The following is a 72,089-nucleotide window of genomic DNA, read 5'->3' as shown; positions in this document are numbered from 1 at the left end:
AAAATAGAAGTTTTAAAGCTTTCTTGAAAATTTTATTCGATTTGGTGTTCAATTTGTAGTTCTACGTATTATTTTGGCGATTTGATCGCGCGAGCAAGTTCGTATGATGTTTTAGGACTTGTTTGCATGTTTGGTTTGGAGCGCCAAGGGCTCGAGTAAGTTTCGGATAGGCTAGGGAATGTTTTGAACTTAGAAAATCTGGTATTTTGCTGCAGCTGGTGTTCTGGTGTGTTCTTCTTCGCGTTCGTGAAGGTACTCTCGCGAACGCGAAGAGTGAACTGGTTGGGGTGGAGTTTTTTTCTTTGTGAACACAAAGGATGGGTTGCGAACGCAGAGTGATGGGGTTTTACCCTTCGCGAACGCGACCAGCTCAATGCGAAAGCGAAGCATTAGGGACCTGGGGGAGGGGTCAATCATTCCTTCACCGTGAATGCGAGCACGGGCTCACGAACACGAAGGCCAGGGGGAATAGCCTTCGCGAACACGATGAGAGATTCACGATCGCGTAAGCCTAGCAGGCGCTGCTCTTCCCGAATGCGACAGTGTTCACGCGAGCACAATGAACATTGTCGCCCAGCTATTAAACAGTCTCATTACCGGATTTAAGTCATTCTTTCAAATTTTCAAAAGCTAGAAAGCCTATAGACGATTTTTCAAGATATTTTCTTCCTCAATTTGTTGGCAAGTGATTCCAACTTACTTTCTTTCAATTACCCATTACATTTCATGAATTTTCAACCTAAAATCTAGGGTTTTCATGGTGGAAATTGGGGGTTTGGGTAGAATTAGGGATTTTGTAAAAAATGGAATTTAGACCTCTAATTGAGGTCAAATTTCGAAATAAATTACATAATCGGGCTCGGGGGTTAATGGATAAATGGATTATGGTCCGAACCTCGGATTTTGACCAAGTGGGCCCGAGGTCAATTTTTGACTTTTTTCGGGAAATCTAAATTTATGCATTCTAGTTGATTCCTTTAGCAATATTTGATGTTATTGAGTTAATTATTGCTAGATACGAATGGTTTGGAGGCGAATTCTAGGGGAAAGGCCCCAGTAGAGCTTTGAATTAATTGCGGAGCGAAGTAAGTGTCATGGTTAACCTTGGCTTGAGGGAATATGACTTAACTGCCTATTTTCTACGTATTTGAATATTGGGCACTGCTTCCTTGAAGAGGGTCTTTCGGAAACAGCCTCTCTACTCCTTCGGGATAGGGGTAAGGTCTGCGTACACACTACCCTCCTCAGACCCCACTAATGGGATTTGTACTGGGTTGTTGTTGTTGAATGTTGGGTACAACGTATAGGTGAGGTGACAAGTACCTATGCGTTGTTATCGGGTTATAGCATGCGGGTGGATTTTATTTTTGTAATTATTGATTTCCTTGATCATATTATCCATGCTTAGACTAGTTATCGTTATGTTGATTACTCTTATCATGTTTACGTACTTTGGTATTGATTGAGTATTGACTCAAAGTTGAGGTTGGTATTATGGAATCAAATGTCGAAGTAAGACTTGTTGTTATTTCTATCTCCCTATTATTATTGTTCATTATTTTGGTGAGGGAGAGTGTTAATGACGAAGGGTGATGTCGTGCCTTGTGCTGTGGGTGTTAATGCACGAAGGGTGATGCCACATTGCGAGTATTAATACATGAAGGGTGATATCGTGCCATTTCTATTGATTATCTGGTGAGATTGAGAGTAAAAGCACGAAGGTTAATGCTGTGCATTTTCCTTTACTGTGTTTGCTTGTTATTTTTTGTTAAATGTATATTGATTGATAAAGTTTTCTTTACTGTTGTGATTCTCTATCTTGTAATTCTCTCAGCATGTCCCCCTCCCGATATTATCTGTCTATCTTTTACTTGCCGTTATTTTATACATATACTGTTAAATTGTACATGTTTATTATATAGATGTCTTGTCTTAGCCTCGTCACTACTTCGTCGAGGTTAGGCTCGGCACTTACCAGTACATAGGGTCGGTTGTATTGATACTACACTACACTTCTATGCAAATTTTGGTATTTGGTCCCAGTTGATCGAGAGACATAGCAGCTCGGACCAGACCACCGGAGACTCAAGGTAGATCTGTCGGCGTTCACAGACCTTGAAGTCCCCGTCTATCTCTTCTATTTATTGTTTATTTCGTTCAAACAGTTGTACTTCTTTCAGACTTTTATTTGTAGTAAATCTTAGAATGTTCATGAATTTGTGACTCTAGATCCGAGTGTTAGTAAATATTGAAGTTTTTATAATATTTCGCAAACTTTGTCTTAGCTTCTATTTAGTTTAATTATAATTGTTCTCATTATTAAACTTGGCTGAAGTTGAGTTGTGAGTTCTCTAATGTTGGCTTGCCTAGCAACTGAAATGTTAGGCGTCATCACGGCTTGAAGGTAGAAAATTCCGTGTCGTGACATTTCAATATCTCCATAGAGATTCTCGCTATCATATTATCATGCTTATAGTTATAGCAAGATACATATGTGCACAAATTGCACTTAGGATGTGATACTTCAGGATCAAGAATTGTATATGCTTTAAGCGTTTTAAATCCTTCAGATATTGTCATATAAGTTAAATCATATAAGCAATAAGAATGACTTTAGATGCATACAAAGTTTTTATGTCATGCTAGACATATAAGATAGATAAAGGTGATTGCACACACAATTGACTTTATACTTTCAAGTGTTTGAACTGCAGGTCCAAAACTACATGTCTTTAATATGAAACCAATTCTATTTGAATTGTGTCTATTCTATTTGGCCAATATTTTCGTGTCTGTATTCGACAGACTTGAGGTCCTCATCTATACTTAGTGCTATGATAAATTTTATCGACGAACATTTTATATTGGTTCTAATATTTTTCATAAAGACATAACATAGAGATCTCTTTATTCATTTCAGGTACCTGAACCTCTCCTAAGATTTTATGAAGTGTTATGTCATGTGATCTTCTTGATCACTTGCCTCCTTATTATGATCATTTTGATCATTTGCTCATCTTCTTTATCAAGAATTTTATTTGAAACCGATTTGTCTATATGTTTTAAGCGTACCATAGGCTTTGTCCTTCTAGGACTTAATAGGAGCATTTGCAATGAGAATATAGTTACTTTCTTTGGGTCAGCAAATGCGTCTGGCATGCTTTGCAATATATTGCAAATGAATTTTTCTTTTATGAACTTCAAGTTCACGTATCTTATTTGAGGATCTAGATGTATAAATAATAATTTATTCCATGTAATTTTTTCTCAACTGTTGTATCATGTCTCCTCTCATGTTAGAAAAACTAACTTGCTTCCTCAACTTTGGAAACTTATCTTTATGCGTTTTGGTATTAATCAAAATATACACAGCACATCAAAAATAATAAGATAGAATTATTTGGTTCCTGACCCTAAACCACTTGTGAGGGGAGAAAATAATATACTTTTGTATATAACGTATATCAAACTAATATATATATATATATATATATATATATATATATATATATATATATATAACTTTGTTCTCATAAGTAATAGTTTAGTTATTAAGTAGATGCACTCAATAAATTATTTTGCTAAACCAACTATGATGTAAACCAACTTATCAAGATGAACTTCTTGAACAAAAATATATGGAATATGCTCTAAATTAAATTATTGAGCAAGTTACCTCGCAAATACCAAGTTGCGGGTTAATAATAATGTCACATGTAACTATCTCATAGATGCATCTTATGTGGTATACATGACAGGTGAATGGGCTTATATTCACCTTTGAAATTTCCAGCATTCATGGGATTCAATCCCGATTTTAGTTGGTATATTAATTAATGAGAACAAGCAACATAAAAGAATTCGTAAAGAACTTTCTAGTTCTTTAATATTTACCAATGTGAATTTTCTTTTATTTTTGGTACATCATACTTAAATTAATATGGCTAAACCAATTATGTCAATTGAATAAATTATCAATATTGATAAACTTCAGGTTTACACCATGACGTATGCAATTATTAATAAACTTCAAGTTTATTATGATATGGATTTTTATATCAACTAGTCTCTATGAACGTGCCTCGCACGTTATTGCCCATCAATTATTGTAGACAAATCTTTAGGTAATAACAAAATGGACAAGATTTCTAGAAGCATATGTGAAGACTTGTTATCAAACCATAATATGAACTTGCCGAAAGATCGTGAAATGTGACAATTTTTATTCAAATTTGTTCTGATACTTGCTTCATGTTGTGACTTCTTACTACACGAAGGAGAAGAAGTTTTTTGGATTATCTACACGTGTTACTTTTAGCATTCTTCTTATTAATTGATCTTCGCTCTTCTTTTTTTTGTACTTTTCTCCTATATATGATACTTTAGATTTGAGTTTTGGCATGTTATATTACTATATTATGTTCTCAATAAAATCGGTGCTTAATGGTTTGCCTCAATTAATAAATTCACCATAAGAATTTATTTCACCTCTGAGAAACTATATAGATATTATTCTTATGATCATAAAATTTGATGTTCCGTAAGTCCAACAACCTTAAGCATTTGGAGTCTCCCAACTTTGTTTATTTTTTAATTTAAATCTATATGGTATTAGCTGGTTATCCAGAATAGATAAAAAAAAAAAAGATGCACTACCAATAGATATGACTTAAATCCTATTCAAAATCCTTAAGGTAAAAAAAAAACATTAATAATAGTCTGTTTGATCAAGCTTCTAAAACCAGTTTATTTTGAAAAGTTTTTAAAATAAAATTACTTTTGGTGAGAAACAATTTGTGTTTGACTAATTAATTTGAATAACATTTTTGAGTAACAATTGATGTTTAGCCAAATTATTTAAAAAGTGCTTCTAAATGTATTTTTTTTCTCAAAAATACTTTTCAAAAAAATATTTTTGGGAAGAAGTTACTTTTTTGTGCTTCTTAAAATCTACTTCTGCTTCAGGAAAAGTACTTTTAAACATCTTAAACTTTAGAAAAAAAATACTTTTGGACAAAGGCTATTAATAAGTCCCATGACTTTGCCGTTTTTCGGCTATTTATCTTTCTGAACTCGACTACAATTGTAAAACTTGCCTGCGTTAAGAAAATCATGTTTCCATAAACTATATATAGAATTAAAAAGTTTTTTAATACTTCTTTTTCTATTTTGTGTATTAATACACGACGTTAGTCTCAATTAAAAAAAAGTCTCTTAACATTAATAAATTAAAGTTTTTTCTCCCAACAAATAAAAGTCACGTTGTTTGCTTCTTTAATCTTTATGGAAATTTTTTTGAGTAGCTAAAAGATAGTAGTTGCCATGAATATAAAATTCTAATTGAAGTTAAATTCCTAAGCGTTTGAAAAGTTATAAATATTACAATTTTATTCAATATGTTTAGAAAAATTGTTCAATATTTTATGGGAAAGAAAATAATATGGATTCCCGTATATTTATATGTTATTATCCTACTTGAATCTCGGAGTGCATATAAATGTGCTAATAAAAATTATACCAAATAACTATGTACACCTGAAAGTAATTTAAACCAAAACATGAGAGCACTCAGAGTGCAGAAAATTATAATTATGAATGTTGGAAAATATTCTATCTTATAGACACTGCAAAATTTCCATATGATGGTGGAAGAAGTCGAAGCAACACATAAATATCACAAAATTTAATTTATATCAGTGATATAAGCATCGCCTAATTCAGTTGTCCAAGGACATAATCCAAATCGATATCAACAGAATAAAGAAAGACACAAAATATTCTATAATATCGCCTGCAAGCATTTTATTATTCAACAGGAGAAGATACTTCATCAAATTTAGAGAAAGCGGGACTAAATTGAACTCAACTTTAAACTACATTAAATTTATTTAAATTTGATCGATTTATTTCTTTAAATTCGGAAGTAGAATTTATGTATAGATTTATGTTAAGAATAGTGTAAGTAACATTTAACCTTCGTGCTCTTATATAATCAGGTTTTCATATCCTTCTATAGTGAGAATTTTGATAATTTTAGAATTCGCTACCATATTATCGGCTTTCATGCTTCAAAGCTCCAACTTAAAAATAAAAAATAACTTTGCATGTAAAACTAATAGACACTGACGTATTATATGGTACAAACTTAAAGTTTTTGGCACACTTCTTGAGGAAATTTATTGTGTAATAAAAAACAAACAACATTCTTGGCATTGGCAAAAATTCAAAGTAATACTAAAATTTTTAATTTCAATATTCATAATAATATTTTGCATAAGAATATAATTAAGCTAATTGAAGAATCAACTTAATTTTAGAGAAAAAATTAAGCTAAAAATAAAAATTCCAGGAGCATCATAATGCGTATCATGTTTTAATCTTTAGAAGAAGAAGATTCTCTTCCGCTTCTCTCGTCTAGTAAAATACTGCATCATAATGTTAATTATGTTTTATTCTTGTGGATTTTTGAAAGAATCCTAATATATTTGGTTAAAGGGTGCAGAAGTCGGTATACATGTAGTATCTCAAATAGCCGAGAAGCTGAATTTGATTAATATTAGAAGTCCATGAAAATCGGAGTATAAAGCATAACTTAAAATATCAGTTTACCATACATGGTATTATTCGTCAATTAATATCTTGAGGATATTTTCGCAAACCAACATTATATTCATGCTTTTATAATAATATAGATAAACTTTTATTTTATTGTGGCGTTCTTTTATTTGTGTCGTACAAATTGAAAAATAAAGCGGGTAGCTTTTTATATACATATTACCTCGCCACAAGTTATAGTAATAGAAAGTATTAAATATTTTCTTTGTTTATAGTCTCAATATAACCAACCGCTTTCGCGAATACTTCAGAAACTCAATAAGTTTCTTTGAGACTTATTACGATACAATACTTTATTGATAATCAATTTAATTTCTCCAAAATAGTATAATTGGCTCTTCTAGAGCTCTTAATTAATTTTGTAGTACCACATATTAATCAATATCCATATGGTGAATATCTCTTTTAAAGAGAAAGTTATACCATTATGGTCATGGTCAAAATCATTATAGGCAAGATATGTTGCTTCCATTACTTTTGCCCTATTACATTGTCATACTATTTTGGCATAATCTCAATAGGTACGTAATCAATGACCATTCATGTCATAATAATAAATTTTTTTCTATTTCATCTCAAACCTCTTTCTAAAGGTCAGTGTGATATATTTACTACCACTGGCACTTTCATATTCTTATAAGAATAAACATGTATTCATAAATAACATCTTGTCACATTCAAATCATGAATGGATCATAATCATCTATATATGCTTTACAAAATCTCATGTCAAATCGATGACAAACATTACTTTCACAAAGTGAAGGGTAATTTTGAGAATCTTTATTATTCTCATTACCACAATGATGACGATTATAATTTCGTCTATTGTCATGTCCACATCCATTGATACCTTCACAATAATAATTTTGTCTTCTTTCTGACTTATCACATATTGCTATCACATTCTCTTAAGGGAATGAGACTGAAGCAAAGTCAATGGGACGAGTTTTTACTTCTTGTGCTCATAATCATACATGAATTTGATCATGGCAAGACATAAAAAATTTATCACTTCGGGTGGTTATAATTTTTTTCGAACTCCATTAGAGTTACAATCAAAATTTTATTTAAAATCAAATTATAGAATGTCAAGAATTTACAAGAGAAAAATAAAGTTAAATAATTATTTTAAATCCAGAATTTAATAAGTTCATGGAACAATTGATAATCATTATGCTCAATCCCAAAGCTTCTACTCAATTGGTTAGAGTCATGTGCTGATAATGTGTTATGAAACGAATATTGCAGAGAAAAGTATAGAGAGAATTCTTATTGATTTAGGATGAATTACAATGGAATATGACCCATCTACTTATAGGGATAGAGTGACTTACCCACCGAATAAAATCCCTAAAATCTCTCTAAAATATAAACATCCACCTTAAATAAAACTCTATTTAATAATATTTTTCAGCTTCTTACATATTAATTGTATACGTATATACTAATTCAAGAAAGTGAATACAGATTCTGAGTATCTGGCCATATATGGATTACTCAAATTAAAGTAAAGGTGCCGTCTAGAGAGTGTCATGTCAGTATCTTGGTGTGATTGATTATAAAATAATGCTTCTTTAACATTAATGGGAAACCACATCTAAGAGATTGACAAGGGAAAAAAACATTTTTTTTAGATAAGTTCTAGTTTAGGTAATGCTTATGTAAGCCCTTAAATGCTTGACTTTAAGTTTTAACAAAAATAGATACACTACTACTTAACCTTAATTTAATATAGTCTTGTACTTTTAACATAAACCCTTTAAATCATGTCTGTTTGGTAAGGAAAATCAGAAAATGTCTTCTTGTCTGGGTGAGTAGACACTTTTAGAAGACCCATATTGTGGTATCATTAAATGAGTTTGTTCTTTGCTTATTTAGGTTACCCATTTTTGGACATCTGCCCATGAATATTCTTTTACTATGACGAGTGTTTTATGTCATTATATGGCCTTGCACTTTAAGTTGAAAGTTTGCAAAGGCTAACACATGTCTATGTGTCTTGAACTTCACATGTCGTACTCAAGAAGAGATAGGTTTAGAGAAAAGTCCAAATGATTATATTGATTGTGTTTATCATGTCTAAAAAAAAGTTGTAGTCTTAACTTGGAAATAGTTGTGTGCAGATATGATTAAAAGGTAGAGTTCAAACTCGTTATAATACCTTTTATATAATATACCTTCCAAAACAACCATGGAAAAGAAAAGTTTTTTCGGTGTCCGTAAGGATTGGTTGAGTTAGTTGGGGGAGTGGTTTCTTAGAGATTTTGGATCAAATCCCTTCACCATGAGCCTCTCAGTCAGAGTTCGTCGCATCGGCTTTGCCTAGTGTGATTTACATCTCCTGTATAATTTGCATGCAATTGTACAACGAGCAAGTTATCCAATGCACACCCGAAGTGTTCGGTTACGGGTTTCCTTGAAAATTTTCTTTCAAAAAAAAAGTTTTATCCGATTAATATACCTTATATAATACCTTCTTTCAGATCATGCAATAAATCCAGTTCGATAACACCCTGTTTGCAATAAAATTTCAACATACGAAAAATAAACTGCAACCATAAAAGAATAAAGTGATTTTATTCATTATTTGCGGGTTACAATTCTGTTTATCTCTTGATTCTTCCTCCAAATTGTTCTCCGTTATTCGAGGACTGGATCGCGTATTCTTGAACATAGGATGATACGGACCTCTCTGGATTATTTAATCTCTATGAAAGTCGATCACTGTATGGATATTTTTCTTATTTAATTATCAAGAAGAACATCTATTGATCACAACATTATTGTACCTTGATCCCTATGTGAATATCTCGAGAATTTATGGGATTTTTGAGATCTCTCTTCAAGAGAATATATATCTTTTTATATAGGTGTGCGTTAGGGTTTAGGGTAGAGTAACCTCCAAAAAACCCTGATAGACTCCTAAGAAATCCTGATAGGCTCCTAGGATTTCAAGAGTCCTGTGGTATCTTGAATTTAGGATTTAGCTTGATCCTTTAAAATTCCGATGTCTACAAATACCCCCTACTTTAGGGTTTGTCGGGGTGTAGGCTTGCCGAAACTTGAAGACGAGACTTGAAGTACTCGACCATCGCAACAAATGATTTTGAAACTTGAAGTTTTCGATTTACAGGAGGAAGAGATAAAGGGCAGAACTGGTCCCACTGGGCATGCCAATTTGTTTGCAATAAATTTTCAACATACGAAAAAACTGCAACCATAAAAGAATAAATTGATTTTATTGATCAACATTGCGAGTTACAACTCTGTTTATCCATTGCTTCTTCTTCCGAATTGTTCTCCATTATTCGAGGGCTGGATCAACATATTCTCGAACATAGGATGATACAGACCTCTCTGAATTATTTAATCTCCATGAAAGTCGATCCGTGTTTGGATAATCTTTTTGAAGTATTTGATTATCAAGAAGAACATCTATTGATCACGACATTATTTTATGCCTTGATCCCTTTGTGAATATCCCGAGAAAATATGGTATTTTTGAGACCCCTCTTCAAGAGAATATGTATCCCTTTATATAGGTGTGCATTAGGGTTTAGAGTAGAGTAACTTCCAAGAAACCCTGATAGACTCCTAGGATTTCAAGAGTCCTGTAGTATCTTGAATTTAGGATTTAGCTTGATTCTTTAAAACTTCAATTTCTACAAATGTCCCCTACTTTAAAGTTTATCGGGGTGTAGGCTTACCAAAACTTGAAGACGAGACTTGAAGTACTCGACCATCTCAACAAATAATTTTGAAACTTGGAGTTTTCGATTTACAGGAGGAAGAGATGAAGGACAGAACTGATCCTACTGGGCGTGCCAATTTGTTTGCAATAGATTTTCAACTACAAAAAATAAACTGCAACCATAAAAAAATAAAGTGATTTTATTGATCAATATTGCGGGTTACAACTCTGTTTATCCCTTGATTCTTCCTCCAAATTGTTCTCCATTGTTCGAGGGCTGGATCAACGTATTCTCGAACATAGGATGATACGGACCTCTTTGAATTATTTAATCTCCATGAAAGTCGATTATTGTATGGATATTCTTCTTGAATTATTTGATTATCAAGAAGAACGTCTATTGATCACAACATTATTTTATGTCTTGATCCCTTTGTGAATATCCCGAGATTTTGTTGGATTTTTGAGATCCCTCTTCAAGAGAATATGTATCCATTTATATAGGTGTGCGTTAGAGTTTAGGATAAAGTAACCTCCAAAAAACTGTGATAGACTCTTAAGAAATCCTGATAGACTCCTTGGATTTCAAGAGTCCTATAGTATCTTAAATTTAGGATTTAACTTTATCTTTTAAAATTTCGATGTCCACACACTCTTATTATAATGTATATTATTTGCTTTGGATCAAACCCACATAATTTTGTCCGCTTTTAAAACACTTATGTATAAGCATTGAATGTCCTATAATTTAAGTCGTCCCTCATCTGATTTCCATAAAGCAGGTAGTTAGCACTGTCGCAGTTAGCATTTATTCTAATGTTGTAAAGCAGCTAAAGTAACCTGGAAATCGTCTAGGATACAAATCAGAGAGTTCCAATTTCCATCACAAACGGTATGTAAAATATTTACCGTTCAATAGAAATGTGAACAATTCCAAAAAGTTACTCATCCCTATTGTTAACACCTAATTACAGAAGTAAATTTCATGATTAGCCTAAACAACCGCCCTTGATTTTATCCGTTTTGGGATTTTCGCCGAGATCTTCGACCAATTACGGATATCTCGCCTTTCCATTATTATGCTTTGTTCGAAGTCAATCCTATATGGTCTCGATCGTTGTTGGCCTCGATCTCGACAAGTACCTCGATTCTCGAGCTCGATACCTTATCTTCGTGCTCTGACCTGATCCAATGCGAGACTAGCCCTCAACGTGATTCCCTGGTCTCGATTAAATGGCAAAACCGTATACAGATAGTCCCCTCGTTTCTTGGAGTGTGATGAGAAGAAACGAAATGAGTCTTCGATTTTATACCTCGAACAGTTATGACATCACCCTTGTGACGTAAGCGACAGAAGCGACCAATGTGCCGCATTGATACAGTTCCCAAGATCATTAATGAGCGTCAATAGATGGTCGGCCACTAGTGCCTTTGAACCGTTGTCGTGAATCATTAATAGGTCTTCTTCTCACTTCTTTAAGCTTTACTTTGAATTTTTCTTGCACTAATCTTCAAAATCCTTCTGAGTTTTTCAAGTCTTTCTGCAATTCTTCAAAGTTCTTCACAACTAATTAAGTCTCTCCGTTCTTGCACAGTTTCTAGGCCTCATTACCAACCTTTCTTCAAAACTACAAATCTCATCTTCTTCTTTCTCTGAATCCATATAAAAATGGCAAAACATCAAAAAACGTTCCTCAAAAGGAGAAAGCTTCTTCATCGCGGTCGGCCGACGATAAAACGCCGGTGGTGCCACGCATTGAGGAGTGTATTCCCAGGGTATGCGATCTTACTTCCGATTTCAAAGTTGAGAACCCCTCATCAGTCCCTGGTCGATGTGAGCCAATGTCGAGATATATATGCTCGATAAGTGAGGGCGACCTTAAGCAGGTGATGAAAAATTGTCATTGGGAAGGCAAAGAGGTGGTGATTCTGACCCCCCAAGAGGACATCACTACTTACGTGAAAGGGTTCTTAAGTGTTTACACTTACCCTTTTACGCTGGGTCTCGTCGATCCTGTTATCCTCAACTTCTGCCGCTAATACCGAATAATCCTAGGATTGATCCATTCTTCTTTCTGGCGCATTGTCATTTTGCTTCGATTCTTCGTGAGCAAGGTCGAAGGGATGCCTTTTACCCTCGACCATCTCATTAGACTGTACAGCCCCCATTTCTATCGAGGCAGATTAATAAGGCTTCAGCGTTGGGCTACCAAGGTGTTGTTCTCGAGCATAAATGAGGACAAGGATCAAGGATGGATGATCCAGTTTGTCTGAGTGAGGACTTACGACATAATCCCGGCTGAGAAGATGTCATTCCCCGAAGAATGGAACATGAAGCGTGAGTACAAATCCACCTATAGCTTCTGTTTATTGTTTTGTTTCTTTTGACTTTTCTTATTGACATCCTTTCCTATGATGTAGTGGTTTCTTGGGTGCCCGGTGAAATCCCGAACCTTGAAGACTGGGTTCAAAAATTGGCCTCAACCTCTTTGTATGCTGAGCACTCGTGGCGCGATTTGGCAAAGGGCCGATGAGAGGCCAAAAATCACGGTAAGCTTCTTTACTCGTGTTTGATGCTCTTCTCTGAAATGTTTCTTTTTTTTATTTCTACTTGATTTGCTTTCATATAGGTCTAAGAGATAATGTTGTCATGAGGCCCCCGTCTGGGGAGGAGGAGGCCCCGAAGCCGGCCAAGAATAAGAAGAGGAAAAGGGTCTCACCCTCCGATACTCAAAATCCCAAAAAGAGTAAAGCTCGTAGGTCGAAGAAAGATACCGCCGCCCTGCCTGCGGATGTAGTTCAACAGCTACGAGATGAAGAAGAGGAGAATGAAGATGTCGCCTTCGAGCTGGTGGCTTAAAAGGGGAGCGCCGAGGCCCCAAGGGCCATTGAGTCATTGATGATCAAAGAGGTTCAGCGCGGACCGGAGGATCTCGGAAAATGGCCCGAGCAAAATCCCCGAGTCGTTGGAGGCCGAAGATGCCTCCCGTAATGACGGGCAATCAGTGGATGTACCTTCGAAACGAAGAGAACGCCCCAAGTGACTCGCTTGGGGAAATAGATATTAGCGATTCGTCACCCCTCCCCACATTTTTCGAGGGGCAAATTCGGGAAACCCATGCCATGGGGACCCCCGATATGGGAACGTCCCAGAAGGGGAGGACCTTTTCCATGGTTGCTTCATAGTGGTCGAAGATACTTTCGATCTGGGTGATGCATCGAGTATCTTTGATGAGGCTCATCGACTTCTGAGTCAGGTAAGCCTGATCTCCCTATATCAATATCATTTTTTTCTTTATTTCCTCTTGTCTGACTTTCCTTTCTTCCTTCATAGGCCTTGACGCTTCATCGGGAGGCATTTTCTAAATTCTGGGTAAAGCTGAACAGGTATGAGGTCGACCTTAAAAGGCTTACGGAGGAGAGATATTCCCTAAAACTTCTCAGTGGGCAAAAAGAAGAGGAGTTCAAGGATTTTCGATCTGAATCGGCAACAGCTCATAAAGGGAAACCGACCTGATTGAGCAGGTAATGTAAATTTTTGGAAGCTCGTTGTATTAATTCGGGAACGATGACTAACACTTCAATCCTACAGGTTCAGCAGAAGGCCAAAAAGATCGAGCAACTTCGCGAGGAGGCCAAGATGAAGGAGGCAGAGACTTTGGGGTGGAAGCAAAATATGGACCACCTTGCCTCGAAGAAAGATACTTCTCTAGCCCAGTTGTATTCGGCCGAACGTCAACTCCAAAGCATGAAGAAGGAAAGCTTGGTCCGAGCCAAGAAAACTGAGGAGCTCGAGACTTGATTGTCTGCTGAGCTTGCAAAGGCCACATCTGAGGCAGGAAGAATAAAGGCTGAAGCTGAGGCAATTGTGGCCGTCTATCGAACTAATGCTGAAGCTGCTCACGTTCGATCAAAGGAAATTTCCGATGCTGCTCAGGCTCGATCATTCTGCATTACCGAGCATGTCAAATGCCAGTCTCGAAGAGAGACTCTCGAGGAGATTCATGCTCGTGGATTTGACCTTACTTTCGATATTGAGAATGCAAAAGTACTCGAGGCCGAAGCTAGAGCGCTGCTTTCTTTTGATGATGATGGCTCCGGGAGTGCTAGTGGATCCGAGAGTGGAGAATATGAGTATGAGGCTCCCGGGGAAGATTAGGCATTTAGAATTTTTTTCTTTTTTGGATTTTTTGTGTAAGATCCAGAGTGGTCTTTGTAAATACTTTTTGCATATATGAAAGATCTCTTTTCTTTCCAGTTAGTTTTCGATTTCTGTTTTGTGAAAGTTCTGTTTTGCTTCTTGTCTTATATTTTATGCCTTGTGAGAATTTTGACTCACTTCGTTGCCTTGCAAAAATTTTGTCGAAGTCAGATTAGTGTAGTCTCTATAATCGAGTGAGTACTTGCTCGAACTCGGAGTAGAAAAAACCCTTAAGTTTCAGTTGAGTGAGGGTGGATTCTCGAACTCAATAATATATTGGCCCTTAGGCTCTTAAATTGGGCCGATATGGCCTTAAAAGAGTGGGTTTTCCCTTTTCGGCTTAAAAAGTTTAATCATATAAAAATTTGTTATGCCTTAGCGCGAGATCAATCTATATCCATTAGGATTCAGTGTTATCGAATACTTTTACTTTGTTATGCCGTAGCATAAGTTTGTTCGAGAGTTCGAATAATTTGGTATCCCTTAAGGTTTTTGAGGGTTGACATTATCGAAACCATTTGTAACTTTGCGGAGGGTAGCCTATTTTTAACCGCTTTTATGAAAGCATTTGAAGGCATGTTTCATTTACGGAATTCGGACGTCTCCGAACCGTGTTAGTTTGGTCATGGCCTTTAACTTGAGATTTGCCATTTGGGCTTGTTTCTCGATTATACTTCAAACTTGCTCGAAGTGTCAGTCCTCGAGTGGGGTGGCCGTGGTCTATAAAATCGAGGATTGCCTTTTCAAGGTCTTATAGTGTCGAAGTTTAATAATTTGAACATGTTAATTATTGGATAGTAGTCCCCGAGTACGGGGTTGATAGCTTGAGCTTTAGTTGCGATCGACACTTGAGCCAACTTCCGAATAAATCATAAGTAAAGTAGAAATTTCACTAAGGCATGGAACATCTGGTAAGGAAAAAAATACTTCTTTCCATAAATCATTCATGCGTACATGTTTTTCCATTTTCATAAATCATTCATGTGTACACGTTTTGCCATTGGGGATCGAGTAATCTACAAGGACACGATCCATTTGACTGTTTTGCCCTTTACAAAATTTTACCTATCGAGACTTGTTGATACGGAGTATTTTCCTCAAGAGCATAACATCCAAGTGTGATGCCCCCAGTATTCTACGTTGATTGTAAAAATGTCTCGGATATTGTTAAATTGTCCCCAGGTAGCACAAATAATTATTGCCTCGTTAAAAACCTCGCCGGAAAAACCCATTTGGAAAAAAACCGATCTAAGGGAAAAAGAGTACAATGTGTGCTTTAAAACCTGAGGTCTTTGTGTTGAAGAATTTCCCGATGTCCTCGATCGAACACTTGCAAGAAGTTAGTATCAAATACAAATGAAAAAAGGAGAGAGTCATACCTTAGCAATTATCTTTTGAGGAGTGATATGTTCCAATTATTTGGCAACTGTTCGCCATTCATCGTGCCAAGTTTGTAAGATCCCTTTCCGATGATACCAAGGACCTGATATGGTCCTTCCCAATTTGGGTCGAGTTTCCCCTCATCTAGGTCTCGAGTGTTGAGGATGACTTTCCTTAGAACTAAGTCCCCAATTCAAAAGTGGCGAAGATTGGCTCTTCGGTTGTAGTATCTTTCGATGCGCTGCTTCTGTGCTACCATTCTGACAAGGACGACTTCCCATTTTTCAGCTGGTAATTCGAGGCTTGTGTTTATAGCCTCGTGATTCGACTCTTCTATTGTGTATTGAAACCTGACGCTGGGTTCCCCGACCTCGACCGGGATCAAGGCTTCGGCGCCATATACTAAGGAGAACGGTGTTGCCCCCATACTAGATTTCGACGTTGTTCGATACGCCCAAAGGACTTCAGAAAAAATTTCTCTCCATTTTCCCTTAGCATCATCCAATCTTTTCTTTAGATTCTGAATGATGGTCTTATTTGTTGATTCTGCCTGTCCGTTCCCACTAGGATGATACAACGTCGATAATATCCTTTTTATTTTGTGATCCTTGATGAACTTCGTTATTTTCCTACCGATAAATTGTTTTTCATTGTCGTATACTATCTCGGCAGGTATCCCAAATAGGCATATGATGTGATCCTAGATGAAGTTTATAACTTCTTTTTCTCTGACTTTCTCGAAAGCCTGTGCTTCAACCCACTTAGAGAAATAGTCAGTCTTAAATAAAATTAATTTAGCTTTACCTGGGACCGATGGCAGAGGGCCGACGATATCCATTCCCCTTTTCATGAACGTCCACAGGGATATGAGTGAATGAAGTTGCTCCCCGGGTGGTGGATCATTGGTGCATGTCTTTGGCATTTGTTGCATTTTCGAACGAACTCCTTAGTATCCTTTTCCATGTTGACCCAGTAGTACCCTGCTCTGATGACTTTGTGAACTAGTGATTCGGCACCTGAATGGTTCCCGCAAGTAACTCATGGATTTCTCGTATGACATAGTCGGTGTCTCCCAGACCTAAACATATTGCCAACGGCCCTTTGAACATCCTTCTGTACAATATTTCATCTTCTGCCAATGTGAATCGTGCAGCTTTCATTCGTAGAGTCCTCGATTCCTTAAGGTCCGACGAAAGCTTCCTATTCTTTAGATAATCGATATATTTGTTCTTCTAATCCCAAGTTAGTCTTGTGAAGTTTATTTCGGTGTGGCCTTCTTCGACTACCAACTTTGAAAGTTGTACGACAGCCCCCGAGCTAATTTCGTCGTCTTTCACTGATGACCCTAAATTTGCAAGGGCATCGGCCTCACTGTTCTACTCTCGAGGTACATGCTGTAGGGTACATTCTCTAAACAGGTGTAAGGTTACCTGCAGTTTGTCCAAGTACCTCTGCATTCGATCTTCTTGAACCTCGAAGGTTTTGTTGACTTGGTTAACCACGATTAGGGAATCACACTTGGCCTCGATGACCTCTACTCCCAAACTTTTATCCAGCTCGAGACCTACAATCATGGCCTCATACTCGACCTCATTGTTAGTCAACTTAGTGGTTTTGATGGATTGTCTAATTGTATAGCCTGTGGGCGGCTTCAAAACAATGCCTAAACCGGACCCCTTCACATTTGAAGCTCCATTTGTGAAAAGGGTCCACACCCCCGAAGACATACTTGTGTTAAACAAAAGTTCTTTTTCGGCCTCGGGTACGAGGGCAGGCGTGAAGTCGGCCACGAAGTCGGCTAAGATTTGAGACTTGATGGCCGTTTGAAGTTGATACTCGATATCATACCCACTGATTTCAACGGCCTATTTGGCCAATCAGCCTGAGAGTTCAGACTTGTGCAAAATGTTGCGAAAGGGGGTAAGTGGTTACAACACAAATTGGGTGACATTGAAAATACAGTTTTAATTTCCTAGATGCACTTATTAGAGCAAGCGCTAATATTTTTAAGTGTGGGTACCGGGTCTCGGCTTCACCTAGAGTTTGGCTAACGTAGTAAACAGGAAATTGCGTACCTTGCTATTCTCGAACTAGGACACCACTTACCGCAACTTCCGAGACTGCCAAATATAAGTAAAGTTGCTCATCCGCTTTCGTAGTGTGAAGTAATGGGGGGATTGAAAGATATCGCTTTAACTCTTCTAACGCCTGTTGGCATTCCGGGGTCCAAGTAAAATTGTTCTTCTTTTTGAGCAGTGAGAAGAACCTGTGACTTCGATCCGAAGACCTCGAGATGAACCGACCTAAGGCGGCTATCCGCCCTGTTAATCTTTGTACGGCCTTAACGTTGTCCACGACTGTGATATCTTCGATCGCCTTGATTTTATTGGGGTTGATCTCAATTCCCCCATTTGATACCATAAAGCCGAGGAATTTGCCCGATCCGACCCCGAATGTACGTTTTTCGGGGTTGGGCTTCATGTTGTATTTTCTCAATATGTTGAAGGTTTTCTGCAAATGTGTCAAATGGTCCTTTACGTGCAGGGACTTAACTAGCATGTCATAAATATAAACCTCCATTGATTTATCTATTTGTTATTCGAACATTCGATTTACTAAGCGTTGGTAAGTAGCACCAGCATTTTTTAGTCCAAACAACATTACATTATAGCAATAAGTACCATACTTAGTAATAAACGAAGTCTTTTCCTGATCCTCCAGGCTCATTTGTATTTGGTTGTACCCTGAGTATGCATCGAGAAAGCTAAGGATCTCGTGGCCAGCCGTGACTTCGATCATGCGATCGATATTAGGCAAAGGAAAAGAGTCTTTAGGACATGCTTTGTTTAAGTCTTTGTAGTCTACGCACATTCTAAGTTTATTCCCCTTCTTGGGGACTACGACTATGTTTGCTAACAATTCGAGATATTTTACTTCCCAGATGTTCCTATTTTAAGAAGTTTGGTTAACTCATCCTTGATGAATGCATGTTTACCTCGGATTGTGACATTCTCTTTTGCTTTACCGGTCTGAACTTTGGGTCCAAGCTCAATCGATGAGTGGTAATCTCCGGTGGGATCCCTATTATGTCAAGGTGGGACCAAGCAAAACAATCCATATTTTTAATAAGAAATTTAATGAGTTTTTTCCTAAGCTCGAAAATTAACCCCGTGCCCAGGTATACCTTTTGATCGGGCAGATGCTCGATCAGTATGACTTATTCTAGCTCTTCAATCATTGACTTTGTGGCATCGGAATCATCGGGGATTATGAAGGTTCGAGGCATCATATAATCATCATCCTCGATAATTTCCTATTGCTTCGATCTGGTCGAGGCCAACGACTGTGGTGGCTATTTGACTTCCTGCTTTTCCTTTGATTCTGGTCCATTTGTTGATGTTAGTGCTGATACGGGTATTAACTCATCAATTGCAAACATCTCTTTGGATGCTGGTTGTTCGTCGTATACCGTTTTGATTCTTTCCAATGTTGAGGATTTCAAAACTTGATGAAGCGTTGAAGGTACTGTCCTCATATTATGGATCCAAGGTCTTTCGAGCAGCGCATTGTACCTCATATCACCTTCGATTACATATAACTTTGTTTCCTGGATAGTTTTAGCCACGTTTACTGGCAAAATGATTTCCCCTTTGGTGGTTTCAATCGCCATGTTGAAGCCATTGAGTACTCGAGTTGCAGGCACGACTTGATCCTGAAGGTCGAGTTGCTCTACGACCCTCGATCGAATAATATTTCCGAGCTACCTGGATCAACCAACACACGTTTAACTTGAATTTTATTCATAAGGATAGATATTACAAGTGCATCATTGAGGCTATTCGATCCCTTCTGCATCCTCATCATTGAAAGATAAGGTATTTTCTGGTAAGTAATCTCGGGTACGCTTCTCCCTTGTGATTGTAACTTTGGTGCGTTTAAATATCAGGCCCTGAGGAATATCGACCCCACCAACGATTATATGAATCTCGTGCTGCAGTTTCTCCTGTTCGTTTTTCCTGTTTGCAGCATCCCTATCTCTGAAATGATTTTTAGCTCGGTCACTCAAGAACTATCGAAGATGACCTTCGTTGAATAGACAAACTACCTCCTCCCTCAATTGCCTGCAGTCTTCGATTTTGTGACCATGGGTTCCATGGTATTTGCATATTTGATTAGGGTTTCTTTGAGCCAGGTCGGACTGTAGGGGTTTGGGTCATCTAGTATCTTTGATCTGTCCAATGGCTGATATAATACCCGATGCATCGATGCTGAAGTTGTATTCTAATAACCGTGGTGCTTCCTTGGGCTCGACATGTTTATCGAAGCCACTCTTACTCATTAGCCCTCGGGAGTTTTCCTCGATCATTTCGAACGGGATTACGTCCTGGTCCACTGTTTCTACGATATGCATTGTATGGTTGGTACCGGTCTCTGGTTGATCGCGGCTCTCTATCGATGTCTCTTTGAATCCTGCCTTCAGATATATTCGGATAAACGGAACTGGAAAGGGCTCCCAACTGATCATCCTCGACTTTGATCTTTGATTGGTATCGATTATGTACATCGGCCCAGGTCACAACTGGATACTCAATCAAATTCTATTTAAGTTGTTGTAATAATATCGAACTTAGCTCGTTCAAACCTTGGGTGAAGGATTGGACAGCCCAATCATCAGTGACCGGGGCAGGTCCATGCGTTCCATTTGGAACCGAGATACGAATTCCCTTAGCATTTCGTTGTCCTTTAGTCTAACTTTGAAGAGGTCCGATTTCCTAGTCGTAAGCTTTATTGCTCCGGCGTGTGCCTTTACGGACGAATAAGCAATCATGGTAAAGGAATCGATGGAATTGGGCGGCAAATTGTGGTACCATATCGTTTCCCCCTTCGATAAAGTTTCTCCAAATTTTTTCAACAAAACAGATTCAATTTCATCATCTTCTAAGTCATTTCCTTTTATTGCGCATGTATAAGAAGTGACATGCTCATTAGGATCAATGGTGCAATTGTACATGGGAATTTCTTCGGAATGAGCTTTGGAGCCGCACTCGGTGGGAAAGGCTTCTACACGAAATTCTTCGAATTCAAACCCTTTAAGATCGGGGGTGCCCACAGTATTTGATTAATCCGTGAGTTGTATGTTTCTACCTTTTTATCGTTAGCCTCAATTTTCTTTTCTCCTGATTCGATCCGTTTAGTTAGCTCCTCGAGCGTTTTTATGATGGCGGAGTCAGTTCCCGATCCGTTATCATTTGATTTTTCCGATATAGGCTCGACCCTATGAATAACTTCTTGTGACGTATCGAGTTCGATCCTGCTTGGTGTTCGATTCTAATTTTGGAGCTGCATTATCGTAACTTGCTGAGTCTGCAATATTTCAAATATCACTCGAAGGCTAATCCCACCTTCTTCACCACTTTGTGCATTCTGATTGGCTGCCTGAGCGTCTCTGTGGATGCTATTTTCAAGGTCGGCGCCTAAATTTCAATGAATCGCGATACGAGAATTGACATCGATTGGATCTACGGCGTGTGGTCCATCGGGATTGATTGGAGGTACTCCGTTGCCCGGGGCGACTATGTGTTCTTCTCTCTATGAAGACCAAGGACGATGTCTGTGTGAGTGGGAATTGCTTGAGAGTTTGACATGATGATTCCTGAAATCAAAGACACTTACGAGAACAAGTGTAAAAGTAGTGTGTGTTATGAGAATTAATACTAGGAAATCACTATTATCCTTAGCCCTACGCTGAGCATCAAACTGTTTACCCTAAAAATTGAATAAATAATGTGATTATAAAGATATGTGATTTCACCTAATACCAATTGATAAATGTAAAGATAAGTGATGCAAATTGACGATAATATAAAGTAAACCAGCATTTGGACAGAGCCTCGAGCTTGGATACCCTCGAGCTAGTTAAGCAAGAACAGTTAAGATGCAACGAGCTGATAAACAAGAGAATGTAAATTAATGAGAGAATATTATATTGCTTTGATCTATGTGAATGTAAGGTACCTACAAATAATGGGGACTCCTCTTTATGTAGTAGAGGAATCCTAATTATGATATAACACTAATTATAGAAGTAAATCTCATGATTAGCCTAAACAACCGTCCTTGATTGGATCTGTTCCAGGATTTACGCCGAGATCTTCGACCGGTTACGGATATCTCGCCTTTCCATTATTGTGCTTCGTTCGAAGTCAGTCCTATATGGCCTCGATCGCTATTGGTCTCGATCTCGACGAGCACCTCAATTCACGAGCTCGATACCTTATCTTCGTGCTCTGACCTGATGCATTGTGAGACTGACCCTCGACATGATTCCCTGGTCTCGATTAAACGGCAAAATCGGGCAAGCCATATTTTAACCGTATACACCTTTATAGTGAAAACAACAATAGTGCTAGATTAAAATTATTCTAATACTAAAAAAAATACCTTTGACTAAAGCCATCACAATACTCCCCCCGTCCCTCATTACCCATTCCCCCACCACCTTACGAGGTGGTTTGGTCGTGGATAAATTATTTAGAAATTATAATGAAGTGATTGTAATACATGAAAAAAAAGTAGCCCGGTGCACAAGGCAATTGTATCCCCATTCATGCAGGCTACGAGGAAGGGTCGCACCATAAGAAGTGTGATGTAGATAACTTACCCCAATGCAAGCATTAGTGATTGCGTCCACGACTTGAACTCGTAGCCTATGGGGTCATACGAAGATAGCTTTACAGTTGCTCGAAGGCTCCCATTTGGATTAATACTCACTGAATTACTAGTGTGTGTGTGTGCATATATATATATATTTCTAGCAGATATTTATTCTGATGGGATTGGAGATTGGTGAATGACAAAATGGAGGGAAGAAATGTGAAGGGAAAGTGAGTTGTTCCCTTATGCTTTGGAAAAGAGCAATTGTCCCTCGTTGTTAGTGGAAAGAAAAGTGAATGTGCTTATATTAAAAAAACACTTCCCTTGGTGTAAAATAGGTTGGAAAGAAGGTAAGCCTCGCGTCGTCGTCGTTGCTCGCTCGGCTTCTAATTAATTAATTTAATTAACTATCGAAAACCAACCCGAAATAACCTAGGATCCGCGCCCTCGACCCGGTCTGTTTATTTTCCCGAATAATTTAAAAAATATTCCCGCATGTTCCAACATCCATGGTTGTTTCTAAAAGGTTACAAAATTTCAGAAATAGTGCCAGAAAATGGCTATAAATTAGCTTCGATCCCAGAATTTTTCTTACGAAATTTTCTGAACTTCAAACTTCTTTTTCTTCTGCGCAAATAAAATCGTTCTATCATGGGAGGATAATATTCTAACACCTCGGATACTTGAGGAGAATAATTTCCTTAAGGACACACTATGCATTCAGTGGGCTCGATTTCATTCTAACATATATTTTCAGATTCTGTTTTCTGATTATTTCCAGTTTCTACTTTGCTGTTGTTTTCCCTGTTTCTGTTTTTTTTGTTATAGGAAATTATTGTTTCATAATATTATAGTTAATACATATTAATAATATGTTCATTGTATTTATTAAAAATAGGATATACGGTATGTACTCTTCCATTTCAATTTAGATGAGGTAGTTTGACTTGGCGCAAAGTTTAAGGAAAAAAAAAGATGACTTTTGAAACACGTGGTTCTAAAAGCTTAAGGGGAAAAAGCTTTGTGGGGCCATGACATTTGTGTGACTATAAAAGCTTCTCGTTAAGGGTAAAGTGGGTAAAATAAAAAGTTTAAAAGTTGAATTGTTTCCAAATATATAAATGTGTCATTCTTTTTTGAACGAACTAATAAGGAAAGTGTGTCATTTAAATTGAAATAGATATGTATAGGTCGAAAGCTCTCTCAGAGTATTTAAGGCAAGGTAACATCGAGGAAAAAGTCATTTGAGGATAACCAGGAAACAAGGAGGTTCGTGGTCAAAATCTCAGCAATGGTCGAGATCGAGCACCGCAGAAAGAGCTTTAACGACTAGTTTTTAGAATAGGATATTAAAGAGAATATTCTATTGGATATTCTCTACCCTTGTACTATTTGGATTTGTTAGGGTATGTCCCATATAAATAGGAAAAGAAGATAATGAAAAAGGGTATGTGACATTCACTTGATAAAAATAGACTTCTGATAAAGATTGTCTCTTATAAAGATACAAACACTACCTTTTTATCAAGATTCTTGTTCATATTTTTCCACATTTTTCCATTAGATATGAGAATATTTCGAATGTTCTTGGATTTATTCGTCATTCATCATTATTATGGGAAACAATCATCTAGCCCATTTTTTATTGAGTGAACCACTCCTCTTATTTACTTAAAGGCCATTTATTATTATTTATTACCAGTTACTCCTCTATTATTGTTCATACCTTTTGGAATATTAAATGAACGCTATTATCAATCCCCTACTGGATTTATTTCGTGTTAGCCCCTTCTTCGAAATTCGTATCTAGAGATATCATTATTAATTAGGTTTAATCCATCATTACGTAAATATAATCGTTTTAACCAAAAACTACGCTTTTTGGTCAAACAAGATAGAGTCCTACTTTATACTGAAATTATTTACCTAAATGAAGTAACTAAACCACCCCCAAATGTTCAATTATTCTTCAAGAAACTTGGTAATAAAAGCACTTAAACTTCAATCAAGATCTCAACCACAATATCCAATAAGAAAGTGCCAAATTTAATGAAATCCATAAAGTCACTTCTCTATTATAGTATTAACCAATCCCTAAACACCAATTGCCCTATACACAAGGGGAATGGTCATTACTGCAAACACTTTAGGGCGTGCGTCCCTTTATGCCGCGTCCCTATCCCATCCCACCTATCTGACAAAAACCAAATAAACTCATCTCAACCGTTCAATTCCTTCTACGTGGACGGTTTGTGATCAACCCACCTTTCTTTCCATTATTGGCCCAAAGTCACACCAACCATCTCCTACTCCATCACTAATTGGCCCAAGTTTTATACCTTTGGGCCCCACAAACCCATTAATTATTATCCGAACTATATATTTTGGGTTACCGGCCTTAAAAGTCCTAGTGAGACACTTGGCACTTTCAAGAACCACTCGCAGCCAAAGAAGAAAGAAACGTCTAGCAGTCTACAAGTTTAGAAAGAAAAAAATATATCCAGAAAAACAGAAAAGGTAAACAGGAAAACATACTGTTCCTTGTGTTCCCATTTCAAAAAATTCTCAGAAAAAAAAGTTTTATTTTTTCTTGTTATTATCAGCTACAATTAATATGGTGTTTCCTTAAATATTTTCTATTTATGGATAACTAGTCAATGATTAGCTTTCTTGGTTTCTTACCTTCAAAGTTTTCAGCTTTGATCTTTGAGCTTTGTGATTTTTGACGTTGAGTTTGTACATTTGAAGTGGATATTTAAAGTTTATGCTTTTGTTGAATTGGTTGGTGTGGAGATTGTACTTTGTATTCTGGGGTTCCTGGTGTGAACTGCAAGTGCAGTCAACTTAATGGAAATGAAGTGAATTTCAACTAGAATTCTGTTTTTGATGATTTTTCTAGTAAGGGGTTGGTGAAGTTTAGGTTCAGTTTGATTTTCATATCTATTTTCAGGTATATTTGCTTTCAGCTTTTTATTACACTGTGTGAAGCTGTGTGTATGTAGATATATGTACATTTATGTGAGGGGTTGAACAGCATGTTAGTGAAAAGGCTTAGAGGGAAGTGAAATAACTTGTTGATCTGACTATTATCTTTTGTGATTCTTGAATAGCAGAGTGATTTTTGAAGTTGGATTGGAGACTATTATTTTTAGTGAAATGGGGAGTAATTTTAATTTCAAGAACTTTGGAAATGAGCCACCAGGGGAGGGTGGAAGTAGTGTTGGTGGGAAACAGCCCGGGAACTTTCAGTTACCGCGGCAGCCATCTATCTATTCGTTAACGTTCGATGAGTTTTTGAGCACGACGGGAGGGAGTGGAAAGGATTTTGGGTCAATGAATATGGATGAGTTGCTAAAGAATATATGGAATGCTGAGGAAAGTCAAACAATGGGAGGGTCTGGAATTAATGGGCAAGAAGTTGGTAGTGTTCAAAGTGGGAATTTACAGAGACAAGGCTCTTTGACTTTACCTAGAACACTGAGTCATAAGACTGTTGATGAAGTTTGGAAGGATATGTCAAAGGAGTATGGTGGTGGAAAAGATGGAAATAGTATTGGGGTGTCAGCAACTTTGCCTCAGAGGCAACAGACTTTAGGGGAAATAACACTTGAGGAGTTCTTAGTTAGAGCTGGAGTTGTGAGAGAAGATGCACAGTTAGCTGCGAAATCGAATAATGTTGGAGGAATCTTTGCTGATTTGTCCTATGCTGGAAATAATACAGGAGTTGGATTTGGATACCAACAAGCTAATAGGAACACAGGTGAAACTGGTATTCAGGCTGCTAATTTGCCACTGAATGTGAATGGGGTTAGAACACAACAACAGCTAAGGGCGCAGCAACTGCAACAACAACAACCACAACCACAGCAACAGCAGCCACAGCAGCAACCCCTTTTCCCTAAGCAGCCTGCTTTGGCATATGCTGCCCCTATGGCTATACCAAATAATGGTCAGTTGGGAAGTCCTGGAATGAGGGGAGGGTTGGTTGGTATTTCTGATCCGGCGCTCAATTCTAATTTCGTTCAAGGTGCTGCTTTAACGGGTGGAGGAATGGGTATGGTTGGTTTAGGAGCCGGAGCTGTTACTGTTGCAACAGCATCTCCAGCTGTTTCATCAGATGGACTTGGGAAGAGCAGTGGAGATACACCTTCTGTATCTCCACTTCCCTATGTCTTCAATGGTGGTATAAGAGGCCGAAAATACAGTACTGTGGAGAAGGTTGTTGAAAGGAGGCAGAGGAGAATGATAAAAAATAGAGAGTCAGCTGCCAGATCAAGAGCTAGAAAACAGGTAATATTCTAAATCTTAGACATAGGCTATACCTTTGATGTCTGCAATCTGCATGCATTTGTATTACTGGCTATGTGTATACCAGAAAACAATACATCTGTACTTATGTGTATAATCTTAATATATACGATTTCAGTATATTTCTCTTCTGTAAAATTGTAATTTTTTATCTCGACATCTTCAAGATTGTGACTTGAATAGGTCTGTTAGTATGTTGGGAAACACCCATTGATATATTCTTCCTTAGAAATAGTTGTGTTGCTCTAGTTGAGGAGAGAAACACCATCCCTTGTGTTATTCAGAAAAGTTAATCCTAATCGATCTTCTTTAACTTCCTTAGTTAAGTCCTTATGAACTTTGCTTAACCTGTTTCTCTAACTGCATGCTAATATCATTATTTGGGGCATTTAACTACATCCATTTGATGATTAATGATCTGCTTTATTATACTTGGAGGTGCATTTTTTCACTCTAAAAAAGATTGGATATCATATGCAGCAGAATGGTATTTGAGATGTAATGTGACAAGATTCGAAAGGTTCAAAGATTCGGTTTAATAAAATGTAAAGCAGCTTGTGCTATACATAGTAACCAAAATTTGTATGACTAACACTGCTATAAGTTGTACCCTTTAAATAGGCAGAACCCTGTGCATTTGTCTTCGTAAATATAGACCAGACCAAAAACTAGCACATCAAATTCCTTAAATTTCAAAGGATGCACGAGCACCTAATAATGCCTCGTTTTTCAATCTGATGTACACTTTTGTGGTCATTGATCATCTTCTGTTTAACTCTCTGTAGGCATATACTATGGAGCTAGAAGCAGAAGTTGCAAAACTAAAAGAAGAAAACGAAGAACTTCAAAAGAAACAGGTGATCTTATATGAAATCGCATTGCAACTTTTGTCTGTCTCAATGGTTCGTCACTAACTAAATTGTGTACTGTTGCAGGAAGAAATGTTGGAAATGCAGAAGAATCAGGTATATAAAGTTCTGCTTCCTCTTTCAAGTCAAACCCCTCGTGTTTTTTTCTTGTCTACGCGATTTTGCTTTAAGAAACATAGTCAGTTAATTCAGCACACTCTGATCAAAATTGTCCAAATTTTATCTATAGAAGCACACAGCTGTTCTACCTGTTTGATCGTGTTATTTTCTTCTCGAATTGAGTTAGCATAGCCATTTTGGATCTAACAACAGAAGTTATTGCATTTTTGTGATACAGGTTATGGAAATGATGAACCTTCAAAGGGAAGCTAAAAGGCGATGCTTAAGACGGACACAGACTGGTCCATGGTAAAAAAAAAAGGGGGGGGGGGGGGGGGATTTCAGAGATTAGTGGTATTAGCCATATTTACAAACTCATAGTAGGTGTCTGTACATAAAGGAAATATGTGTCAACTGTAGCTCAGAAGAGAAGAGTTGTCTTTTTGCTGTAGCTTTTTCATTCTGTTAATTTCTTAATTCTCCCTTGTTGGGCATCATATGCATAAATTAGAGCCAGAATGTAGAAATACTTAGTTGATAGCAGATACACATGAAAATACATCTATATATTATTAACATATCCTCTTGTAATGTGTTCTGTAGAAGTGACTTGGAATCAAGCCTACTATTTTGACAGGCTGAATTTTAACTACCTGAGAGTAATTATTTGTTCAAAGTGGTATGTTTTTAAGTAAAATGTGAAGAAGAAATTCGGATGTTGGCCGAATGCTTCTCTCAGGGGTGTTTTCGAGTGAAGAGTTTTTGGTTATTGCTAATTTCGACAAAAAACTTTGTCTGGTCTTAAACACGACATTTTCAAGAAAGGAAGTTTTACATTCCTGTGCGATATAGTAAACAATATTATTCTTCATGTTTAACTTTTAATATAATTATCTTCTATATACCTAATTACCATTTATGTATTATTTTAGGATTTTAATGGTATTAATTAGTCTCCTAATTTTACTCAACCGTATATTCCCACTCCCCCAAGTTTCTCTCTCTAAATCTCACCACCTCACTCACGTATCAAATCACACCCACGATTTTCTCTTCAATCACCCACGATTTCCTCTTCTAAAACTAGCGAAATATGTAACCCCTCCACCATTGACAACCATTAAAAAGCTTTGAAGCTTTGAATTCGAATTTGGGTTTTCAAAAGACATTGTTTGTTTGGATTGGATGTTGTTGCAAAGAATTGAGAATTCTCTCTATGTCTCTCTCTATCTCTCAATCCTAAATTTCAGTAATATAAGAGGAAAGGAAAAGAAAGCAACAATTTCACCATTGATAATCATCAAAAAGCTTTGAAGCTTTGAATTCGAATTTAGGTTTTCAAAAATCATTATTTGTTTGGATTTGGGGTTGTTAAAAATAATTGGAAATATGGTTTGGAGTTTATATCTCAATTTTGAGGGGTTTTGGTGAAGATTAGACTTGGTTTTGACTGAATTTCAGATTGTAACTCGAAGAAGAAATGAAGAAGAAGAAGAAGACATGACATACATTATATTGCAGAAATTGTAGAAAAATTATAGAAAAAATGTATTCTGCTGTTTATTTATTTTTCTTTTATTCATTTAACTATTGTATGAAAGTTGAACAACATTGTATAAATATTGTATTTAAGTGTATATTGTAGTTGTATATAACTTAGTAGAAATAATGTACGAAAATTGTAAATAATTTGTAGATAAGTTGTATAATATATAATTAGTTGTATGAAATTTATTTTTACTATGTATAAATCAGATACAAAATATACAAAAGACATATTGTATAAATTTTGTATGTAAGTTTTATGTTATTGTAGTTGTATTTAATTGAGTGGAAATAATGTGTAAAAGTTGTAGATAAGTTGTATTCCTCTATAACGGGAGATGTTGGCATATCAAGTAAATTTAGTGTTACAGACGAACATGCATGAAAATAAAAATAAATTCTGTTATGAACAATTTGTAGAAATTTTGTAGATAATTTGTAGAAACATTGAAATTCTATATTTTCATATTAATTTTTCAAATGATATGTAGTTTTATTGTAGAATGTAGAAATTTTGTGGATATTGTGAAAATCCATATTGATATATATATATTTACTCTGACATGTAGTTTATTTGTAGATAAAATGTAGATAAAGTGTAGGACATTTATATACAACCAGAATTTGATATAAAATGTAACAACACAAACATGCAACTGTGTTCTCATTGGTGATACTCAATTTCATATTGAAATCGCGAACAGTTATACATAGCGGATATGATCCTAAGTTTTTTGTTTTTTCAACTTTCATACAATAGTTAAATGAATAAAAGAAAAATAAATAAACAACAGAATATAATTTTTCTACAATTTCTGCAATGTAATGTATGTCATGTCGTCTTCTTCTTCTTCTTCTTCTTCTTCTTCTTCTTCTTCTTCTTCTTCTTCTTCTTATTCTTCTTCTTCTTCTTCTTCTTCTTCTTCTTCTTCTTCTTCTTCTTCTTCTTCTTCGAGTTTCAATTTGAAATTCAGCCAAAATCAAGGTTAATCTTCACCAAAACCCCTCAAAATTGAGATATAAACTCCAAACTATATTCCTAATTATTTGCAACAACACTCAATCCGAACAAATAATGATTTTTGAAAACTCAAATTCGAAATTCTCTAAATCTCCCATAGCTATCCTAATTCTCATTCAGTTGTAGCATAATTAGGATTTTGGACATAATTGCGTTTGTTGAAGAAGAATTGTAGAAGATTTAGTCGTTTTTTATTTGTGAAATCAGAAAAATGATGAAACAAGAAGCGAGATCGTCCCATTTTTGTTTCTAAGAAGTTAACTTGTCAAAAGAGAATTAAGCTGTTGAAAAAAAAATAGAACTCAGCTAATATGTGAACTAAGATAACGAGAGAAACTTAGCACGTTAGTGATTCATGTGTCATTGAATACGTTTTTGGAAATTTGCAATGATTAGTTTATGCAAAAATAACTCTGAAACTTTTCAAATTACACCACGAAAATCGAAATCTCGACAGCATTTGTGGTTTTGCGACTCTAGGTTTCTTGATAATTGATTTTGCTTGAAGCTTTCAAACTCCATGAAGGAAGAAAAATAAGGAAGCCTACAGCTACAATGATTTCTTATTTAATGAATTGTCTATATTTTGTAAAAATACTATTAGCATGGCGGGTAATATGCAAACTATGAACATATTTGGTAATATAGTTTCCTATATGGTATAGGAACGAAAATTTCCCTTCAGGAAAAAGAAAAAAAAAACTACGGTCAAGCCTCTCTATAAAAACCTCGTTTGTTCCAAATTCTTTTAGTTGTTATAATAGCGAAGTGTTGTTATAGAGAACATATATTATAACATAGCATGAAAATTGGTTCCAAAAGAAACTTGGTTTTCATAGTAAATAGTTGTTATATAGGGATATTGTCGTAGAAATGTATGAGTGTAGTACACATTTGAGATAAATTTTGACTTAAGAAAAACTTATTTTTCAGGTAAGTTTCAGCAAATCAACCGAAAACCTATGACAGGGATAGATGTTGGTGTTTGAAACTTTAAGGTTCAAGGACGTGATCATGCGAACACAAAATGTTTACTATAATTGCTCATCTATATGCATAATTTAAGACCAATTGCCATAGCAATTAAAGAAAGTGGCTTCAGTTGAAGATAACTTCATGATTTTAGTCTGAATCATGGAAGATAAACGGCTTTGGTCCAAATACCAGCGGGCTAGCTAGTTTTTGGATTGGTCATTCAAAAATAGTCAGCGTTTGTAAAGTCATTAAAAAATAGTCACTATTTTGCTGCAACACAAAAAGTTTCATCATAACATATTCCAGCATAATATACTGGAGATTGGAGCACATGTGTATGAACTTCCAGCATATTATACTGGACCTAATATATTATGCTGAAAGTCCAGTATATTATGCTGGAGTATTTTCCGGATTTTAAACAGTATTTTTGTTCAGATTTATATTTACCTGGAAAGTGACTAAATTTCGATTACTTTTGAAACTATTGCTATTTTTTTGAATGACCACTTGTAAATTTAGCTATTTTTTTAATTTCTACCACGTTTTGCTTATCAATGTCAGCCCAACATATCGTGCGAGTGACTTGAGTTGAATATAGGGAAATTTTCATAAAACACTATCTTTTAATAGTAATTAGCCATCTATAGATATCATTTGATATATTACGGATTATAGATACCTTTTATGTAGTTATAAGTTGTATTTGATGTATTTAAGCTATTGTATTCATGAATACAGTAGTAAAAATAGGTGTGGGAAGTCCAGCTAATCAGTTGTTGTATTCGAGTGTATTCGACTGTATTCATGGAGTGAAACATGAGATTACAGCTGGACAGATTATTGTATTCGACTGTATTCAACTGTATTCACGGCGTGAAATAGGGGATTATACTGTTTTTAAAATGGAAAGTGAATCAATTAACATAATAGACTCCTAATATAACTCAACAAACTCAATTATAATACACAAATTTTGTATTTTCAGTTATAAAAAAGATTCTCAACCGAAAAATACCCCAAAAACATAGCAATCTTCAGAGAAATTATATAATACATCTGAATACATAAATTATATTAATTAAAAAAAATTATGAATACATTCATGGCATATAGCGAGACAGTGAATACGATGAAATACATAGAATACAGCGGGATACATTGAAATACAATGAAAAAAATACAGAGAATACAATAAAATACATGGAATACAACGAGATACATTGAATTACAATAAAAAAAAGACAATGAATCCAATGAAATACATGAAAATACAATGCAATACGTTGAAATTACATTGAAATATATTAAAGGAAATGTTCTTCTTCATCGCGAAAGATAAAGTTGTGACGTGGATGTCACGTGGAATTCTCTGGATTGATGAAGTTGATTTGAAACTGAATCAGGGGAAGGCAAATCAGATGGAATAACAAGCTTTGGTTGCAATTACGGAGGCAGTTGTAGTTGTTGTTGTTGCACGCCGGAAACAGCCGTCGCATGCGGCGAAGATAAATCCACAAATCCTCCTTCCTCATGCTTCTGTTTCACTACCCCAAGAGTCATCTGTGAAAATTGCTCCTCAAAATTTCCACCCTTTTGATTCTCCTCAACGTGAACTTTTATCGGCGTCAAATTCATAGAAGACATAGACCCAAACTGTTTGGAATCTTTCATACTTTGCACATAATATCACCAATAAAATGTTTGGTTACCTTTTGAATCTTTCATACTTTGCACAAATCCGGTGGAAGGAGGAGGAGATCGAAAATTTTAATGGGATGGGGGAAGAGTATGAGATGTATCAAAGTAGAGAGAGAAAGAAAATAGTGTAATTAATTAGCGTATTTAGTGACTTAGGACTAGGAAGTAACCAAAATTAATATTTTGCTATAAACCTTAAAAGGTATCTATGGAATATTATTTTTTTAAATGATATTTATTTAAAATAAATAAGGTGTTAACCTTTACTATAGGAGGTAAAAACTCCTTGAATATAATGTCGTTTTAATTTTTAATTTTTACTCACGTGGAGTTTTGATATTTAGGGACTGTTTGGCCCATAAAAAGATTCCTTATTTTGAAATTCTTTTCACTTTTTTTCGATATCTATGTTTAGCCATGAAATTTTCGATTCACTTGAAAATGAATTTCGAAATTTTTTGAAAATTTGAAAAACTCCTAAAACCTATTTTTCAAAATTCACTTTAGATCACTCACAAAAATTCAAAAATAGTCCAAAATTATATTCAAATCCAAACACAACTGTAATTTTCAAATACCATTTTCACTTGAATTTTTTTTTCCACTTTTTTCCGAAATTTTACAATTCTTATGTCCAAACACCCACTTATATACTTAAAAGGAATGTTTCTCATTTCAATAGCCACACTTCAATCATTTCCTTTTTGTTTCCTACACAATGAGTAGGTTTTAAATATATTTTTCCAACATTACAATGTGCCCCTATAAGATAGTTTGGTATTACAATTTTACATAGTATTTAAACAAAGGCTAATCCCTCGCTGCTGATAGGTTAAGAGACGTGCACAAACAGAGGATCCGCATTTACACCAATGAGTTGCCTTTCGTTTCAATGTAGCCTTTTCTTATCAAAATGTCTGCACAAGCACAAATATAGTTGAAATAGCGCTTTACACGATGCAATAGTATAAAAAGATGCCGTCGAAACAGATATGCTATATCTATAACTTATTGGTTTTACAATTCTGCAGTTTGATCTGGCGAACATCTTAAACAATGTCAGAACTTGAAACGTGCTAACAATATCATTTCAAATATCTCCCTCAACTGGCAATGCAGAACGCCACCATGTTCTTTGACCAAATAAACAATCAGCCATTGTCTAACCAATTCAGGTGCAACAGGAAGTGGCTATCATCATGCCCATCATTATGAAAAGATGTGCAACAGGAGTCATAACATTTTAACTAGGCATGTTGCAACGTGAATCTCAGTAGTACATGGTATAGCACGAAAGACCAATCACATGGATTTAAACAACCCAGCATTTGAGAAATAATAATACAAAATGTAACAACATTGGGATATTACCTTAGTACGGATAGCCAGGGGTGCAAGAGCTGTCTTTCCATGAGATCATCTTCCTATGATCTCTACCTCTAAATGATCGAGCGACAAGCTGACCAGTCATAGGTTTGCACAAACCAACATCAATCACAGAAGTGCTCTTTCTCTTCTCAGACGATGACTCCCCATCTTCAGCATAAAAGTCAAACAGCAAGGCAAGACAACGAACCTGATGAGCCAAGACTAAGTTTTCTTCATCTGCAGGTATAGCGTTTATTATGTGAGCATTGACCTGCAACAGATTAAATAGCTACTTCAGTTTAGGATTGACCAATAAAATTGTCGCAAACTGACATCACAATCTCAAATTCTCAATTAGTGAACAAATTCAGCTATTGTCTGAGGAATCCTCAAAATTACGGTGGGTTAGTTAAGGAATAAACCTAGAGTCTCCTTTTCACCAAACATTAGCCACAAAGCTTCGCAGTTGAATTTGCATTGTACTGCAGGCCTACCTTACATGGATTAAGAACGCTCAATTTTTAGATATATATAAAACACAAATACCCACTTGACACAGTCCAGGCAAATAAAGAGTCCATGTAACATAGCCATATGCAGCAAAACCAACCATTACGTTTGTTACTGCTTACCTCTGCTTCCATGCTGCGAAGTTCATTGTACCACACAGAACTATCCACCATAGAAAAGTTCTCCGACTGTATCGCCTCATAAAGGCTCAATGTGAAAAGAGGAGGCCTAAGTGGATACTCCTTGCTGATTTTGATCTGCCATAAGAATTGACCACTCATGAAGAGGAAATTTAAATTGAATTTGAGATAGAAAATGAAAAGGGTAGGATGTTAGACCTTGGATTCCAATTTCATTTTTCTTTCCTCGTTATCCATCTTTCTTGTCAGAACGAGACAATATTCCTGAACCTTGCAGTCCACCCATGACTTGTCACTGAACCCAGCAAGTCCAGGGGTATTATTACTATCCTGCCCAACCTGCACAGTATCATCCACTTCACTATCTGATTCCAGAATAAGATCTGCATCATCTCCGTATTTCTTAAAACTTGGTGACTTCCCCTTTATAATTGGAGAGCTGGCACTCTTTGAAATGAAAGCCAGCTTTGTGGACGGATCAAAATTGATTCTTTTATTTGGAGTGACATTAGTATCATTTATAGAAGTGACTGGAACTAAAGATGGAAGCTCCCCATCCTCCCTCGTGCTTTCTACCTCTTCTTTTGAAGAGGCAGATTTCCCGTCCACCACAACTTCTGTAGGAAGCTGAACTTGTTCTATTTCTGCGACAGCCAATGTTGAAACCTGACTAGGAGATGGACAAAGAGGGACCCATGCATGCAAACTACAGCGAGGATCGTGTGAGGCCCAAGGAACACTTCTACTGGCTAGAACTGGCCAGTTTAGGTTCATTAGAGAGTCGAACTGCTCCCTGTAACTCAGCCAAAAAAAAGTTCAAATTTCCAACATGAGTTACGCCTTGCTTTTTAACCTTAAGGGCAAACAATAAAAGAGGAATAGGAGAAAAAGACAAGTCCCCAGAAATGGAATTTCAGTACTGAAAGATCAAGGAATAAGACATCACATCATTCTCCGTGAACAAGAGGACAGAGTAGAAAACAGAAAGAAGGCCGAGAATGACCTTGCAGAGCAAGGGAAACATTAACTATCTTTAATAAATTCAAACATCTTCAGCAAAACAAAACTGCACATAAGATCATCTCTGCCACAAGTCAGTCTCATCTATGATATTTGTCCCTATGGATCCATGATGCTAAACATACAGTTACAGTGACTCACGCTAGAGCCAGCTGAGCCTTTTTCCGAGCACGAATCCGTTGCACAACCGTTTGCACCCGATTTTGCTGCCGATACAATGATAGACCAGAGATAACAGCAGCGTGTTTTGCTGTTTCATCATTTGAAGTCTCAAAACCCCTAAGTGATGGTGACACCTCAGGTAAAAAGTCGATGCCTGCCAGATGCTGGGCCCACTTGTATGGTCGTGACGTTCTCCTTTCATCGAACACAATAGAATGATCAATTAGCTTAGCTGACTGCAGAACACACACGAAGTTGAATCAATCAGAAAGACTGAAACAAACAGTTGAAAGTACAAGGAATAATTAATACACCAATATCTCAAGCTGAAAACCTGGCGTGGAAGCTCAAGGCCTGTGTCATCCGGAAATAAATTGCATAAGATGTCATTATCAGGATTCTCTTGAGAGCCTTCAACTCCAACACACACAATATTCAACTTAATTAAGTACTCAAACTTCAAGGTGACAAGTTTTGTAGATTGTATCTCATCATCGTGTATATGAAGTGTGACTTTAAGTGGGTGAGTTTGATAAATTCCAGCCTGCTCCAGACTTTCCTTGCTGGGTATCTTTTTGGGACGCTTTCTTCTCCGTTGTCCATCATCTTCCTCATCTATATCATCATCAACTTTAGAGCTCTCTAAGCTGGCAGACACACCTTCACATGAATGATTTATCATTCAGATAGGAACATTTAGAAGAAGAGCAAAGGAAGTAAAGAAGAAAGTGTTCAACCAGAAAGGAACTGAAAATAAATACAATCAAGCTCAAGTAAACTAAAGGAGATATAATCAGTGAAATTGGGTATAAAAACAGCACAACCACTATAGTGCAACCAAAAACTAGAGCATAAATGAACAGGCATGCAGAATAAAATAAGCTGAACAATGTAAAGTAGAAGCTCATGGTTTCCCATGAGTAGAATCTATTTAGTAATACTCAGAATAGAAATGGTCATTAAACTGATAAAGGTAGAGACTTAGACTTCTTCTTCGAGAAATCTTCACGATACCTTCAAGGTCGATTTCCACTACCAAAATGATTCACTACTTCGACTTAAACTTCAATTAATCTTCTACACTTAGACTTAAACTTAGACTTTTCCTTTTTGAACTCTTTCAACAGACCTCCAAAGTCAAAAACTAGCATACTGATTTTATTTTATTTAACTTGAACTTTAATCCTGCCATTATTCCAATAATGATTAAGCTCTGTCCTGAAAAACCAATATTTTTCCCCTCAAAAACATATTTTCCTCCTCCAACTCAAGGTATCATAAACTAATGCTATCTTAAATGGTTCATTTGAAGTAATTTCCTTTCAACCTCTCCATGTTTAACATTTCAAACTTATCATTTTAAATCCTTATTGACCAAACTCTGTATAACAATACTTTCAAATATTTTACTATTTAATCTCCATAAAAGTCAATCAAAGCCAATGAAGATGGCCCAGAGGAGTACTATGCAAGGATGGATCATTTTTATTGATCTCTCTTGCCTTAAAAGCACTGTTTGCCTGCAAATTTGCATTACTATGTACAGTTACTACCTTCAAGCTGAATGCACAAGGTGACAACAAACTTAATACATAGAACAGTTTCTCTATGAACTTATCACTTCCTACAATTAGAATGTCCCAAGTGAGGTGCCAACTGAATGTATCAAGTGGAACATATGCCACAACCCCTAGTTTCAACCACGTGTATCCAATCTGATAATATGTAACTTTGATTATAAGAAACGATGGAATGAAACATATTCATGAGTAGTCAAACAAACCAATATGTTCTCTTGATTATGTCACGTTTTAAGGATTTGTTTAACCACTGTATAACAAGCACTAAGCGTAGTTATCCTCAAACGTAACCAAGAAATCTCCTTGAATTACTAAGATTCAACTAACACCCCTATCACTAGGAAAGTTTTTAAAAACTGCTGTCTACACAGGATTTATTTTCTCAACTTGAAATAATATCTTCTAAAAAATTAATATACACACTAAAATTGAAAATCGCCCAACTAAGCCTTAGTTGTAATTGAACAAACACTGTTTACAGGAAAATTCATACTGAAGTACAACAACCCTTTCTTCTTATGATAATATTTACAAGCACCCATCACAGAGCCCCTTGTTAAAGAAATAGACAGAAAAAGGATTTTCAGAGTTCAACATTGACAAATAGTTTAGATCCAGTTGTAAATATTTAATTACCATTAGAATAGTATAAAGTCTTAGCTTTAGTTTGTGGTCATACAGTTTACCTCAAAGAAAATTTTTCTAGCAAAGAAATGCATCAACAACCTTGAATCTGGCGGAGAAAATAAACATTATGGCAGACTTTAATTTTGAAATAGGTGCCATTATAGCAGACTATAGCAGAGCACATGAAGAAGGCATAATATGATAAAATGATATTAATGTTTACACAGCAGTTTCAGCAAAGACAAAAAACACATGATGAGCCCAAATAAGAAATCTATAGACTGGGACCAACCAGTGTCTTTATTTGCTTGCTGACGGGCAACAGCTTGAGCGTCCTTCACACTACCAACAATCTCCAGCTCTACATTTTCTCCAAAGGCTTCTTTTTGGGCCATTAGCTGTGAATAAATAACATAGAGAGGCGGAGGAAGCAACTCTGCATATTGCAACTGCTTCAACTTTTTTGTGTGCAGAACTCCAAGTTGGTGCTGCACCGGCAAGGATGCTTTCTTGAGTGATTTTAGGTGTGACGGGAGACTTGACAAGAACTTCTTTCTGTTTGCAATGGTCTCCTGTAGAGCCTTTTTTTTCTGTTCCAGTTTCTCACGAAGCTTGCATAATTCTTTGCGCTGACACAGAAAATATTTAAACTCAAAACAAGGCTACAGCCAGACTTATCACACATGCGTGTGCGTACACACGCTACTCCGATGATGATCATATAAGAGATGGGAATTATTCTACAAACATATACAGCTGATACATATGATCTAATACAAATTCGAAATAAATGAGAAGCATAGAATTTGACCTCAACATTAGCGAATACTAAATGACCCCAAGATCTTTTTTCAGCTCATGAAATAACATGTTACAACATCTACAAATAAAATGCATTAGAAGAAGATTATAAGTGCAATATATGCAGAATCCACGGTTGAAAGTACCACTAAAGGGAAGCCAAGGTGGGTATATTTTCAGTCTCTCGATTCTATTCACCATAAGAACCTCCATATGACCTCACTATTATCCAAATAAAAGAGAAGCATAGAATTTGATCTCAACATTAGCCAATACTAAAATACACCAAGATTTTTCCCAGCTCTTGCAATAACATGTTACAACCTCAACAAATAAAAGATTATATAAGTGCAATATGTGCAGAATCCATGGTTGAAAGCACCACTAAAAGGAAGCCAAGCTGCATATAGTTTCAGTCTTTTAGAGTCTATCTTTATTGATTGTAACAACCTTCATATGATTCCTTCTCCACTAAACCACTTCTGAAACCAATTTAGTAGTTTTAATAAAGATAATAGTCCATGAAGACATGAGTTTTAGAAGCAAATAACAATTTTAATTCACCAAAAAACATGAAACACCAAGCCTAATAACTCCCTTTAGAACAAGATACTGAGATATTAAACTAATTTGGAAATAGAAAGGAGTGCTTGCCGATTGAATTAAGCTAGTTACCTGGAATAGCTCATAATTGAGCCGCTTTAGCATCAAATTGTGTGAGTTGTCCTTTGACATAACAGAGCTTTTTATCTCCTCAGGTGCATCTCTAAAGAATTCTTCCTCGGGAACCAGTTCAATATCAGGATATTTTGACCTGAAATCTTTGCAAGCCTTTATAGCTTTCACATAATGACTTTTTTCATACATCAAGTTGTGAAGCTGCAGCGTGGTGAAGTCGACGGGAGCTTTTGCACGTTCCGTTTCACCTTTCACGCGATCCTCATCGAGCAAGATTGATCTATTTGCCTATGGGAAGATGTTTAAGGTAGTTAATACACAAGCATTAGGGAAAAACAAAAGAACAAGTGGAGATTGAACGAAAAGAAGTTAACCTGACGTAGAGAGACGAAATTGATTAAAATCTGAGTGACGAGTTCGCGAAGTTCAGATTTCGGCGCGCTTTCTTTTTTAATGGACAGCATTTTTGAAACGATTTCCTCAACTGAAGCTTTGCTTTGCTGCAGAACTTCGTATGGAGACTTTTCCGGCTTGTGCTCCGGTAGTATTTCGCCGGGTTCCCCCATGGTTATCTCCATTTTCACCCCTGCTCTGTCGCTGCGTCTCTACCGATTAAGTCATACGCTATGCTTCTGGATGTGTACGCTACTAGGGTTTGTTTGTTCCGTCTGCTTGACTTGAGTGCCCGTCTTTCGGGTGCAGTGTAGCACTCTTCTATTTTTGCTTTATTTTTCTCATTTTCTTTTAAGCATTTATTTCCAGAATTTAAAAAGAAAAAGACCTTGTGGAAAAAAGATAGTTTATGCATTTGTACTGTAAGCACGTGATTTTTGCCCTATGAAAGAATTACTCCCAAAAAATTCAAAATAAAATAATTTTTCCTTGGTGTGCAATTTTTGAATTTTGTGGTATTTTTGTCTGTGCGTGTTTATTTGTTTAAATTAATAAAAATATAAAATATGTCGCATTTTCATTTAGTATTTATTTAAGTTTGTTTTACAAAAATGAGAAAATCATACAAAAATAATGTACGTTGCATTTTAGCATTTAACGTCTAAATTGTGCGATTTTATCGTTAATTGCTATTTAAATATGCGATAATAGTTATTTGGAATTAATTAGTATTTTTGATAAGTTAATTTAGTTTATAACTTAATTTAGAATTTTAGTTTTATTAATTAGAAATTAGAAGAAAATAGAGCAAAAAATGTAAAGAAAATCGGAATTGGGCTCTTCTTCAAATTCAAGCCACAGGCCCAAAAAATATCCAACCATCCCTACGACCTGGTCCATTCCAAACCGGGTCGACCCAGTCCATAACCAAAATACCCAACATCCCTATTATCTTACATTTCACAAAAAACCAAACCCAAAAAACCCTAAACTAACTAATCCCCCCCCCCCCAACCCTTTCTTCTTCCTCTCCAAAAACACCCCAAGCTCCCCTCCCATGGCAGCCATGGCTGCTGCCCTTCCCCGTCCTTCACCTTCAACACACACCACACACACACACACACAACACAACCACCCTCACCCCCCACGACGTCCCCTCGCTGCCATGGCTGCGTCTTCAAGTTCGTCGAGCAGCTGCTCCGAGTCCAGCCCCCCCGTCGCGTTGCTGCTTCTTCTCCGTCAAGTTGTTGCTGCCATGGCCATGTCCATGGTGCTGCTGCTCGACGTTGCAGCTCCACCCCGACGCTGAGTTAAAAATTTGCACATGAGCTCATAATTGTATAAAAATCAGATATTTAAGCCAAATATGACAGTTGAGCGACCGTGCTAGAACCACGGAACTCGGGAATGCCTAACACCTTCTCCCGGGTTAACAGAATTCCTTATCCGAATTTTTGGTTCGCAGACTGTAATACAGAGTCATTCTTTTCCTCGATTCAGGATTAAATTGGTGACTTGGGACACCCTAAATCTCCCAAGTGGCGACTCTGAAATAAATAAACAAATCCTGTTTCGATTGTCCTTTAATTGGAAAAAACTCCTTCACCCCTTGCGGGGACGGAAAAAGGAGGTGTGACATGTACTAGAAATTTTTATTATATCTTTATTTAAAGAAGATAATTTGTGCATTTCCCTAGATTGCTTTTTATGTCATAGATCAATTTTGAAAAAGATTCACTGAAAAATTTATACCTTGGGGAAAAGGCAAATAAAAGAAGACCTGCTTTTAGAAAAGAAAAAAAAAATAGAAAATCATTATCACAGATTTTTTTTATTTCTTCCATCACAAACATATTTAAAAACTTCTTTACTGTGAAGAAAAAAAAATAGCAAAATTTTACAACTGTTACTATCACTGTGACTAGTTCTGGCATGTAGGAAACACTACTCGATGCTCTTATTTTAACATAATTTCTCATTCTTTCTATATTTGCTGTTATATCAATTAGCAAGTTAAATTGTTTATTGTTTAATAAATTTCCAACGGTTTGAAATTAATTTAAATAAGTTATTTATTATATCAATTATCTATTATTTGATAAATGGCCTTCAAAATTTTGTTGTAACCTAGTTAAATATATAAATTATTATTAATTGATTTTGAACGGCTGGTCATCCAAAATTAGTTAACATTTACACGATTATAAAACTTATGGTCTTAAGTATATCATATACACAAAAACTTTAAAAGTTTCTCATTAAAAATAAAATAAAAAATTTAAAATTAAATTATTGTTAATATAAAAATGTGGCCTTTTTAAAAAGACCAATAAAGAAATAATGTAACATAATTGGAACAATGGAGTACTATTTAGGGGGAGGGGGGAAACTTATAGTAGTATAATTTTACTATTGAAAGCAAGACAAAAAGAAAGAGCAAAAGGCGATTCTTTTCCCCCCCCGAACTAGAATCACATTTGTCACAAGAATACTCAAAAGTCAAAGATGATTCTTAAGTGACGATCTGAAGGCACACCTTTACAACACCATTCTGAGAGATCACACGTTTAGCATTAAGGCTAAAATAAAAGGATGTCCAACCAAACTCACAATTGAGCACAAATCAATTAAGAGAGAGTAAACGCATAATTGTTTATGGCTTACTCACATGCAACAGAAACTTCCTGCTTTACACATATGGGTTTCAACACTGATGGCACACTTCAAACACCTGCTATATGGTGTTCACTCTTCATTAGTGACCAGGACCCAGAAGAGATAGAAGAAAGGTCCGATAATCACCAGAAGTCTCCGAATGAACTGCCTCATTCAGAGATTTCTTATGCTTTTTCTGGTACTCTGCTTTTATATACTGCATATCGATCTCAGTTCGTGTGACTACTATCCGAATGAGAGTCGTATCATTCGTCCCCAAGCCCTTCATTGCCTTGTGCAACTCCTGCATCCATCAAACATATGTAAGGTGCAGATAAACAGCAGAAGAGAATGGTTAAGTAGTTGCTTCATGTTTAGCTAAAAACTCAGAAAAGGAGAGGGATATTTGTAAGTTAATATCCTTGTTCTCCTGTTTTCATGAGGTAAGCTTACAGAAGTCAGAAGATACAAAATCTTTTGCTTCAAGTCCGAGTAAAGGAAGGTAAAGAAAAATAACAGAAGTAAACGACATCCACAATTCCAAGTATTAAAAAATAATGAAAAGGGAGCAATATCATTTGAGGAAAAAGAAAGAGCTAACCAGAAGCACGAGTTCAAAATTTTCCATGTTATAGGCAGAATGGTAATTGTGTTCATAACTTGATAAGAATTTTTTGAAACTGGTAACTTCATAAGATTTAAATAAATGTAACCTATACCTTCGCAAAGTATTTTGCTGGATTCTCAGCACACTGCAAAATAGTCAAGAGGGCAAACTCAAAGTGTCCAGAGGTTTCGTTTTTTACAGCCTGTAGCAGTTGCGGTCCATTGGTCAGCAAAAATTGGAAATCCGAATAGGTTTTTGAAATAAGTCAGCTTACCTTTTTCAATTCCCTGCCATACATGCTGTGATAAGCAGCACTAACAGCAGCCAAGTGTGCCCTGCTTCGTTCAGAGAAAATTCGTATAAAAGTCTTCTCATCAGTTCCCAATTTCTTCTCCCCAGCTTTGAAAAGAGCTTTAGCATCATAATCCACAGTAGCTCTGTCAACTTCTGGGCCTTCATAGCGCATCGTGCTTACAAATGCTAGAAGCAACTGTAGTGATTAAGAGAAGATAATACATCAATATCTTCTTTCATAAGAAGCAATAAATGCAATTACTTGTTTAAATTGTATAGATAATACAAGGTAGACTCCAATTTGCATCAGGAAAGTAAGACTCCACAAGAATAACTAATGAATTGGAATCAGATACAATACTAGGATAAGGTCATGACCAGATAATGCACCTCAATTCCAATTAATAAAGACAAAGGTGCCCGGTGCCCCAGCCAAAAATGGTAAATGATATAAATACAAGAGTTATTTCACAGCTCCTCATTTTCCCCTCATCTTTCCCAAAGACTATAACTGCATAAAATCAAAGTTCAACAATCTACTACTACTCATTTACTTCAAAGTTATTTCTAGGCATGGTTATCCTCTTTTAAGTAATCCAAATAGCTTTATGATCATCATTTAACAGGGAAAACGTAGAGAGCGACTACCTTTTATGATCACCAGATGCGTGAAGTTCAATATCATGCTCAAGGTAGATACCATTCATGGAATGATAAAGTTGTTTGAAATGTAGTATTTGAGAAGGAGTCCGTGAGCATATCACTTCTGTGGCAGCTCTGAGATCAATAGTGTCACCACTCAAAGCCCGCCTCACTAGGATAGCATCCCTTCCAGCTGGATCATGCATCCAAAGCAAGACTGCTTTCTGGAAACATTCAAAATGATAAAGGAGATGAAGAAACAGAAGCTTGAAAGAGAAAAGGCTAAAGGAGGGATCACAAATTTTGCCAAATGCAGTTTCATTTGTTTTTGATGTTCCTGCTGCCCTAACATTTTAAATCTTTTCTTTGAATGCAATAAGTTTCAGCCCTCTACAATTATTGCTTAATAACAATAGTGACAAGTTATAGAGTTATCAAAGATTATCCCAGAATTTCTACCCGCCATCAATACCTCAAGATTACCGCTAAGCTCTTTGGCCAAGCGTTTGGTTAGCTCTTCAGAATACATAGCTCTGTATTCTTGTTGAATAAGAGCACGCTGAGTTGCATCACGATGGGCAAGGATGTTAATGAGTGCTTTTTTATCACATCCAAATCCTGCATTGCACAAGCCAAGTAATTCACTCAAAGGCAAGCAGAATAGCAACACACGATAACTTAATGAATGGTACCACTTTTTAAGTCACCTTCTTGATTTTAAAGTACTATATGCACTCATAAGAAATTACTCAATCCTGGAAACTAAGCCAAAATTGGATGATCACATTTATCTGTTCCTGATAGCAGCACACTGCAATTTCAAAACTAGGATGTGCTAAATTTCGAAAATTCTCTCAACCTATGCATTTCCTCTTTGTTTAGCTAGGGTTACTTGTACAATTCTAGAAAGCATTTAGGAAAATCTACACAGATAATAATACCTGAATCACACCTAATAGTAGTATCATCATAATAACAACTATCTTTCTCTCTTCTTAAACAATTTTAGCTTTTTTTTTTTTAAATGTTAAAAGCAAGCTGGCTCTTCTGATTTTTCTTTTTTGTCATGATTGAAGCTTAATTCATGAGAGCAGTAACTCATCCTCAACAAAAATTCAATATTTTAGAAAGAAAAAGACATGGAAGCCACAAAGGACGATGAATTAAAGTACAGAAGACAAATCAAACCAAAGAGAACACTCCAAACCCTATACAAAGAAGAACAAGAAATGATCTAAAGTTAAAGGAGGGGAAAACATGAATTATTGCTGAGGAATAATTTTACCCTTGAAAGCTTTGTAAAGTTGCATGGCGTCATCGCGAGGCGAAGATAAAACTGGAGGAACAATCAGGGTAGCCATTTCTCTCTTCTCTGCTTTCTTTTCCCCTTTCTCTCTCCCTGTTGAATAAATAATAATAAAATAAAATAAAACACACGCCCTTGTCAGTTGGTCAACAACCAGTCTACTGCAAGTCTACCTTACAACAAGCCTTTTCGTATATGTAACGTCTTTCAATCGAGGCTTTGTTTGACATACAGAAATCGAAAATTTTGGTATTTTGTATTCGATATTTTGGTATTTGGTTTAAGTTTAAAATAAAATTAGTATTAGGTATGGTATTTGATATTTCAAAATAAAATATCAAAATACGAATACTATATCGAAATATATATTATATTACACAATACATATATTATTAGTTATAACATAAATATAAGAAATCTAAAATTTTATTTTCCTTTATTCTCTAATTCATCAATTAACTCTAAGCAAGTAACAGAACATTTCTAATGATCAAATTTCTTCTTTTATGTACAGTTTTCTCTCTCTGGGTTGATATTTACTGGTTTTGGACAACACTTTTGTCAACAAACATTTTTAGTTTTGTACTTTCGAGTACTTTAATTAAGAATATTACCGTTTATGACTCTATGCACTAGTTAGTATTCAAACCGAATAAATCGAAGTTACCGAACCGAATAAACCGAAATCGAAAAGAGAAAAACCGAATCATACCGAATTTAATTAGGTACGGTATTGGTATAGCATTTTAAGAAACCGAATATCGAAACGAAATGTCTAAATACCGTACCGTACCGACCGAATAACACCCCTACCACAAACTCTACTTGTTGTTATATTTTCTGCGGTCTACAATAAGTGACCAATTTGCTTTTTATTTTGATCCAAAATAAGTGTCCCTTTATATAATCAAGAAAGAATTCAATTTATTTCTACAAAATTACCTTTATGTACATATTCCTAAAAGTTTTTTACTTCCCGCATTAAATATTTAATTAAGGGTAGTTTAATCATACTAGGTATTTTTGTATAGAATTTAGTATTTTTTTTAATGGATGTGCCAAAAGCGAATTGGTCACTTATTGTGGACCGGAAGGAGTATGTTGTTTAATAATGTATCCTATTGTATTGTACCTTATTGTATTGTATTGTTTGATAAATATAATATTTGGATAAATTATATTATTTATTGTCATTTTATAATATTACCTACCAACAATATGAAAAATAAACTTGCAACATTACTAATTAAAAGTAGGGTACAAAATAGAATTATTAGTAAAAAAAAAAAAGCAGGATAAGAGATAAAATATAATTATTTAATAATAAAGAGGGCAATATAAGATGGGGAAAAAGCAAGGAAATGACATCATCACACCAAATCAATCAATCTATCTATCTATATATAAAGGAGGGAAAAAGAATGTTGACTTGGCACCTCTCCTTGGCCAAGAAAAGCACTTATCTTTTTTTCTTAATTTTTTGCCTTTTTCTCTTGCTTTTCTATTAAATATATATATTCTTCTTTCCAAGAGAAAAAGTGAAATGGTTGTTATTAAAGTTGTAACTGATGCAATTAATCATAGTACTCATAATGCTAATTAAACTACAATAATGGTCAACATTACCCAACTTAAATTATCAATTTTATTGGTTACTTTTTTTTTACTATAAGTACTAAGTCATATCTTCTCCATCACATAACTCTTTTCTCTTCATCTATAATCATTCATTTTTATTGTCTCTTTTTATTTGAAGCTCTCTCTATAGAAAGATTTTTTTTCCCTCCCAAAGGTTCTTTCATCTTAAATCTTTTGGTTGTTAGTTATGGAATGGGAAAGAGAAGAACATATGTCGCTACAAGTGACAGTATTTGGGGAGTCAAATACAAGCTTGATGAAGACGCTATCATCAACGGTGTATGCATATTTTGTTACTCTTAATCTGTCGCGGGCTTATAATTGTAGTGAGTTCATAGGTAATAGTTTTGCCTTTTCATTGGTGTAAAAATATCCTTTTTTGAATCTTAGAACTGATTATACTAAGTATATATATATATATATATATATATGAATGGTAGGAGGAATTAATCAAGAGAGTATTAATTTTTTGAAATATTGCATAAGTTGTTGGTTTGGTTATTTAAGGAAGGATAATGGTTTCTGATTTTATGGAGGAACTGAAGAGTATGAAATATTAGAAAGAAAACGAAACCAGAAGATAACATAAAGAAAAAAATATGTATTATGGCTACAACTCTTTATATATAATATTTTGTTAAACATTTAAATGTATAACTTTTATTTTTAACATCAGATTACTTTTATAAAGAGATGTGTGAGAGAGAGAGAGGGGATAAGAGGGAAATATAATTAAAATTATATAAAAATTAATTTTTGACTTTTTTATGTAGTACAAAATATAACATACAAAAAGATTAATTAAGAGAGAAATTGACTTAATTAGTAAGAGCAGAAAGGAGAATTGACTTAGGTTATTTAAGGAAGGATATACGGAAAATAATGTTATAATGAATTAAAATAAATAGTATAAGGAAAAGAGGTGGGATGAAATTATCAAAATGAAAAACGATAGAAAAAAAAAAGATTAAAAACCAAAGGATAGATTATCAACAAGAAAAATGACAAAAAAGGGAAACGAGAATTCAAATCGGATGAAAAAAAAATTCAAAATGTTAAGGTAATGGGAAGTATTAAATGATAATTTTGTTTTTTGTATTTGGAGAATTAGAACTATTTTTTTTCTTTTTAAAAAGGTAAAGAAAAGTAAAATTAAATAAATATTGATTTACTAAATTCTTAAATTTTGAAAATAGAAGTATTTAACTTAAACGTATCAACTAGAAATTTTAAGAAAATAATTGAGATGGAGGTACAAAATTAAGTATCTACTGTCGGCAACTCTTTTAATATTTCGGTATAAGAAAAATTACCGTATCGTTAATTTAACCGTGCGAAGCGCGATCATATTTACTAGTTGTTCCATAAAGTGACACTTTTTGTCATTATGTAACGATGAATTTAACGATACGATACAATGAAATTTAAGTAACAATCAAAACAAACATTATATTTAAATTAACAATACGATACGATACAATATGATTGGTAACAACCATCCAAACAAGTTGTCAGGCTCCTTTTTCTTGCAAATAAGTAATAGCACGATGATAATGTGAGATTACATTATATAATTAAATAAAAATGAGATTATTCAATTAATATATTTTTACTAATTGATGAAGGTCAAATGTGTTTTTTTTTTTGCTATGTTATTGGAAGAAATTATCTTATATATAGTAGTATAAACAATCTCGAAATTATTGAACCCGAAATTAAAATTTCAGCCAAACACTAAGTAAATAATTTTATATTTTATTATGAAATTTTTATCCCTTATTCGTATAACCAAACAGCTTAAGGTGTTCACGGTTCGATTCATTAAAATCAAAAGTAAATAAATTAGATTCTTTCTATTGTTAGTTTGATTTTATCGATTTTTTAATTAATAAAAAACTTGATGAAGTATAAATTCAATTCATTCGATATACTAGAGCTATATATAAGCTGTTCCATAGGTCAATATATATATTTAACAAAAATTGAACTAACAGACGCTTTTATGAGCAATTGAAGTACTCTTATGTGAGAAATGTCCTATGTGATAAATCATATTTATTCTCTTTCATTAATCTAACCATGCTTACATTAAAAAGAGAAATCAAAAGACTCTCCTAAGAAACTTCAGTTTAGAGGTAAACTCAATATGGAACTAATAGCCTGTTTGGCCAAGCTTCTAAAATCAGTTTATTTTGAGAAGTACCTTTTTTAAAAATACTTTTCAAAAAAATATTTTTGGTGATTGTTTATTCATAAAACGGTACAGTTGAATTTATACGTGGTTTCTAAACAAGTGAATCAATTTGATCCGGAAATAATGAAATAATTAAAGAAATATGCAATACTTAGCCTTGAAATTAAGATGAAATAACAAAAAACAGTGATTCCGGGGAGCTTCCAGGCACAACAGTGATGAAACTAAAGAATAAGAAAGTAAATTGTATAAAGCTTTTAATCAGTTATAGCGTAAGTTTGCCGGAAAAGTTGTGTCCTTACAATAGTAATAAAGCTCACTATTTATAGTTAAACATAGAGAATAAGGACCTAGGATCAAGCCCATCTTTAATGCCAATTATGAGGTCCATTGAAGAGTGTGTAACGGCAGGCATGAATGTCATATCCTTTTGTAAAGGGCATTGCACTAAATGCTATGAAATATTCTCCATTAAATGCTACCGGACGGAGGGTATTTATTGCCTCTTTATGAGTGTCATTCCTCCCAGTAACAAACGAGACAATTGCCTTAGGTTCTAACTGTTCCCCGCTTTAAGTTCCACGTGTCACTATCTTAAGCGGTCATTTAGCATATCGTATTTTACCATATATAGATAGTCCCCCTGCTTTCCGGTGGCATAACATTGTGTCACCAAGAAGTTGGTACAAATACTCTTTTTGGCAGGAACTACTATGATTCCTTCTGAAAAGCTTCTGAGGTTTATTAGATGCACGTCTCTCCGCATTTAATTCCCCGAACACGCGTCATCCCACGATTCAGCATAGTTTTTGCCGGTTATTGAGGTAACCATGGTCACCAATTTAGCCGCCTAAACCTTTACCTATACGCATCAATCTTCTTTACTCATACTCCATAACTCTCCAAACTTCCTAGAACCTTCTTTATTGTTCTTCAACCTTTCTTTAACTTCCTTCAAACGAATTTTTTTTCCCTTTATCTGTAACATATAATGGCTTCTTATTCAAAGAACATCAGTTCTTCAAAGAGAAAGAGCAAAGCAGAGGACGTTGCTCCTCTAACAGTGGGTTCCATCATCTCTAGAAGTTTTGTTACAACAAAAGACTTCGAAGAGAAATTCCCTTCGACTAACCCCGCACGTGGACCCTTAGAAGATACCCTTCTTCCATCCGTCCTTCTAGTATTTTTGTTGTGAAGGAAGATTGCCGCTGCCAAGATTTGGACATTATTTCTCCTGATCTAACAGAGCGAGTGTCCCTACCTAAGGAGGGTTTTACATATATTTACGCGTATCCCTTTACTTTGGAAGAGTTTTCTTTGAATGGAGAGCTTGACTTCGTTATTGCGGAGTTCTACCTCCGCTACCAGGTGTGTTTGGCACAAGTGAGTCCTTCTATGTGGAAGACGATTGTTTGTCTTATATGATTGTGCCAAGAGACGGGAGAGGAGCTATCTTTAGCTCATGTGATGAATCTCTATTCCCCCAAAGTCTTCTGCGGGGGAATGATAAACTTCAGCAAATGCAACAACTATGCACTATTATCTAGCATGGATGATGATAACGACCGTAGGTAGATGGAATGGTTTACTGCAGTTGCCACCAATGATATCATTCCGACAACGACTTCATCCTTTCCGAAATTATGGAACCGTACTCGTAAGTTCCTTGTTTAATATTTCTTTCATTAGAAATTTTCATATTCGTATTGATCATCTATCCTTTGCTTGCTTCAGCAACTCGATAGGTTCCACCTAGGGTTAAAGGCTTGGACCAGTGGATTTAGAAAATCTTGGACGTCACTACGCCCGAAACTCGCACATGGAAATAACTGGCCCTCAAATACGGGTGGAAGGCCAAAACTCATGGTAACTTAGACAAATCTCGTTTTTGCTTTTTACATAAGGAAATTGATTGATCCCTTCTCCCTCTTTTCTAAAATCAAGTCTACTTGCGGGATCAGTTGTGGTCCCCGAGGAGGACGTTTTGGCTGATCCTGCTGATGCGGCGAGGCTGCTTCAGGAGGCTCTTACTCGAACAGGTATATCTGAGCCTGCTTCGGGTATAGGTGTTTCATCACGGAGTCCCCGCCCGAAGAAGAAGCAACCAAATAAAAAGCATTCCTCCTCAATCGAGGGAAAGAATAAGAGGGTGAAGAATACCACCCCCAAGTCGTATTTGAAAGTCGTGGTAACGAGCCCCCTGCCTGGGCCGGTTATAGACACCGTGATGATTGATGATGATGGAGATGCTAGTGATGAAGGAGCTTCTCTTCATATAAGACGATGATCCTTATTATCTCAACAGGATGCTCAACCTGTTGAGTTAGTTATACCAACCATGGACGATGTCTCGGCGCTTTGGTGGAGTTTGAAATTGTGGAAAATACCAACTCTCATTACCTGATCCCAGTCGTTATGCCCGGTATCATGAGGCTAAGTACCAGGCCCTTGCCGTCTTCAGTTGATGAGCAACTAACAACAGCACTACATTTGCCGCAACTACTTCTCATCCTTCAACGTCATCTGCTTCATAACCTTCTTTCCTAATTCTTCCGCCAATAACTGCTACATCATCTCCACCGACCGCGTCCGCCCGAGAAGAAGATGTTCCTCTTCCTCAGATGGGTTGAAGAGTCTAAGGCCAAATGGGTTGAAGTTCATAATGTCGTTCTTGTTGCATCCAATAGTGAGGCTGCCTCCGCTGGAAGATTGATCAATTTAAAGGCAACCTTGAATTCCAAGACTGAAGAGCTTAATGTGTAGGGATGACATATGCCCAATTGGAGTAGAAGTATAAGAAAGCCATTGAGCATAATAGAATTTTCAGCTCTACTGTCCGCGAACTTGACGTTAGCCTCAAGTCCATTAGATCCACCGGGGAATACCTTTCCGCCGAAGTTAACCAACTTAAAGAAGAACTCAAGCACCAGGCGACTTCCCTCTTTGTTGAGGAAACTTATGTTATGTACAGTATGAGGAGAAAACCTTGTAAGAGGCTAAAACGGGTATCATTGACTTTGATGCGAAATTGCTAAGGCCCTTGAGCTGGAGTTAGCTGCAAAAAAGGGTCTTCCAACCTAGCCTGATGCTTTTAATCCTTTTGGTTCCGGTTTTGAGTTCTCGGAACTGAAGAGGAACTGGAAGGTGATGATGCTGAGGGCCAAAATGATGAAGGCCAAAATGTTGAGGCATCGGCGAATTTACCCGCTTCCCCTAGGGGCGCGAACACTTCTCTTCCTCTGGGTTCTGGAGATGCAGCGTTTTAGCTTTTATTTTTCTTCAACTTTTGTATCCGTGCCACTTTGCATGTTATTATAAATAAAGATATCATTTTTCTCAAGCATTGTTTGAGTATTTCTTTCATTTGAACGTTTATGCAAGTTTTGCACTCCCTTTTTTCTTTTGCCTAAGTGTTTTGCGCAAGTTTTAATGTTTGTGTCTGATTATGTAAGGCCTTGGGTGTATTTTTCCCCCAAAAGCATCTGTATTTCGAGCGCAAACTCATCCAAAATCAACCCTTTAATGTGAGAGTTTTCATAAGTATTTGCGCAAGTTTGCTTTTTGCGTCTTTTTGTGCAAGCTTCGGGTGTATTTTTCCCTGAAGACATTTTAATTCCGGGCATAAGTTCTTACGAAATCAACCCTTTAACACGAGGGTTTTTATAAGAGAGGGCCTTCTTACATTTATGGTGCTCTTGAAGAGGACGTCTCCTATTCATTACGACACTAGCATTTGAAGTACTTGTTTAACTTTCAAATGACAAAGTCAATTCATCGTTCCGACTGGAAACAAGATAGAAATAAAAGGACTTCACTTTATTCCTTCCATTTTCAAAAAGTACATAAGCATTTGTTATGCTAAAAAGAAATTGTCAATACTTGTGATTAACTTGTACAACTTGTTTCTACGGGGCTGGCCGCGCAGTCCCCGATCCCGATGATACAACTATGTTTCTGATTTTCGTTTCTCGGTCGACGTGGCAGCCATTGTTGTCGTATCCTCATATCATTCCCACCAGTGTTCGAATGTGAATTGGAACACTAGAGATTTTGCACCTTTGAGGGACCCACTAATGAATTGCTAGACAATATTCAACTCGGTGACAAACTTCGCTTCCCTTTAAGAATTTATGCTATCGAGAAAAATACTATCTAACAATCCTTTAGTGGTTTGCACTTGCGAATGGTCGGGTAACCTTTGTTCGGTAGCAAACTTAATTCCCAGTAGGAATTTTTCTATCAAGCGAAAGATTTACTAACCGTCCGCGTGGTTCTTCGTTGTGTGCCTTGTTATTAGAAGGTCTTATTGTTGCTCTTGAAGCTTTCTTTGTAGTATGCTTTCCGTTGCTGCCTCATAAAAACCTTACTAGAAAAACTCAATTGGGACAAAAACTGGACGAAGGGAAAACGAGTGCAGCACATACTTTCAGTACAGGTGATGTTCATCAGCAATAATATCTTTTAAGGTGTGCCATGTTCTAGTTACTGGGAAACTTTTCTCCATCTTGATTCTTCAATTTGTATGAACATTTCCCGGTGATAGCTGAAACCCACTAGAGGCCTTCCAATGTTGGACATAGCTTCTCTACGTTGAGCTCTCGGGTGTTTTGAGTTACTTTCCTTAAGACCAAGTCTCCTACTTTGAAATAATGGAGGTTAGATCTTCAATTATAATATCTTTCCATTCTCTGCTTTTGGACTACCATTCTTATATGCGCCAAGTTCCTGCGCTCATCGAGTAGCTCCAAGTTGACTAACATTGCTTCGTTATTTTACTTTTCATTTGCTTGGAAATATCTCAAGGTGGGCTCCCCAACTTCCACCGGGATTAAGGCTTCTGCTCCGTACACAAGGGAAAAATGAGTTTCTCTTTTGCTTGATTTGGTCGTTGTTTGGTATGCCCATAAAACTCCGGGTAGTTTCTCAGGACATTTACCTTTAGTCGCTTCCAATCTTTTCTTGAGGTTTTGTATAATCACTTTGTTTGTCGACTCTGCTTGACTATTTGCGCTCAAATGGTAGGGTGAAGATGTGATCCTTTTTATTTTCAAATCTTCTAGGAACTTTGTGATCTTTACGCTATTCCGAACCTCCAGATTATGTTTTCCCACAAGAAACCCACCACTTTGTGTTCGCCAATCTTTTGATAAGGACATGCTTCCACCCACTTAGAAAAATTATTAGTTAAAATCAAAAGAAATCTTACCTTACCGGGAGTCGGCGGCAGTGGTCCGACGATGTCCAATCCCCATTTATGAATGGCCATGAAGTAAGAACCTTGTGTAGTAGTTTTGCTAGTTGATGTACCAGCAGTGCCTAGTGTTGGCACTTATCGCATTTTTGTATGAAAACTTTGGCGTCTTGTTCCATGTGGGGCCAATGATATCCCACCCTTACCAATTTTAACACTAAAGAATCTACGCCCGAATGATTTTCGCATATCCCTTCGTAGACTTCTCGAATAACATAATTAGCTTTGGATGCTCCTAAATATCGGGCCAGCTGGCCTTGAAAAGATTTTCTATACAATTAACCTCAACCATACCATGATGCTTTGACACGCATCACCCGGGATGCCTTGGAATGTTCGGGCAATTTCCAGTGTTCGAGGTAATCGATGATCTCATTCCTCTAGTCCCATACCAAATTGGTCGTATTTACCTCGTAGTAGCTATCTGCATCTAGAACTGAGTGCATCAGTTGTACTACCGTCCCAGACTTTGATCCCTTCATTTCCTTTGAGGAACTGAGGTTAGCTAGTGTATCTGCTTCTGCATTGTCTTCCCTAAGTACATGAGTAATCGACCACTCCCGAAATCGAGCTAGCAGAGCCTAGGTCGTATGCGCTCCTCTTTGGTTTCGAAGATCCCGTAGACCTAATTTACCACCAGCTGTGAGTCACACTTGATTTCTATAACCCCGGAATCTAGTCCCGGAAAATTCTAGTCCTGTAATAAAAGCCTCATACCCTGCTTTATTGTTAGTTGTAGGACCGTTCTGATGGATTGCCTTAGGGTTTCTCCCAAAGGCGTGGTTAATATTATGCCAAGCTTGGACCCTTTTACATTGGAGGATCCATCCGTAAATAAGGTTCAAACTCCCGATGTCGATTCTGACACCATTATTGCGTTTTTAGTTATTAGAGGCAGCAATCCCAAACTGAAATCGACCACAAAGTCAGCGAAGACTTGTGACTTAATGCAGTCCTTGGTTTATATTCTATGTCGAATTCACTCATTTCAACGGCCCGTTTTTCCAACCTACTCAAGAGTTCGGGTTTGTGAAGGATATTCCGTAGAGGAAATATGGTCACTACGACTATCGGGTGACATGGAAGTAGGGCCTTAGCTTCCGAGCGATGACTGCAAGAGCTAAGGCCAGCTTCTTCAAATGTAGGTAGCGTGTTTCTGCTCCCGTTAAAATTTTTCTAACGTAATAAATGGGAGATTGCGTACCTTCGTCCTCGCAGACTAAAACTGCACTTACCACTACTTCTGAGACTGCGAGGAAGACTAACAATATTTCACCTTCTTTTGGTTTTGAAAGTAACGGAGGGCTTGACAAGTATCTTTTCAAATCTCTCAAATCCTCCAGGCACTGCGTGGTCCATTTGAAGTTGTTTTTCTTTTTGAGCAGTGCGAAGAAGTGGTGGTATTTCTCTGACGACCGGAAAATAAACCTACTCAAAGTGTCTAATCTTCCCGTGAGCCTTTAGACTTCTTTGCTGGTCTGGGATGTATTCGATGGCCTTGATCTTATTGAGGTTTACCTCAACCCCCCTTTATGATACCAGAAATCCTATGAACTTGCTAGAGTTGACCTCGAACGCGCATTTCTCGGGATTAAGCTTCATGTTATGCTTCCTTAGGATGTCAAAAGTTTCTTGTAGATGCTTAAGGTGATCACCTGCATTCAAAGACTTAATGAGCATATCGTCTATATAAATTTCCATCATTTTCCCTTACGAGCCGGTGATAGGTGGCTCCTGTGTTTTTCAACCCGAAGGGCATCACATTATAGCAATATGTTCCAAAATTCGTTATGAACGAAGTATTTTTCTGATCCTTCGGGTTCATCTTAATTTGGTTGTACCCGTAATAAGCATCAAGGAAATTTATTAACTCGTGCCCGGCCATCTCATCGATCATTTGATTAATGTTTGGCAGTGGGAATGAGTTTTTCGGGCACGCTTTATTCAAGTCCTTATAATCTACGCACATGCAAAATTTATTGTTCTTCTTAGGAACTACTACTACATTAGCTAGCCAGTCTAGATACTTTACCTCTTGGATCGAACCGATGTCAAGTAGCGAGTTACCTCTTCTTTGACGATTTTATTTCGGGCCTCCGCAATAGGGCGTTTCTTTTGTCTTATCGGAGGGATGTTGGGATCCAAACTTAACTTGTATACATCCACCTCCATTGGAATACCTGTCATGTCTGCATGCGACCATGCAAAACAATCGCTATTATTTTTAAGAAATGCAATAAAGCCAGACCTTAGTTCGGGGTGAACTCATATCCCCAAGTGGAATTTTCTTTCTAAGAACTTTCGTACAATGCAACTTGTTCGAGCTCTTCTACTATGGATTCTGTTGCATTCGTATCTTCTGGTACCTAGAAATATTTCGGCACCTGATAATATTTCGATGCTTCTTCCCCCTAGCTCACTTCGTTCGATTTGGGAGCGGGCGCCGGTTCCTGTAGTTGCTATGCTGCGTGCTCCTTCCCTTTGCTACTGGAGACCGAATCGCATTCATCACCCTTGCTATCGGTTGGTCACCCCTTATATGTCTAATTCCTTCGAGCATAGGAAATTTTAGCAACTGATGATACATTGATGGTACAACTCTCATCTCGTGTAGCCATGGTCTTCCCACAATAATATTATATCACATATCACCATCTACCACTTCAAAAAAAGTCATTTCATCACTCCTTCGACGTTCGTGGGCTACAAAATCTCTCCCCGGATTGTCACGCTCCCGAGGTTGAATCCAGCGAGGAGTTTTGTGGCAGGAATAATGCTTCCGGTGAGTTTAGCTTGCTCCAATACTCTCCATTGTATGATATTGGCCAAACTCCCTGGATCTACTACAACACGTTTGATTTTAAAGTCTAGCACGTTTAAAGAAATTACTAGTGCATTGTTGTGCGGTAGCAGTAATCCGTCTGTGTGCTCTTCCGTAAAAGTGATGTTGTCTTCGACAACTTCCTAGAGTCTCTTGCCATGGGTTATTAACACTTTCATCTTTTTTGCTGCCGAGAAGGAGACCCCGTTGATCTCGTTCCCCTCAAAGATCATATTGATCGTCTGGATCGAGGGATCTTTTCCTGCTTTCCAGGGTTCCGCATTATCCCGATTGCGATCGTAATTGTTTTTGGCCCGGTCACTTAAGAATTCTCTAAGTTGACCATTCTTCAATAGTGTCGCCACTTCTTTTTGGAGATGTCGGCAGCCCCCAGTCCGGTGGCCATTCATCCTGTGGTATTTACACCACAACTTGGGATCCCTCTGGCTGGGATCATACCTCATCGGCTTCAGAAATCGTGCTTCTTTGACTTTTCTCATAGCTGATACCAACTCTACTACACTGACATTGAAGTTGTATTTTGAAAGTTTGAGGTAGGAAGGATTCCGCATACCTGACGCTTCTTTGTCCTGCAATGTTCTATTGTTCTGACCACGACCAGTTCTTCTATCGGTAGTGAACATATATGCTGACCAGAAGCCTCTGCCGTAGCCTTTAGTCCATTCTAGGCCAAAAACCGGCCCCTCGAATACCTTCTGTCTGTGTTGAAATCATCTTTTAATTTTTCTTTATTCTTCTCCAGTCCTTTTGCCAACGACGGGAAACCGACATGATCATCTTCGATCCTTATCTTCGACTCGTACCGGCTGTGGACATTCGCCCAAGTTGTTGCTTGGAACTCAAGCAAGCTTTCTTTCAATTTCTGGGAAGCGTCTGAACTTCTCGAATTCAGGACCTTAGAGAATGCTTCAGCCTCCTATTCGTCTGGAACATCCGGGAGCAACATCTCTTTTTGGAACCGGGTAACGAACTCTCGCAGCAACTTGGATTCTTCTTGTGCAATTCTGAATATGTCAGCCTTCCGAGCATACAGCTTTCTGGCCTGGGCATTAACCTTAATAAAGAAATCTGCGAGCATCTCAAAGGAATCTATGGAATGCTCGGGTAATAGCGAATACCATGGCAAGGCTCCCCTCGTAAGAGTTTCTCCAAAAAATTTCAACAAAATAGAATCAATCTCGTGGGGAGCAAAATCATTCCCCTTTACCGCCATTGTATATGTGGTAATCTTCTCCTGAGGGTCTGAAGTTCCATCATACTTAGGAATGTCAGGAATTTTAAACCGCTTTAGGATTAATTCTGGTGCCGCACTTGGTTTGTACGGTAACTGAGTATACTTCTTTGAGTCTGGACCTTTCAGCACCGGTGGTGCACCCGAGATTTGTTCCATGTGGGTGTTTACTTCTCTCATAAACCATAAGAGTTCATTCTTGAAGGGATCATTTTTTTTATTAGGGCCAGATTCGCTCCCCCTAGCTCCACCGGAACCAACCTCGCCCTTTGAGGTGTTGTTGTCGACCATCTGTGTTGTTTTATTTGCGGGAGCACCGGGAGGAACTGGATTTCGTATATTCGCGTTATTGGAAGCCTCCGATTACGTCTTCTTCAACTTCGTCATAACCTTATCCTACCGTGTAATGTGGCCTAGAATGATCTCTTGCTGCTCTTGTAGGACCCTTACCACATCAACAACATGCTCCTCTTCACCATCATCAGGAGTCGCCCCCTAAACATGTCGTGGGTACCGCTTGTCGTGGACCGGTGTGGCGTCGTTCCCCTTATTGTGGGTGTCATTGATTGAATCCTCGAAATGAGGCTGGTCTCCTCAAACTTCAGGATTGTGTATGTTGTTAACACTGTTATCTACCATTTCTTAGGATTTTTTCTAAGACAGATAATCAAAATACGTTAGTAAAAGAGGAAATGATCAACTTAATTATACGACTATCTAGGCCCCACGGTGGGCGTCAAACTATTTACCCATAGAGCGGTACAATTGAATTTATACATGGATTCTAGACAAGTGAATTAATTTGATCATGAAATAATAAAATATGCAATACTTAGACTTGAAATGAAGATGAAATCATGAAAATAGTAATTCCGGGGGCAAAGCTTCCAATCACAACAGTGATGAAACTAAAGAACAATAAAGTAAATTATATAAAGCTTTTAATCCGTTATAGTATAAGTTTGTCAAAAAAGTCGGGTCTATACAATGGTAATAGAGCTCATTATTTATAGTTAAACCTAGGGAATAAGGACCTAGGATCAAGCCCCTCTTCAATGCCAATTATGAGGGCTATTGAAGAGTGTGTAACGGCAGACATGAATGATATATCCTTTTGAAACGGGCAGTGCACTAAATTCTATGAAATATTCTCTATTAAATGCTACCACATGGAAGGTATTTATTGCCTATTTATTAGTGTCATTCCTTCTGGTAACAAATGAGAAAATTGCCTTCGGTTCTAACTGTCTCCCGCTTGAAGTTCCACATGTCACTATCTTAAGCGGCCACTTAGCATAGCGTATTTTACCATATACAATGATAAGCAGTTTATTTTGGCTAATTAATTTGAAAAACACTTTTGAGCAACAATTATTGTTTGGCCAAGCTTTTAAAAACTACTTCTAAGAGTATTTTTCTCAAAAGTGTTTTTCAAAAAAATACTTTTGAAGAGAAGCTAATTTTTCCGCTTCTCAAAAATTGCTTCTGTTTCTACTCAAAAATCCTTTTTTTCTTTCTAAAACCTTGGTCAAACACCTCAACCTTTGAGAAAAAAGCGCTTTTGACAAAAAAAACACTTTTGGCTAAAAAAAGTTTGGCCAAATAGGCTATAAGCAATGATATGTTTCGTTTAATTTTAAAATTTATCAATAACTATATCTCAAAATCAAAGTAGATAGGTGATCTTAATAATCCTTGGCTTGTGAATGTGAAAGAACAAAGAGGTTGAGACAGTAAATTGGTGTTTGTATATGGTGTTTATATCAAACCATGTTAACTTATTATGATTAATTAATTTAACAAGATAAAAATGTGTATTAATTGATTATAATTACGTGTTAAGGTCTATATTAAACACATGTTATGCGTATATTAATTCGATATAAATATTAGGTACGGATAAATTTTTACCATTAACGTATTGGCCAAAAAAGCGACCATTGCTGACCCAAAATCCTTAGAATTTGTGACCAGCACCTAACTCCCTTGCAAAACGACCAGAGCTAAAGTGGTCGGCTCGCTGCATCGTCGTCTGGATCACAATCTTCCATGCGGTAAGTGTTGATGTTACCCTAATTTAAGAGTGATAAGAGAAGAAGTAGTTGATGTTTGAGTGCTAAGATTGGTTTGTCCGAAAATGTTGTCCCTTGTTTAATCGGGCCCTCTTTTGATCTATAAATAAGACCTGGGCCTATTTTCTATTGGGCTCATCACTAGACGCAGCTAAAAGGCCCACTCTTTTAGATGATCAGGATTCATTACTTGTGCAACCTGTAATTATATTTATTTATTCTTTGTATTTATCTAGTTTCAGTTGTAGAGAATAAATCAGTTATAGAGTAGTCCATAGTAGAGTGCCACTTAGCTTTTCTATTTTTACCCTAGATTCCTTTCCTCGTATTTATACATCAACATTGTCCATCAGAAATCATTCAATATACAAAGGAAAATTCTATACGTTATTTTTACAATTCTTCATGGTATCATAGTGATAAGTGGGGATTTTGACTACTTATTAGCGCCTTTTAGCTTTTAATTTAGTCTAAAAGCGTTTAATTGTGTTCCTGAAAACTGATGAAATGTGCTAAATTGCAGGAACATTAGAAGATGAACTCCCAAGATGAAATCCAACTCAATAAAGAGTAATCTGAACTCAAGGACACAAAAGGCACAGAAGCCCAAAAGTGCGGACCGTAGAATATAATCTACGGCATAGATTATGAAGGAAAAATTAGCAGAGAAAGATGCAAAGTGCTGTCCGCACATGAATTGTGCGGCCGCAAAAGCTAGGCCAGGAGCAAAGTTAAGAGAATGTGCATTTCAAGTCCATCAAGAGCAAGAATTGTGCGGTTGTAGAAGAAGTAATGTGTGGCCGCAGAAGAGCAAGATGCAGTAGTAGTTACAAATCTGCGGACTGCAGAAAGAGTGCCTTGGGACCGCATATCAGAATTATGCAGCCGTAGACTTCCAATCTTGACAAGTTGAAAAATTATGCGAACCGCACTTGGAATTGTACGACCGTAGAACCTCTCGAAGGCATTTTTGTCCAAAATTTCCAACCATATATAAATAGATGAGTTTCACATTTTTAGGTCAACTTTTGACATCAGCAGCTGCAGTAACCATTTCACTTTACTTTTTTCAGTAGTTTTTCATCTTTTGGATTATTTTAACATAGATTTTATCATTTTAATTTTTGCAATATGAGTTTAATTAGCATCTCTTCTTCTATTTCTTCAATTTCAAGCATGAGTAGCTAGATTTTTACTAGGGTTGTGACCTAACCCTAGTGTGTAAACCTTACGGGTATCTACTTTAGTGTTTATTTATAGTTGGGTGTTTATTATTTAGCCTTGTTCATGCTTTAATTTGTAGAATTAATGGTTGCAAACATTAGTTCATGCCTATTTGACTTAGTCTCTTCTTAAGAAAGAGAGACTTAGTCTAGGAAAACTTGGCTAACAAGAAATTGGGTCAATCAAGAGATTGATAATCCCAATTAAATGGTTCAACCTAGAGATAATAATAATCCGACTTGAGATTTTATCAGTCGTTTTGTGCAATACCCATTTTGACTTGAGAATGCCAAATTAAGCAATCACTCTCTGACCGAGAGGTATTGAGTGTTGATAGCTATAATACACCCCGACCAATAAAACAAGCATTAAGGTTTATATCTCATTAGGTAAACACCTAGTTGATTGTCATAGCCCTAGGCTTTTTACAAAATTTGAAAAATAATTTTTTGAAACTTTTTGAGCTCAGAGAGGGAAAAAGGAGAACAATATCCTAAGTCTACAATTTATACTTGACGGTCTGACTTGAGGATGAAAGCGATGAGTGCGGCCGCAGAATTCCTTCTGCGGTCCGCACTTTGTTACCTGGGGCTTAAAAGCCTTTGTTGATCTACGGTCAATAGAATTTGTGGTGCGACCGCAAATTTCTGATGCGGATCGCAGATTTTGATGTGCGGCTGCACTTTGGCTAATTCTCTGACAAACCAAACTTCAGAGAGTTTGCAATTTCCCTTTTCATTTTGTGTGGTCCGCACTGCAATTGTGTGATTGTTGTTCCCTTTTTGATGTAGCAATCACAATTGTGCATAATCTACATGCGCTCCACACTTCTTTCCATGCTTAGCCAATTTTTCGAGCACAGTTCCTGTAAAGCACACTCATCCCTGCAACACAATTCAAATCCAGTTAGCACAAAAATAACACCTCTCTACAAAAGAAAAAGAAAAAAAACATGGGTTGTTTTCCAAGAAGCACCTGATTTAACATCGCGGCACGACGCAAATTACCATCACTTGAAATGAATAACTGCCACGACGTGTCCATCAACAACTTTTCCCAAATAATTCTTCACCCGGTGACCATTGACTCGAAATACCTCATCATTTTTATTCTTCAAGTCCAATGCACCAAACGGTGTCACACCCACAACTTCAAACAGTCCACTCCATTTAGACTTTAACTTCCCGGGAAACATCCTCAACCGTGAATTATCACCCTCTTTGAACTCTTTGTTCCAAATGTACTTGTCATGAAGATATTTCATCTTCTTTTTGTATAAGGAAGAACTTTGTATGCATGGTACTGGAACTCATCCAACTCATTCAAATGTGCCACCTTCAAGTTATCGACCACATCCCACTCAAGATTCAACTTTTGAAGAGCCCACATGGCTTTATGCTCTAGTTCCACCGGAATATCACAAGATTTTCCGAACACTAACCGATATGGAGACATTACGATAGGTGTTTTGTAAGCCTTCCTATAAGCTCATAAAACATCATCAAGTTTCTTGGACCAATCCGTCCAGTTAGCATTCACTATTTTGGACAAATTACTTTTTATCTCTCGGTTGGAGACTTCCACTTGACCGATTGCTTGTGGATGGTAGGGAGTCGTAACTTTATGAGTGAAACCATACTTGGTGAGTAAGGTGTCGAAGGCTTTGTTGCAAAAATATGACCCCTCATCGCTTATGATAGCCCGCAGAGTATCAAACCTTGTGAAAATATTCTTCTTCAAGAACACCACCACACTTCTCGCCTCATTGTTGCGTAGAGCAATGGCCTCAACTCATTTGGGCACATAATCAATTGCGACAAAGATGTAGGTGTTTCCACAAGAACTCACAAAAGGTCCCATGAAGTCCATACCCCACACATCGAAAATATCAATCTCCAAAATGGTGGTGAGAGGCATTTCATTTTTCTTTGAGATTCCATCGTCCCTTTGACATTCATCACAACACTTGACTAGATCACTTACATCCCTGTAAAGAGTGGGCCAATCGAAACCGCCACTTATCACTTTGGCCATCGTTCTTGCTCCACCATGGTGACCACCATATGGAGAAGAATGACAAGCCCCAAAAATTTCACATTGCTTCTCCTTTGGTACACATCTTCTAATCACTCAATCTGTACAAATTTAGAAAAGGTTCATCCCAATAATAGTCTTGACAATTATACCACTTTCATTGAAGAGAACTCATCCGAGATGATACCACTCACAAGAAAATTTTCTAGATCCGAGAACCATGTCACCTCTTTAATTGAAATAGCCAAAAGTTGCTCATCGGGGAAGGAGTCCTTGATTTCAAGGCCATCATGCGTCCTCCCCTCCTCCTCCAAACGAGACAAGTGGTCTGCCACTTGGTTATCACTTCCTTTTCGATCTTGGATGTCAATGTCAAACTCTTGCAACAAAAGTACCCATCTCATCAACCTAGCTTTGGAATCTTTCTTGCTCGTAAGATAATGAAGTGTTGCATGATCCATGTGGACAATTTTGCACCCATCAAGTACGGGTGGAACTTCTCAATAGCAAACATAATGGCAATGAGCTCTTTCTCTGTAACGGTGTAGTTGATTTGGGCAATGTTCATGGTCTTACTAGCATAGTAGATCGGATGAAAAATCTTGTTAATGCGTTGCCCCAAGAAAACCCCAACCGCTACATCACTTGCATCGCACATGAGCTCAAAAGAAACACTCCAATTTGGAGCGGTGATAATGGGAGTAGTAGTCAATTTGAACTTTAACAATTTAAAGGCTCTCATGCAGTCATCATTGAAGTGGAACATAGCATCTTTCTCCAAAATCTTACATAACGAGTTCACCACTTTAGAGAAATCCTTGATGAAACGCTGGTAAAACCTGCGTGGCCTAAGAAATACCACATGCCTTTCACCGAAGTTGGAGGTGAAAGTTTAGAAATCACCTCAATCTTTGCCTTATCGACTCCAATGCCATTCTTTGAGATCTTGTGGCCAAGGACAATGCATTCCTCGACCATGAAATGACATTTCTCCCAATTGAGCACCAAATTTATTTCTTCACATCTGTCACGCCCCAAACCTGGGGGGTGAGACTGGCACCCGGTGTCTCACCTACCCTTGCGTACCAACTTGCGACTAAGGGACTTTGAACATATGATGTCATACTTTGGCCATTGGCCATATTGCAAGATAATTGCGAATGGTGACTAAATATAAATATAAAGCTGGCCCGATAAGGCCATCATAGTTACTACAGCTTACAAACCAACCAAATATACATACGAGGCCTACAAGCCCAACATACTACACTAATTGATAGGATATGTCTACAAGCCTCTATTGATGGATATACTGTGATTGGAACAGGGCCTCGACCTACTCATAACATATATACATATATATACAAGATGTACACAAAGGTCTAGAACCGGCAACTCCGAAGGGAATGGAGCTTACCAATAAAGCTGAACACGAGCAACACCTAATGAGGAGGTCTACCCGTCTATCTGTCTGAAGCTGTACGCATGAAATGCAACGCCCCCAGAAAAAGGACATCAATACAAAATAACGTACCGAGTATGTAAGGCAATATACTGAAAGCTGAAACTAAACTGATAATATAATAACTGAAAGCAATTGGGAGTCAAAGTTAATCTGAAGATATGCTTACCTGCTGATATTGACTCAACTCTCTCAATATAGTAAGTAAAATAGTTGTCCGGTCTTATAAGGATCGGTATATATATAACTACTCTGCCGTAGTAGGCTCACTCATAGGCGCTTGGACATACTAGGCTCTGTATCTCGGCCATGCTGGGCTTGCTCATAGGCGTTCGACCACAGTAGGCTCGGTATATAACTTACCATCTGATCAGAGTTTGCCCAATAGGAGCCTGCCCATCGATTATAGCTCGATGGTAATGAAAATACTATAATACTATATATATATATATATATATATATATATATATATATATATATATATATATATATATATAGGCTCTCTACTCTCTTGACTAGAAAAAGATAATATTCAATTGAATATGAAGTCCCGATAATGGAGGATACTGTAACTTATGAGACTAGGATAATGTACATAAATTTGGGAGTGTGAACTTCTCTTTATGCTTACTTATCAGACACATGTAATTACGAGATCATGCTAAAATGAAGGAAGGACTTAGCCTTAAAATACCTGAGCCGATTCTTTTGACAATCTTTCTAACATATGCCAATCGCGACGAAACATGTAACATCGGATCGGAGTAGGGGAAAATTCATATGATATTCTTGAGAAATATTGCACCATACTCCCTTATAATTACAAAATCTCATGTTACGTTGAAATTTTGAAGATCTTACGTGCTTATGTGATATATACAAATGCATATTTGAATACTTACGTTACTTACCATATTACTTACCCATCTTGCTTACAAAATCTTAATGTTTGAGATGCCTTATATGTGGATATAGCAGCCAACACATACCTTAATTTGTCACCTTTTCTAATGACTTAATGAATCATGAATGTTAGGGTGGTTTGTTGCCACAAGGGGGGGAGGGGGAGGTTATCCTTATCCACTTAGTTCCTTAACTAATTTATTAATCTCCCATTAATCAATTATTATCCAATTATCCATATTATTAGGAATTATCTCAAATTACTTAAAATACCACTTACTTTTAACACACTTTATACACCTTATAATCATGGTAATATGGTACCTTATATGGCACTAGTCCATAAATATCGGGTATTATAGCTTGGATCATATTTTATCTCAAATTGCCAAGCTTCGACGAAACACATCTTCTTCGATTTGCTTACCTTCTCACCTTCACGAATTTACTTATCACTTGTTTGAAATAACGTAATACTTATAATCCCAAAATAATCTCATTCCCGAACTTATGTCGCTTAACTTACGACGAAACTTTAACGTACAAAAAATGCGAGATGTAACATCTCATTTCCGATCTTATATCAATTTACTTATGGCATACTTCTATGTATGGAAACATGGGGTGTAACATTATTCCCCTCTTTGGAACATTCATCCTCGAATGTTGAATGATGCACTTATCATTTTCATAACTTATGTCTTCCGAATACTTTAGTACTTTTCTTGCCATCTAGGCAATTGCTCGGCAAATAACTCCAAAGGCCATGACATTCCCCCCTTTAGGACTCTTTCTCACATCACGACTTGTGGTTGGAATCATTTTAATCTCGTAAATGTTGCTACCTTCTATCACGCAGCATGTATGACTTTGACCTTGTAAATGTGCCTATGTGACTCTTCTCTCCTTTTTCCTCTAGCTTTTAGCCCATATCTAGGCCTCACTTGTATACATATATTCAGATCTTGACAAGATATCCCTCTCAGCATCTATATATATACTGAAGTTCTTCGCTCGGAACTTTGTTGAACTTACGAATATTGCTATATCTTACTTCATAGACCCGATTATCCATCCGTATGACTTTACTGCATCTAAGTAAGTCATATTATACCATAACTCTTACTTCGATTTATCGAGCTACCAAACTTCAAATTAGTTTCTTTGCTTATCATATATATGTATATATATAAATCTAAGTCCTTTATTGCTTTCTCATTACTGTTCATTTGAAGAATGACGACCTAATCTCATCTCGTATTTTGTGACTTGTGTCCATCCATTGTTAATTCACCTCAATATTGATTTACAATATACCACTGATAACTTGAAACCTCTTGTGTAATCACTAGGGCTCACGTTGCATGTGGAACATTTGAAAGGATTTTTCTGATCCACCTGGGGCGATACGATTCTATACATTCATAACCGTATTTCATAGCATCCCAATGTGATTTACCTTACGTGGGTATTTTAATCCTGTACAATTCATGAAATTATTACTTTACCGAAAGCTCAAACGTCATCCTTCATCTATCACAATTACACCCTTATTCTATTGCCAGGCAACATTCCATCTCTTTTAAATGCTACTAGTCTTAGACTTTTTTGAGTTATTCCAGCTATATTGAGCTTTCTATAACGTAGAGAAGCCATCAACTCTCTTGTTTTCATGGGCTTAATCCTGAGGACTTATCCATTCTCGTCACATTCTCACTTTCCCTTTCTTATCCTTACTCTTATCCTCCTAAAACTTTGTCGCTTTTCCATACTTTAGCTTGCGACCTATACATATCTATTTCTACTACTCATAACCTTCCTTCAACTTGCTTGTACCATAAATTTCCTTATGTTATTCTAGAACATCAAGTGAGATACCACATCGTCTCTAACTCTTCTTTACTCTCTTAAATAGACCTCTCGATACTTAGAAACCATGGGCTGGAAGGTATGTCAGTAATGACACTACTATTATTCCTGAATAATGAATCCCGATGCTTCTAGCCCTCTATCTGAAGTATGAATTATTCACAACCTTCTGCTTTTGAGTATCTTGTACGTTGTCCACCTTTACCTTACTTACCTTAAAGTCTCGTATCACATCTTCTATCTTTTTCATGACCTCTCTTCCACACAGGTATAATTCACATCCACGACTTGAAGCTCTATTACAATACTTACACCTCTGGTGCATACAGAATCCGGCGGGGGCTTCATACCGACTTCTTATGAGGCTCGTACTTTTCTAACTGGATTTATCATAGAGCGATTATAGAATATGATTGTTGTGCTATCTCTCTTGTACCTATGATATTAAGAGTGATTTTGCAATGTTCTCAATCATGATGTCTATAATTTTCTGGGTCCAATAATCAGACTCGTGATTTACTTGGTTGACTTAACTCTTTAGTATCCTCTTCCTTCTGATCAGCCTTTATATAAGCTTAAGCTATCTTTCGATCTGCGTCTCCTGATATTAGTGATTACTTTATCCTTTAATAGATGCTACAGAATATCCATGATACAATCCTTTAACAATTCAATCCTTTGTCTGTGAACCAGGCTCAATTCTTCCTTCTAACTTATACCAGAACCTTCTACGGCTGTATGATTGTCAACATATATGCTGCATGGATAATACTCCTAATTCTTATGTGTGTTCATAATGTAACTAGCTCTGGATCATTGATCGAATAATTCCTTTCGTTCCATCTTAGCTTTCTTTAAACGCAGGCAATTACTTTTCCTGATCTTTCTGCCCCCTTGTTGCATATATTCTTAGATTATCTTAGTTCCCATGCATGCCAGAATTTTTGTGCAACTCATATGGTCTCGAATATTACTTATGATTTTTACTCCCCGTTCATTAGCCTCGGTAGGTGCCACTTTCTTTTGGAGTGCATATAATTTTATTGTGAGACTGTTGTTACATGACCATTTTCTCTTTAGGTCACTATGCTTAGGTTGAAGCCTTCTTCCTTATTTCCTCAGCTAGTCTTTCATTGTAGTACTTAGGGAGGACCCTCTGATTCTTGCAAGGCTGCGAGCTTATTACATTGTTTATCCAACATAATTTTTGATGTTCTTTCTTACTTATAATTATCCTTACTTTCTTACCTTCATGCCCTTGTGCTCGTAGGGTTGCTTCTGAGCTGATATTTTGATTGTCTTCCTAGTGGCACTCTCTTTTATCTCCGTAACCCTCACATGGTACCTTTACTACCCCAACTTCTATCTTAATATTTCTCAAGGTTACGATGTCATATCTGCGAGACTGAATGCCTCATGTTGGGGTTCTTTATGTTTATCTTGCACAATCTGTTGATTTGTCTGTATCCTCTTGTCTAGCCATAACTAGGCTTTTCCTGAATCAACTACTGACTACTCATTGGCCCATTCTCGTATTAGTATTTTGCGTAATCATTCTTGGGTTATTTATTTTGTCTTAACTTACCTTTCGCTCTGGCTCCTTAGTTATCCAAAACGTCCCAGGCCGGAACCATTACTTTCTCTCCATGACATCATGTCTGCATAATGTTCTGGAATCATAGCATATCTGTAGGCTTTGTATAAGTGCAATCTCATACCTTTCTCATTTTTATTGCATTCTTCCTTTACCATTCTGTAGTTACTAGAACCACTTAATTCTGACTTCATGCCACATCACTCCATATTTCCCCCTTTACGGGAGTACTAAGATTTAGAGCTACGACAATCTACCTATAGATGTTTTTATCTCTTTATATTTGTTGTCTTTTCACATCATTGATGATCCTTACTCACTTTACGGTAATCCTTCTGTACCAAGGATAACAAAATTCCTTACTCGCGAGGGTGACACTTAGTGTAACTGGCAAATACCATCCCTTAAGCTGAACTTTGCTCACATTTCTTTCTTTAGGGAAGCGTTTTCCTGAATAACCATTCTCTGAATTTCTCATGAATCTTCTTCTGTTATCCATTCTATTATCGCTGGAACGAAATCTGAAATTCTCATGATGTCGACCATTATCAAATCATCCAATCCCTAATTCATATTTAGTTTATCTTGTTCACCAGCCCATACTGATTTCTATTACTCTAGAGTCAAACTTTTCCTCATGGTAATCGCGTTAGAGTCACGAAATTATTTTTCGAAATGAGGATATGACTTTATGGCCTATACTCTTTTATTGTCTTAAGGCCTGTCACCTCTCGTCTCTTCATTCACTTGACTATAGATTCTGTAATACTTTACCGTTGTCATCCATGTATCACATCTTACTCATAATGCTTCATTATCTCTTTTCTTATTCCCTGCTAATATTTCTGTCTATCACTTCATTCTAAAAACTTTAACAAGACATTCTTTTGCTTTTAGCTCTCCTTGCTCCATCCCCTGTGTCACGACCCAAATTCCATCAAGGGTCGTGATGGAGTCAGACACCGCTGTCAGGCAAGCCAACTAAAACACTTGATTAAGTTCTCGTTTTAATAATTTTAAAACTATGATTTTCTTCAATTTCACTAGTAAAAGGTAATCATTTCAAATCAAATATGAATGTTAAGAAGTTAATACAAGATACCCCATAATCATCCCAAAATCCGGTGTCACAAGTGCATGAGCATTTACTAGGGCATGAAATAAAATACAGTAACTATCCGAAATACAAGGTGGACAGAAATGAAAAATACCGTAAAGTACTCTGAAGGGGACTCTGCTAGCTGCGGGTCGTCTCGATAAATGCAGCTCACCTAAGTCTCTGTATCAACCATGCCGCTATGCCACTAGCCACATATGAACCTGTGCAACAAAAATGCACAACAAGTGTAGTATGAGTATGAAAACAACGTGTACCCAATGAGTATCCCGTCTAATCTCGAAAAAGTAGTGACAAGAGGTCAACTTCGACACTTACTAGTGATCCAATGATAATATAGCAAATGTATGAGGAATTCATAGATTTCATAAAGCAAAATTAAACTCATGAAGCCGGAAAGCAGGTAAAAAACTTCTCAAATAATAAAGGATTTCCAAAGATTTACTTTTCATTGTCTTTATCAATTTATCTCTGGCCAGGAAAGGCAATTATCAACATTTAAAATTCTCAGGCAAGCTTTACAAGCATGCGCATATCATGCCGAGGTCGTACGACCCGATCCAACATAAATGTAAAATGTGCGCTGCCAATGGTTGAACGACGCGAACCATAGATGCATCTATTACCCCGCTCACGAATCATACATGCGATGCGATCAAATTTAAATAAACAATCACCCTGCTCGCGAATCATACATGTGACGCAGGTACACATAGAAATACATGCTCAAATAGCCAATTAAGAATTTATCGGCGAAAGTTTATCCAAATACAAGCCAATTCTCTTTTAGCGATTTAAGAAAATGAAGTTTAG

The 72,089-nt window shown here is 36.7% G+C and overlaps 3 protein-coding genes across 3 annotated transcripts; 1 reads left to right on the top strand and 2 right to left on the bottom strand.

Annotated features, from left to right (window-relative positions):
- Positions 1 to 24,966: 24,966 nt before the first annotated feature.
- LOC104240432 (ABSCISIC ACID-INSENSITIVE 5-like protein 5) lies at positions 24,967 to 28,398 on the top strand. Its single transcript, XM_009795272.2, has 5 exons — positions 24,967 to 25,061; positions 25,658 to 26,834; positions 27,638 to 27,709; positions 27,788 to 27,817; positions 28,059 to 28,398. Exons 2-5 carry the CDS (start codon positions 25,701 to 25,703, stop codon positions 28,131 to 28,133), a joined length of 1,311 nt encoding a protein of 436 aa, XP_009793574.1. The 5' UTR covers positions 24,967 to 25,061; positions 25,658 to 25,700; the 3' UTR covers positions 28,134 to 28,398.
- A 5,238-nt stretch (positions 28,399 to 33,636) lies between these two features.
- LOC104240433 (THO complex subunit 5B) lies at positions 33,637 to 40,647 on the bottom strand. Its single transcript, XM_009795273.2, has 9 exons — positions 40,323 to 40,647; positions 39,946 to 40,236; positions 38,762 to 39,098; positions 36,597 to 36,922; positions 36,242 to 36,498; positions 35,279 to 35,873; positions 35,063 to 35,197; positions 34,434 to 34,701; positions 33,637 to 33,979 (listed from the first exon to the last, which is right to left on the bottom strand). The coding sequence occupies exons 1-8, from the start codon at positions 40,524 to 40,526 to the stop codon at positions 34,435 to 34,437; spliced, it is 2,412 nt and encodes an 803-aa protein (XP_009793575.1). The 5' UTR covers positions 40,527 to 40,647; the 3' UTR covers positions 33,637 to 33,979; position 34,434.
- A 2,185-nt stretch (positions 40,648 to 42,832) lies between these two features.
- On the bottom strand, positions 42,833 to 45,959 carry LOC104240434 (annexin D5-like). The gene is made up of 6 exons (XM_070172313.1): positions 45,825 to 45,959; positions 45,012 to 45,157; positions 44,547 to 44,763; positions 43,878 to 44,095; positions 43,716 to 43,805; positions 42,833 to 43,300 (listed from the first exon to the last, which is right to left on the bottom strand). Exons 1-6 carry the CDS (start codon positions 45,898 to 45,900, stop codon positions 43,097 to 43,099), a joined length of 951 nt encoding a protein of 316 aa, XP_070028414.1. The 5' UTR covers positions 45,901 to 45,959; the 3' UTR covers positions 42,833 to 43,096.
- Positions 45,960 to 72,089: the final 26,130 nt, after the last annotated feature.

The sequence above is a fragment of the Nicotiana sylvestris genome, chromosome 4 (assembly GCF_000393655.2).
Source record: "Nicotiana sylvestris chromosome 4, ASM39365v2, whole genome shotgun sequence".
Taxonomy (NCBI): Eukaryota; Viridiplantae; Streptophyta; class Magnoliopsida; order Solanales; family Solanaceae; genus Nicotiana; species Nicotiana sylvestris.
This window is presented reverse-complemented; position numbering and strand designations above follow the sequence as displayed.

Coding starts and splice junctions, on each gene's coding strand:
- LOC104240433 (XM_009795273.2), bottom strand. CDS start 40,526: ATGGAGATAACCATGGGGGAACCCGGCGAAATACTACCGGAGCACAAG. Junction 35,198..35,278: donor AAATGAAATTGGAATCCAAG/GTCTAACATCCT, acceptor TTCTTATGGCAG/ATCAAAATCAGCAAGGAGTA. Junction 34,702..35,062: donor TTCGCAGCATGGAAGCAGAG/GTAAGCAGTAAC, acceptor AATCTGTTGCAG/GTCAATGCTCACATAATAAA.
- LOC104240434 (XM_070172313.1), bottom strand. CDS start 45,900: ATGGCTACCCTGATTGTTCCTCCAGTTTTATCTTCGCCTCGCGATGAC. Junction 45,158..45,824: donor ACTTTACAAAGCTTTCAAGG/GTAAAATTATTC, acceptor TGTGCAATGCAG/GATTTGGATGTGATAAAAAA. Junction 44,764..45,011: donor AGCTTAGCGGTAATCTTGAG/GTATTGATGGCG, acceptor GAATGTTTCCAG/AAAGCAGTCTTGCTTTGGAT.
- LOC104240432 (XM_009795272.2), top strand. CDS start 25,701: ATGGGGAGTAATTTTAATTTCAAGAACTTTGGAAATGAGCCACCAGGG. Junction 26,835..27,637: donor GATCAAGAGCTAGAAAACAG/GTAATATTCTAA, acceptor AACTCTCTGTAG/GCATATACTATGGAGCTAGA. Junction 27,818..28,058: donor TGGAAATGCAGAAGAATCAG/GTATATAAAGTT, acceptor TTTGTGATACAG/GTTATGGAAATGATGAACCT.